The sequence below is a fragment of the Brassica napus genome, chromosome A8 (assembly GCF_020379485.1).
Source record: "Brassica napus cultivar Da-Ae chromosome A8, Da-Ae, whole genome shotgun sequence".
Classification (NCBI taxonomy): Eukaryota; Viridiplantae; Streptophyta; class Magnoliopsida; order Brassicales; family Brassicaceae; genus Brassica; species Brassica napus.
In genome coordinates this window covers 13,501,670-13,562,154 of record NC_063441.1, presented here as the reverse complement: position 1 = coordinate 13,562,154, position 60,485 = coordinate 13,501,670, and the positions used below count along the sequence as shown (strand labels likewise).

At 35.1% G+C, this 60,485-nt stretch overlaps 10 protein-coding genes, 1 long non-coding RNA gene and 1 pseudogene across 16 annotated transcripts; 7 read left to right on the top strand and 5 right to left on the bottom strand.

Annotated features, from left to right (window-relative positions):
• The first annotated feature begins 10,939 nt into the window (after positions 1 to 10,939).
• LOC106358944 lies at positions 10,940 to 14,165 on the top strand (annotated as a pseudogene).
• Positions 14,166 to 15,074: 909 nt separating this feature from the next.
• On the top strand, positions 15,075 to 18,372 carry LOC106361048 (polyadenylate-binding protein 2). Its single transcript, XM_048738847.1, has 9 exons — positions 15,075 to 15,680; positions 15,864 to 15,982; positions 16,108 to 16,764; positions 16,851 to 16,928; positions 17,013 to 17,102; positions 17,217 to 17,354; positions 17,483 to 17,656; positions 17,756 to 17,911; positions 18,010 to 18,372. The coding sequence occupies exons 1-9, from the start codon at positions 15,452 to 15,454 to the stop codon at positions 18,226 to 18,228; spliced, it is 1,860 nt and encodes a 619-aa protein (XP_048594804.1). The 5' UTR covers positions 15,075 to 15,451; the 3' UTR covers positions 18,229 to 18,372.
• Positions 18,373 to 18,655: 283 nt separating this feature from the next.
• LOC106361052 (uncharacterized protein C6G9.01c-like) lies at positions 18,656 to 19,657 on the top strand. Its single transcript, XM_048738856.1, has 3 exons — positions 18,656 to 18,745; positions 18,808 to 18,871; positions 18,979 to 19,657. The coding sequence occupies exon 3, from the start codon at positions 19,021 to 19,023 to the stop codon at positions 19,495 to 19,497; it is 477 nt and encodes a 158-aa protein (XP_048594813.1). The 5' UTR covers positions 18,656 to 18,745; positions 18,808 to 18,871; positions 18,979 to 19,020; the 3' UTR covers positions 19,498 to 19,657.
• A 434-nt stretch (positions 19,658 to 20,091) lies between these two features.
• LOC106361050 (CBS domain-containing protein CBSX2, chloroplastic) lies at positions 20,092 to 21,908 on the top strand. Its single transcript, XM_013800747.3, has 8 exons — positions 20,092 to 20,422; positions 20,503 to 20,590; positions 20,674 to 20,738; positions 20,877 to 20,925; positions 21,154 to 21,206; positions 21,337 to 21,452; positions 21,532 to 21,589; positions 21,687 to 21,908. The coding sequence occupies exons 1-8, from the start codon at positions 20,225 to 20,227 to the stop codon at positions 21,759 to 21,761; spliced, it is 702 nt and encodes a 233-aa protein (XP_013656201.2). The 5' UTR covers positions 20,092 to 20,224; the 3' UTR covers positions 21,762 to 21,908.
• Positions 21,909 to 22,846: 938 nt separating this feature from the next.
• LOC106361049 (polyubiquitin 11) lies at positions 22,847 to 24,182 on the bottom strand. 2 transcript variants are annotated; one of them, XM_013800745.3, is made up of 2 exons: positions 24,026 to 24,182; positions 22,847 to 23,708 (listed from the first exon to the last, which is right to left on the bottom strand). In XM_013800745.3, exon 2 carries the CDS (start codon positions 23,706 to 23,708, stop codon positions 23,019 to 23,021), a length of 690 nt encoding a protein of 229 aa, XP_013656199.2. In that variant the 5' UTR covers positions 24,026 to 24,182; the 3' UTR covers positions 22,847 to 23,018. The 2 variants fall into 2 exon arrangements, with proteins under 2 accessions (XP_013656199.2, XP_048594812.1); XM_048738855.1 differs by lacking the exon at positions 24,026 to 24,182 and adding an exon at positions 23,880 to 23,903.
• A 7,839-nt stretch (positions 24,183 to 32,021) lies between these two features.
• On the top strand, positions 32,022 to 35,322 carry LOC106361046 (pentatricopeptide repeat-containing protein At3g24000, mitochondrial). Its single transcript, XM_013800741.3, has 2 exons — positions 32,022 to 34,565; positions 34,822 to 35,322. Exon 1 carries the CDS (start codon positions 32,563 to 32,565, stop codon positions 34,474 to 34,476), a length of 1,914 nt encoding a protein of 637 aa, XP_013656195.2. The 5' UTR covers positions 32,022 to 32,562; the 3' UTR covers positions 34,477 to 34,565; positions 34,822 to 35,322.
• LOC106361047 (UDP-glucosyl transferase 73B2) lies at positions 34,608 to 36,485 on the bottom strand. Of its 2 annotated transcripts, none has more exons than XM_048738850.1 (2): positions 35,403 to 36,485; positions 34,608 to 35,331 (listed from the first exon to the last, which is right to left on the bottom strand). In XM_048738850.1, the coding sequence occupies exons 1-2, from the start codon at positions 36,394 to 36,396 to the stop codon at positions 34,862 to 34,864; spliced, it is 1,464 nt and encodes a 487-aa protein (XP_048594807.1). In that variant the 5' UTR covers positions 36,397 to 36,485; the 3' UTR covers positions 34,608 to 34,861. The 2 variants fall into 2 exon arrangements, with proteins under 2 accessions (XP_048594807.1, XP_048594806.1); XM_048738849.1 differs by having other exon boundaries at positions 34,608 to 35,319; positions 35,403 to 36,427.
• A 711-nt stretch (positions 36,486 to 37,196) lies between these two features.
• On the bottom strand, positions 37,197 to 38,912 carry LOC106361045 (UDP-glucosyl transferase 73B2-like). The gene has a single exon (XM_013800739.3). It carries the CDS (start codon positions 38,748 to 38,750, stop codon positions 37,299 to 37,301), a length of 1,452 nt encoding a protein of 483 aa, XP_013656193.2. The 5' UTR covers positions 38,751 to 38,912; the 3' UTR covers positions 37,197 to 37,298.
• A 1,190-nt stretch (positions 38,913 to 40,102) lies between these two features.
• On the bottom strand, positions 40,103 to 42,164 carry LOC106361044 (UDP-glycosyltransferase 73B1-like). The gene is made up of 2 exons (XM_013800738.3): positions 41,058 to 42,164; positions 40,103 to 40,816 (listed from the first exon to the last, which is right to left on the bottom strand). The coding sequence occupies exons 1-2, from the start codon at positions 42,043 to 42,045 to the stop codon at positions 40,332 to 40,334; spliced, it is 1,473 nt and encodes a 490-aa protein (XP_013656192.2). The 5' UTR covers positions 42,046 to 42,164; the 3' UTR covers positions 40,103 to 40,331.
• Positions 42,165 to 43,803: 1,639 nt separating this feature from the next.
• On the bottom strand, positions 43,804 to 46,188 carry LOC125577393. Of its 3 annotated transcripts, none has more exons than XR_007315823.1 (9): positions 45,996 to 46,188; positions 45,876 to 45,908; positions 45,710 to 45,772; positions 45,512 to 45,618; positions 44,779 to 45,378; positions 44,586 to 44,666; positions 44,455 to 44,513; positions 44,240 to 44,334; positions 43,804 to 44,150 (listed from the first exon to the last, which is right to left on the bottom strand). It is a non-coding gene; the product is annotated as an uncharacterized LOC125577393 (long non-coding RNA). The 3 variants fall into 3 exon arrangements; XR_007315824.1 differs by having other exon boundaries at positions 43,804 to 44,334; positions 44,779 to 44,955; positions 45,290 to 45,378; XR_007315822.1 differs by having other exon boundaries at positions 43,804 to 44,334.
• A 1,413-nt stretch (positions 46,189 to 47,601) lies between these two features.
• On the top strand, positions 47,602 to 50,135 carry LOC106361043 (elicitor-responsive protein 3). The gene is made up of 7 exons (XM_048738854.1): positions 47,602 to 47,909; positions 48,013 to 48,117; positions 48,209 to 48,335; positions 48,427 to 48,498; positions 48,998 to 49,043; positions 49,143 to 49,437; positions 49,827 to 50,135. The coding sequence occupies exons 1-7, from the start codon at positions 47,864 to 47,866 to the stop codon at positions 49,862 to 49,864; spliced, it is 729 nt and encodes a 242-aa protein (XP_048594811.1). The 5' UTR covers positions 47,602 to 47,863; the 3' UTR covers positions 49,865 to 50,135.
• Positions 50,136 to 50,357: 222 nt separating this feature from the next.
• On the top strand, positions 50,358 to 52,401 carry LOC106361041 (cyclin-D3-1-like). Of its 2 annotated transcripts, XM_048738852.1 has the most exons (5): positions 50,358 to 50,566; positions 50,602 to 51,227; positions 51,319 to 51,520; positions 51,597 to 51,727; positions 51,813 to 52,401. In XM_048738852.1, the coding sequence occupies exons 2-5, from the start codon at positions 50,748 to 50,750 to the stop codon at positions 52,098 to 52,100; spliced, it is 1,101 nt and encodes a 366-aa protein (XP_048594809.1). In that variant the 5' UTR covers positions 50,358 to 50,566; positions 50,602 to 50,747; the 3' UTR covers positions 52,101 to 52,401. The 2 variants fall into 2 exon arrangements, with proteins under 2 accessions (XP_048594809.1, XP_013656190.2); XM_013800736.3 differs by having other exon boundaries at positions 50,358 to 51,227.
• Positions 52,402 to 60,485: the final 8,084 nt, after the last annotated feature.

Sequence of the window (60,485 nt, the reverse complement as noted above, 5' to 3'; positions counted from 1 at the left end):
TTCAAGTTCTAAGAGAAAACAAAGCATATTTTAACAGTAACGGGAAGCAAAGGCTTCATTACTACTTCGTTGCATAAAACCTCTTAAACCTATAATTTTACTAATATGTAATCTGATATTCTCTCAGCCAAAGGACCGATGAGCTTTGTTATCTCCAAGAACCCCAATACGGTCTTTGCCGTAAAATATCTTTTTCAGCTTATTATAACCTTTTTGTTTCGTTGATCCTGGAGAACAACATTACTCATTTTAGCCACCAAAGTTAACTTAAGTAGGATACATACATGATTGTTATCGCAAAATCTGATGATCATTATGTTTTAAAATTATCACTAAATATCAAGTATCCACCAACTCATTCAGAGGATATTGACACGGCTAGAAGTCTGAAAAGCCTTAGTTGTTACTAGCCGTACAGATGCTTTAATGCTTGTAACACTTGCTTCTGCTCCATTTGGACTCCATATATCCCACAACTTGATCATTCTTTTTTTTCTCAACTTTTTTTTCGCAATTGTAATTTGTGTATGCAAGCAAAATACTAATTTGGTGACATATTTTTCCAATCCACAGATAATGCTGGAGTTATTGTCAACGGCAGAATTATTCGTAGTTAGTCAGCATAGCATAGTTCAGTAATCAAACTAATGTTCTTCTTTTTGACATCCTAAGATTTTCGGATCAATCTCTTATTCTGAAAATATGTTATGACATTCAAATATTTTAGTAATGCTATATAGTCTTCGATTCACTTGTCGTGTAAATCGTGTTGCAAGAAAATAACAGGATTTTTTGTTTGTTTGCAACAAACGGCTATTCTAAACATGAGGTGGTCTGAGTAACCAGACCGGAATAGAACAACCAATAAAACATAGAGATATGAGAAAAGAGCGAGCATTCCTAGCTAAAGAATCAACAATTTCATTCTGCGTTCTTGGCACGTAGGTGATTTTGAAATCCGAATAACACATCAGGATGATTTGAATGGCTTCCAGCTTCGTTGAAAAATTTGGCCATGCTTGGGGATCTTTTATCATCTCTATCAGGTCCTTACAGTATGTTCCAAAGTTCTGGCAGTTTGAATGTTGAAGCATGCTCTCCATTGTCCATTTCAACGCTTCCAGTTCCGAGTGTAATGATGTCTCCCGCCTTTTTAAGTTTCGTGTCCCCATAAGTTGGTCCCCGTGTTGTCCTTCCAAACTCATCCAATGCCGCTGAATTGACCTGTGGATGTCTATGAACCATCCACCATACACATATTATTCAAGCTTAAGGCTTGTGCTTCTTCAACAATTGGTGCATGTGGGGGAGTAGGTATAGATTCTTTAGCATTATATTAAGCCTTGCACTCACTCTCTACATACCTGACCAGTTCCAAAGGGATCCTATCTATCTCCCTAAATAGTTTATCATTCCTTGTCTTTCAGATGTACCAGATTATCCAGGAGTAAGGGTCTCTATCATCTTCCGGCCTCCTAATTGTATTCTTTTTTCAGAAAAGATAATCCATATTGGCGTACATACGTACTTGATAAGTTGATATAGGGAAAATTTGAGAACTTGACGGCGTTGATGATAGCTCCCATACTTGTAATGTTTGTGAACATTCAAAGATCGCGTGGATAACATTTTCATCTGGCTCTCCACATTTTGGACAGTAATTATCATACCGCATATTACAACGTATTAAGTTTTTTGTTACTGCTATCTGTCCTGAAATTAATTGCCATATAAGATAACGGATTTTCTGTGGTACAGTCACTTTTCCAAGCAAAGCAAAGGCTAAAAATAACAGGAATAAGATGACGAAAATAACAGGATAAAAATCACCAAACTTGCATTATAAATATTTTCAAGTTGGGCCGCATTTAGGTCAAGTCCAATTCTAAATTATATGACTTTTGTAAATTTTTAGATAGGAATAGATAGACTTCTAAATTATTTATGAAACAAAAATTATAAAAATTGTTAAGATATATGGGCCTTAAATTCTCAGATTCGAGCCTACTGCCTAAGTATCAAGAATCACAAGCATATGAGAATGAATGAGATCCGATGTGTACAGATTAGATTTTGAGTAATACATGGAGTCATGGATCATATGTTAGTTGTTAAATTCAAGAACATATAATTTTCTCTACAAATAAACTTTAGATTATTGTTAAAAAAATCTCTCGACTAATATCAAAATTAATTATTATAGATTGGTAAATAGTCTAACAACTTAACAAAAAACTTCTTAACGTATAGTATTATCAAAAATATATTTTTTTAGCAAAGATTTATTCTATTACAAAATACAAAAAATATTATTGGGCGGTTCGACAACCATATTGAATTATCTGAATTGTGAATTATTATCATTTTTATAACTTTATTAAATAACTAAAATTAATTAAAACCAGAAAATAAAATTAATTAATGAAAAAAAAAATTGAAATCTAGAGAGATTATGCAAAGTTCTGTTTTGAGATACTCTTCCATAATCTCTCATTTTTCTTTTTCCTACACAAATATGTAAGTTGGTAGAAACTTATCCACATCTCTGGGATAATATGTATTTTCTACTAATCTGCATAATTAATGATAAATTACACTTTGTCACTTTCTAAGACTAGAACATAGATTTTAAGATGTTAAAACATTGACGAATCTTTAACAAAACCATTGAACTAAATTTTTTTTTTTTTTTTTTGTCGTCAACTTTACAGACTCATATAGACTCTGTAAACCAAGCCGGAAGATATTGATCCATGTGAACGACGAAAGACGGCTGAATCCTAACACTGCGTGCTAGGCTATCCGCCTTTGTATTCTGCGCTCTTGGTACATGGACGATCTCTGATTGTAGGAAACTTGCTCTCAGACTTTTGATGTCTTCCAAATAACTTGCAAACGCTGGCCACTCTTCTGGTTCCGAAACCATCTTCACCAATTGAGAACAATCCGTTGCAAACGTAACCTGAGATTGACGTAAATTCCTCATACATTCCATAGCCCATAGTAGTGCTTCCATCTCCGCATGTAGAGGAGAAAGGCTAGCCCGAACATTCCTCGCCCCCAGCAACCCAGCGAAGCCTTCTAAAGTGCTGTGCCAACCCTGGCCGGAGAAAGTATCTTTCTCTTTCCAGGAACCATCTGTGAAACACCATCGTCCTGGATTTAACAGTGAAGACCTAATCTCTTCCTGTGGGACCATTCTCTGTTCATTCACTAGTTGGGCTTCAGCCCAAAGGGTTGATTCTGTTTCCGCCAATTTGAGCGTATCCCTAGGATCAATATCCAGATTACTAAAAACCTTACTATTCCTTCCTTTCCAGATATACCATAGTATCCATGCGAACTGATGATCATCTAACTGCGGAAAGACTCTCCAGAAAAGATGATCCATATTTGCAAAAAGGGATTGTGTGGGAAATGTAGTTGGATTTGATGGTATCTTTGAGAGAGCCCAAACCTGAAGTGCTGGAGGACATTCGAAAAACACATGATTTATCGATTCCTCCTCAGCTCCGCATCTTGTACAACATATATCGCCAGTTATCCCTCTCGCTTGTAAATTTTTCTTAACCGCTATACACCCTGTCACCAACTGCCAGAGAAAATGTTTAAGCTTTGGTGGACACCTGACTTTCCAGCAGAATGATTTCAAACCATCGACCGTAGGTCCAAAAAATGCTGGTGGTTTTGCTCTATCCGGGTAAACTCGTTCTACCTGATATCCCGATTTAACCGTGTATTTCCCAGTTGTTGTGAAATGCCATCCATCTTTGTCCTCCAACTGATATCTACTCAGTCGTATACTCTCGATAATTTTCACATCCTGTGGATCCACTAGAGCCTGAAGTGCCTGCGAGTTCCAAATTCCCAAAGTGGGGTCTATAAGAGAAGCCACTGTGAGGTCAGGGTAAAGATTGTGTTGGTTTTTATTTGCTGGTCTCGGGCGAGTGGTTGGGAGCCAAGGATCATTCCATACAGAGATAGAAGATCCTGATCCCACCCGTTTGATTAGTCCTTTGCTAACCAGAGATCTAGCTGATGTAATACTCCGCCATCCATATGACGGAGAGTATGAGCGAATCGGTTCCAGGGGTGAGGCATTCCTGAAATATCGACCTTTAAAAACTCGAGAAAATAAAGTATTTGGCTTCTCGATCAATCGCCAAAACTGTTTACCAAGCATCGCTGTATTGAAATCAGTGATGTCTTTAAAACCCAGTCCTCCTTCCTCCTTGCTAACACATACTTTATCCCAAGATTTCCAATGCATACCTCTCGTACTTCCCCCGGGGCTCCACCAAAATTGGGCTACCGCACCTGTCAGTTTCTTTACGGTTGCCTTAGGCAATCGATAGCAAGACATCACATGATTTGGTAATGCCGTAATCACCGATTTAATAATCACCTCTTTTCCTCCTTTTGTAAAGAACTTAAAAGTCCAACCATTAACCCGTTTGTTTAGTCTATCCTGCACAAAACTAAAAACCTGAACCTTTGAACCCCCAAGATTTTCTGGTAATCCTAGATAAGTTCCCATTCCTCCATGATTCTGAATGCCCAGGATGTCTCTCATTTCCTGTCTGTTGGACTCTTCAATTTTATGTCCAAATTGGATCGAAGACTTCTCAAAATTAATGAGTTGACCTGACACCATCTCATATTCCTTTAAGATTCTGAGAATAGTTTGACATTCCTCTCTCTGGGCTTTGCAAAAGAAAAGACTATCATCCGCAAACAGTAGATGTGAAATGGAAGGACATGCTCGAGCTACCTTCATTCCTGTCAATTGTTTCCCATCCTCCGCCTTTTTAATATTTGCAATCAAAGCCTCAGTGCACAAAATAAATAAATAAGGAGATAACGGATCTCCTTGCCGTAACCCTCTATTCGGAATAATAAGGCCTCTTGGTTGTCCATTTAGTAAAACCCGATATTGAACCGATGATATGCATTCCATCATTAATTTAATCCAATGAAGATCAAAACCCATCTTCTCTAGTAAAGCTTTAATAAAGTCCCATTCCACTCTATCATACGCTTTGCTCATATCCGTTTTAATTGCCATATATTTTCCTTGACATGATTTGTTAGTCCGTAATCCATGAAACATCTCCTGAGCTATAAGAATATTATCAGTTATCAACCTCCCTGCCACGAATGCCGATTGCGTTTCCGAAATAAGAGACGGCAGACAAAGTTTCAGCCGCTGGCACAGAACCTTCGAGATAATTTTATACCCGACATTACATAGACTAATGGGTCTCAATTCCGTCATCCTAGTAGGCCTCTCCGTCTTTGGGATCATACATATATTAGTAATATTTAACCGTGGATCCAAGTCCCCAGACACCAAAAAATTATTTACCATTGTTACCAAATCATTCTTAATGATATGCCAGGAATGCTGGAAAAAAAGAGCCGTCATACCATCCGGTCCTGGCGCCTTCTCTGGATGCATCATAAACAAAGCCTCTTTTACCTCACTCTCAGTCGCCACTCTCAACAATCGTTGATTCATCTGAGGAGTGATACCCGTTGTTACCTCTGAGAGAAAACTATCAAATCCTGTCGGCGAAGTGGTACTAAACAGCTCTTCAAAATAGTCAACAGCCACCTTTTCCACTCCAATATCTTCTGTAATCCAGTTCCCCGCAGCATCATGTAAGCCAACAATCCTATTCCGAACTCGTCGTTGCTTAGTTAAGGCATGATAGAACTTGGTATTTAGATCCCCCGAAGAGTACCACATATTCCTACTTTTCTGGTGCCAATAATCTTCTTCATCCTTATAAGCTTCTTGTAACTTTCTGGAGACCTCCACAATATCCTCCTGTGACCTAGCATTATCTGTCTGAACCTCCTCGAGGGCCTTTTGTAAATCGCTTATTTTCTCCTTGCCATAAGGTGGATTATTTTTCCGCCATTTTGCAATTTCATGTCGACAATTGCTAATTTTTGCTACTATATCATCCTCGCTACGAATCCTATCATCTGACCAACCCGTCGTAATGGATTCCAGAAGCCCCTCTTGCCCTACCCACCTCTTATCAAACCGAAATTGCCCTTTCCTTCTGTGAACTTTATCGTCTAGATACGCCACCACTGGTCGATGATCGGATGCCACCAAACCTAGATATTCTGTGTAAGAACAGGGAAATAGAGTATGCCACTCCTCATTTGCTAGAGCGCGATCTAACCGACACCTTACAGTCACAGCCCCTTTTCCTTTTCCTCTTCTCCCCTGCCACGACATTTTGTTCCCTCTAGCCGGAAATTCCAGAAGTCCAGTATTTCTTATCATGTTATTAAAAGGGATAAAAGAATCCGCACTTCTCAAAGCTCCTCCATCTTTTTCATGATTTCCCGTAATCTCGTTTAAATCACCAATAATAAACCAGGGCTCAGATCTTGCAATGCCATACCTAGTTAATCTTTCCCACACTTGTTCCCTCATTTGTTGAACCGGATCTCCATAAACAAATGTGAGAAACACCTTTTTCCCCAAAGCCACCGCCTCCACATCTATCATTCGATTACTTGAATAGAGTATATTAACTTGATACTCATTATTATAGAAAAGTGCTAGACCACCACTCCTTCCATTTGGTTCCACTGTAACCAGATTATCAAAACCCGAATGTAATTGAAATCTGTGTACAAAGTCATACTCCTGTTTGGTCTCTGATAAAAAAAGAAAATCTGGTTTATGTTTGTGCCATATCTCTCGCAGATAACTCATTGTCCATTTACTTCCCATTCCTCTACAGTTCCAACTTAGTGCTCTCATTAAAAAATATAAAAATACTCCCAAGAGTTAGCAAAATTGGGTTTAATGATACCCTGAAATCCCAACCACCAAAACACCATAACCCCATAAAACACCAAACTTTCACTCCACCCGTCACAATAAAACGGCTTCAATATAATAATGGTACGCCCTGTCCCTATTCCAATGATATACATTATTTCCAAATCCACCTCATCATCTAGTTTGAAACCAATAAACACCATGATAGAAAAAACAAACATATGAGACTTGTTCTTCACGTAAAGCAGAGAAGAATAATCTGTATACATTTCTAAATCATCTTCAATATCTATACCAAATATCAATTCCTTTATTTCCAAAGTAACCACTCTAATCTTCACCAAATAAACCATCTGCGACTGGTTTAAAGAGACCAGCCACAGGTCTCGAGTCGATACAACAAGAACGTTATGTTCTGTCGTGAGCCACTTCCCAAAACCAACAAAACACACAAGTGCCAAATCATTTATTTGTCTTTTAAGAACAATAACCAGCATAAATAATACCGCTTCGAGAATACCAACCCTCCTGTTATGATCACATACGCTCAACAAAATAAACCAAATCCAAAAACCAATACCAAAAATATTATTCCATACGTTCCAAAGACCAAACAAACCACATTTTAATAAATGCCCATTTAAAACCCAGACATACCAAATAAAACTTGAACTGCTCGTAGAGCTTATTGAACCAACAAAAAAACTGAAAGTAAAAAAAAACAAACAAACCCGTAATATAGCTGTCTTCAAAACACCCACAATCCATAAACAGTTAAGGCTTGGGTAGCTGTTTCGGGTGTGAGGTACCCTTTTCTTCCACTTGCTTAGCACCACCACCCCTGTGGAGGCTCTGTTTAGCTTGTACCCGTTTGCGAGGCTACATAAGCACTTGAGCAAACTTGGAGTTGTGTCCACCAGTAACTGAAAACAAAGGCTTGCGCAGCCCCGTTTTCTTCTCCGCCGCCGTTTCCCCCTTACCCTCAACAATGCCTCCAGTTCTATCTTCTTCGACAACTTCTGTTGTCCCCACCTGATCCATATCTGTTCCTTCTCCATCTGTAAGATATTTCCAGTTCGACCCCTTAATGATTGTGCTTGATCTTCTGGATTCCGCATCCACTCCGAGGATCTGAATGATAACCATATCCTAAAAAGCCCAATCGTATCTCCATTCCCAACCCCTTTCGATTGAAACTCTATCGAACTCGTTATTAGGTAATTGATTCGCAGATCTCCGCTGAGTTCCCCTAATTTCCCATCTCCATATGATTCTCCTCGAATCGTGAAATTCCTATGAGCACCCGGATCCCAATCTCGATCGAACATCCAAACCCTAATTTGAACTCGCCATCACCCGGATGTCTTTTTAAAACCATTGAACTAAATAAACTTCCACAATACAACATAATATATTTTATTCCTTTTCTTTTTTAAGCACAAGTATATAGTTTTCTTAACTAAAATTTTGGATTCATAATATTTAAAGAAAAAAAAAAAAAAAAAAAAAAAAAAAAAAAAAAAAAAATCAAAAGACGCAAATAATTTGAGTGCATTACCATTTAGGACACTTTTTTTCACTTTTTTGACAGGATAAGGCACATGTTGCTGGAGGGACACTTTTCTTCTAGAGAGAAGCTTCGTTAGGACGGAATTGCCCTTCGCTGAGTAATCTGAGGTGGAGAGCAAGATAGTGTGGATTTGTGTCTAGTTGGTGGGGACCCCATTTAGTTACGTTTGTGTTTCATAGTAGGAGTTATCAAGATTTGTTTATAGGTAAGTGGGACACATTACAACCATTAGATGTGATCTAATCCAACGGTGATGGACATCTAACCGATTTGAATTTCACAGCAATAGATTTTAAGCCATCAGATTGGAGAGGGGGGGGGGGAAACTAGATCGTAGGGTTGGATTTTATTTGAATTTTTTGAAATTACTATTATCAATTCCCCTCTATTTTTATGTGATTTATTTTGACATATTAAAGTATATCAATAAATAAATTGAACATAATAAATTATAACTTTTTGTTGTCAACATTTTAAGATCCATTTTAGTATATGTTAGAAATTTGAATATTAAAAACATATCATGACAAATCTTTTTTTTTTGTAGATTAAGTGTTTATGGACAAATAAAATGTGGATATATATATTGTGGATAGTGAAAAAAAATGACCACAGACATAATAAATGTATAAAAAAAATTCAGTATAGAAAATGGTCTTTTAAGCTATTAGATGTGCAACTTAAACTAGATTGTAGGATTATAATTTTTTAATTTTCTTATATTACTATTAACAATTTTCCTATATTTCTTTATGTGATTATTTTAACATATTAAAGTATATAAATGAGTAGATTAAATATAATAAATTATAACTTTTTCTTCTACATTTTAAAATCCGTTTTAATATATTTTAAAATTTTGAATATAAAAAATCATATCCACAAAAAAATTGTCCATTAAATGTTTGTGAACAAATAAAATGTGGATATATATATTGTGGATAAAAAAAATCATAGGGTTGGACATATATATTGTCCATTTTGTTGAAACTAGATCATAGGGTTGGATTTATTTGATTTTCTTGAAATTACTTTTATAAATAACCCTCTCTTTCTTTACGTGATTTATTTTGACATATTAAAGTATATCAATAAATAAATTAGATATAATAAATTATAACTTTTTGTTTTCAACATTTTAATATCCATTTTAGTATATTTTAGAAATTTGGATATGAAAAACTTATCATGACAAAATATTTTTTGTAGATTAAGTGTTTGTGGACAAAGAAAATATGGATATATAAAATGTGGACATATATGTTGTGGACATAAAACTCAGCAATGAAAGAAGAAGAAGATCCCAACCAAGATAAAAAGTTTTAGCATATTCAGCACACACTTGAACACATCGATCATAAGCTTCAGCTAACAAACTCAAACTCCCAGGACGAACAATATCTTGGGGTCAAGAAAGTTCAGGAGAAGTAGGTGTAAGCTGTGGACATGGACACAATTAATGTATATAAGAAAATGTGGACAAGGATTAATGTTGATTTGAGAAACGTGGTTTCATTACCAAGTAGATTGTAGTCTTTAGGTCCTTCACTTGCGTATAATCGAGCTCCTGCAAAACATTGAAACAACTAAACTGTGAATAGAGCTACTAGTAACCAAACACAAAGGAGTATTGACACGACATACAAACAATCAATTAAAATGCTAAACAAGTAATACTAGATCAAAAATGTCAGTCTTGTTAACTAATGTATGTCTAACTAAATCATTTTCCCAAAAAAAAAAAGATCGCTGGCTTCAAAAAAGAGCCAGAATAAATAAAAATCCCTCAGCTTTGAGCAGAGTTACACAAACATAATCCCTCAGCTTCAACTTCAATTAAAATTACAGAAACAAAATTGATGCATCGAAGAACCAACCTTTTGGATATGATAGAAAACAGAGTCTGCGATGAACATCTTCAACAGCTTTTACTTGTCGGAGAGTGGTTTGAGGAGCTTCAAATCGAAAGGTAACAGAGACGACAGCTTGATTCTGACAGTTATAAGCACTTTCGATCATTACTGCCAAAAATCTCTGGGGTTTCAATCATAACTGATAATTGGTTTCTGGGTTAGATTTGGTGAAGAAGGTGAAGATGAAGGAGACAATCGAGGGGGAGTGAAATCACTACTGTAGGGTTGTCAATTGTGGAAATCGTAAAAGACGATAGGATAATGTTTAATGAACATATATTTTGTTCGAAATTCGAAATTCAAACCATTAAATAATATTCAATAAATAAATCAAAATACTTTTAACCTTAGTTAGGATGTACAGTTAATTCATCCAGTTAGTGGTAGATAAGGTTGAGGGTATCTATGACATTGCACATGAAGAATGTGTGCCTCCAGCAAGGAGTGTCTTAATGTGTAATTTCAAAGACAAAATGTGTCCTAGAAGGTAAAAAATTCAAATAATTTCGCCTTGCCGAGCAAGGTCGTAGTAAGAAAATACAAATTTTATTTTATTTTTTCGAGGTAAGTATAACCTCTTTTCCCTTTTTATCTTTGCTACGAGGGTTCAGGCGTCTCCCATACACCATCATGGCTCAAGCAACTGCGATGGCAAAAGCATTGAGGCACATTGATGATGAAGAAGAAGAAGATGATGAGGACGTTTGCAGAATCTGCAGAACTCCAGGGGATGCAGACAATCCACTTCAATATCCATGCGCCTGCAGGGGAAGCATCAAGTTTGTGCACCAAGATTGCCTCCTTCAATGGCTTAACTACTCCAAAGCTCATCAATGCGAGGTTTCACTTCTTCTTCTCAATAGTTTTATTATAGATGTTGTTGCGGTTCCTCAAAAGAAGAAGCCTTGTGCAGGTTTGCAAGCATCGTTTTTCATTCTCACCGCTTTATGATGAAAAGGCTCCCACGAGACTCCCTTTGAAGGAGTTTGTTGTTGGCATTGCGATGAAAGTTTGGCGTTGCCGTGTTTCGCACGCCTCTCTGCGGTTGAGTTTAGTGCTTTTGGCCTGTCTTCTCACTGTTTCTTTCATCACGTTTTGGACATGGAGATTGGCTTTCGTCAAGAGTTTTGGTGAAGCTCGGAGGCTGTTCTTAAGTCACATGTCCACCGTACTTGTCCTAACAGATTGTTTGCTTGGTTTCTTACTATCTGCAATTATCATCTTCATTCTCCATAAAGCTGCTTCACTGAGGAACTTCTTTAGGCATTTGGGAAGAAACTTTCTATTTAACGAGCTGGTTCGAATACAGAGTCCTCTGTTTCGCTTGGCTAAGATTGTGTTTGCTGTAAGTTTAATGTTGTCATCTTTTGGTTTAGTGTTACACATTTGTTCTCTCATTTAAAATCTTATATATAATTCTGCAGATTGTGGCAAGCAATATGATATTTCTTGGTGTTGTCATCTTTGTCCCATTCACACTAGGACGGGTTATTATATTGCATCATGTTGCTTCTGCTGATTTCTTGAAAGGTTTTGTTGCTGGACCATCAAAGCTATATGATGATGTTACAACTCTAACTGTTGGCTACATGTTTGTAGTCTTCCTTTACCTTGAAATCATTGCGCTGATTCGATATTTCAAGGGCCAGCAACTATTGAACTTTGATAGACTCTATGGTGTTGCTGCTTCGATAGTAGAAACTATACCACCTCTCCTTAGGCAGTTGTTGGTAGGAATAAAACTAGGAGCCAAGGTTGCCTGTTACTTTGGGGTCTTCCCCTTGATGTGTGGGTGGTGGCTAGATGTTTGCACGGTTAGTATGTTTGGTGAAACTATGTCCAAGAGAGTAGAGTTTTTATCAGTTTCCCCGCTTGCAAGCTCACTTGTTCATTGGGCTGTTGGAGTGTTGTACGTGTTGAAAATATGCATATGCGAGGAGGAACTTCTTCTAAAGGTACCGTGAGTGAGTGAGTGAGTGAGTGGTCTTTCTTTCCTCATAAAATGTTTTTCTCTATGCTAATAATATTTGTTTTCCCACTTTTTGTGCAGGTTCTTCACCGTGAAGCTTTGTTTTTCCTTTATGATCCTGAAGATGATGATGATGATGATGAGTCATTCCAGTTCTTGATCGAAGAAACAGTACACAAGTTTGCTCGGGATGTTTTGTTCGATTCTGCAAAGTATGGGAGTTTGATTTTCTTGCTGGTGTTTTTACCAGTCAAGCTTGCTATTATAATGGCTCCTTCAGTCTTCCCTCTTGACATATCGTAAGAATTGTTGGGCTTGCAATCTTGCTTTTTTAATTGTAGATTTTTTTGAGTAAGTATTTACTAACTAATGAATGTTACACAGTGTATCTGATCCATTCACTGAGATTCCTGCCGGCTTGCTCCTGTTTACAATCTGCACGCAGTTTATCATCGAGCATTTCAGACTCTGGACCACGGTTAAGTCCCTTGTACGCTGCTGGTTCACCAGCGTCTGCTTGGCGCTTGGTTTGACAGACTTACTCTTGCCAAGACCAGAGGACAAGGTCGGTCAGGACAATGGAGATGGTGAACCTGAAAGGGCCATGGATGTGCTTCCAGCAACTGTTGACCCAAGCAGGAGCCTCGTCCTCGCTAGGAATGTAGAACAATCTCATTCAGGGTAAGTTGTTACTTTATAAATAAGCTTAAAGCTTGTTTGCTGCATGCTTGGTATATAGATTTACATTAGGCCTTACCCTGAAACGAATGTAACTTTTTTATGCAGGTACATCTTTGTGCTCCGTGTAGTCCTTCTTCTACTTGCTGCATGGGTTACTCTTCTTCTCTTCAATACGGCATTGATAGTTGTATCAGTTTCTCTTGGACGTGCTCTATTTAATGCCATCCCAACTCTCCCTATAACGCATGGCATCAAGTGCAATGGTAATCCTTCTCTTGTGCTTCATTCTTTGAGAAGAATACACAATTGTAACATGATATCCTCCTAAATCTTGTAGACCTATATGCTTTTGTCATTGGCACATATGCCTTTTGGACAACCATATCTGGGACCATGTATGCTCTGGAGCATTTGAAGTCAGAAAGGACTTCAGTCTTGCTCAACCAAATATGGAGATGGTGTGGGATTGTCTTCAAGAGCTCGGTCCTGGTAGCCATATGGGTAAAGTAGTTTTATTCTGTTGTTTTATTTTTAAGAGATTTGAAAATACTCCAAACTCATTTGATTATGTGTGTTTGAAAATGCTGGTTGAACAGATTTTTATCATTCCAGTGCTGATAGGACTTGCGCTTGAGCTATTGGTGATTGTCCCAATGAGAGTCCCAGTAGATGAAACTCCTGTCTTCCTCCTGTATCAAGACTGGGCTCTTGGCTTCATCTTTTTGAAAATCTGGACAACATCGGTTAGTACTCTTTTTTTCTTTTTTTTTTTGGTTGTATCATGTCACTAAAAATGACAACAATGGACAGATAATATTGCTGGATGATAGTTGGAAAGCAAAGTTTGAGAGAGTAGAAGAAGATGGATTCACAAGGCTTCAAGGGTTATGGGTCTTTAAAGAGATTGTATCTCCTATCCTGATGAAACTTCTGACAGCATTATGTGTGCCTTATGTCCTGGCGAAGGGAGTGTTCCCCATGCTCGGATATCCACTGGTTGTGAACTCGGCTGTCTACAGGTTCGCTTGGATAGGTTGCCTCTCCGCGAGCCTCTTCTTTTCTTGTGCAAAGAGATGTCACGTCTGGTTCATAAACCTTCATAACTCTATCCGTGATGACCTTTATCTCGTCGGTCGGAGACTCCTTAACTTTGAGGAAGCTGCTTTGGCTAAACCAAAAAGCAGTGCCAGTGAGGATGATGGTGAGGGAGATGGTGATACTTGACTTAGACGTGCAATCTGCCAATCTAACAAGAAGCGTAGAAAGAATTATCTTATCGTAAATGTATATTACTAGACTAATTTGTGTAATGATATTATGATACAGTAACAGCATTAGTATTCTAATGAACTAGATACCAAGGTGCCTGCCACACATGTTTCTGACTTTTTCCAAAAGAAGACCTTATCACCAAACTATACATTGTGCTGAGCACTAAGCTGCAACAACAGAAAGCAAACCCAACCAATTTTTTTGGTTAAGTTCAGCAAACAAGAACTGAATGGTTTGGTACATAACAACCAAATAAACCGAGTTTCACTAAATTTTACATAGCAAATTTTTGGTTTTCATCAAATTGACCGGACAACTCTATATATACAACACACACCTAAAACCAAATTGAATTAATCAAACAATACCAAAATATAATTTGTTTTATTTCCGTAGCATTTAAAAAACCGACAAACTTGAAAACCGAATAAGCTAACTCTTAAAAACTTTATAAAACCAAGATAATCTTCTTAAAATTCATTTTTTTCTCTACTCTTATTAATATATCTAGGATTCTCAAAAAAACATTTTAAAACCGTAATGTTTTTTTCTCTTTGATATTTGCAATTCGCTTCAATTTTTCAAACAAATATCTGAATCGATCAAAGATAAATAAAAAATAAAAAATACTCGATCTAAACCAAAATCTCTTGGACCGAAATACCAAATAATAACCAACCGGAAACTAATCCGATTCAGACACAACAATCGCGTCTGTTCCGACCGAAGACCTTATCACCAACTTCCACAAAACCAATCCTTAACTATTACGGTTTTACTCCAGACTCAATCCAACGGCTGAGATCTTCCCAAAGTCCAAATCTAGGGCTTCCGAAAAATAAAAAATAATATTTCCGTAATATAAAAGCAGAGAAAAAGCAAAACCGCAATACTCTCTCTTCCATCTTCACCAATTCGTCTCGCCTACAATCTCTCTACCCTTTTCTCTTATCTCGCCGTCGCAGGCTTCGCCGCCGGCAAGCTCCTACCCTTTTTCATCTTCCCTCTCCTCTAATATCCCCAAAAAGAGAAAAAAAAACAGAAAAAAGTAAAACCGATCAGAAAAAAAAATCTCAATCTTTGTGTGTGTTATTTACTTTCCGCTTCATTTCTCCTTCGTTATCGTACCCGATTTGGTTTTTCAGTCTAAATAACGAAGAGGGGAGGGAAGAGTAATTCAAAACCCCCAAAAAAAAATCGAAAAAAGTTTCAAAAATCCAAAAAAAAAAAGAGAGAGAATGGCTCAGGTTCAGACTGCTAACGGCTCCAGTGCGGCGGCTCAGGCTCCGGCCCAGATCGGTACAACGTCGCTCTATGTTGGAGATCTGGATCTCAATGTGACTGACTCGCAGCTTTTCGAGGCGTTTAGCCAGATGGGTCAAGTGGTTTCGGTTAGGGTTTGCAGAGACTTGGCCACTCGCAAGTCGCTAGGGTATGGTTACGTCAACTTCGCCAATCCTCAAGATGGTAAGCCTTCTGAGATGAGAAAGTTTCGATTTTTATCAGAAAGGGGATTAGGGTTTCCACTTATAAATGTTGATCCTTTCTGGTTAGGTTTGGTTGATAGGGGTAATACTGTAAATATTTGATTGGGTTGTGCTGTAAATGTTGATCCTTTGGTGTTAATTCGTTGTGCTCTCTCCCTTGCAGCTGCGAGAGCAATCCAGGAAATGAACTTCATGCCTCTCTATGGGAAACCTATAAGGGTTATGTACTCTCACCGTGATCCTAGTGTTCGCCGAAGTGGTGCTGGTAACATATTCATCAAGGTACTCTTGTCTTGTCTTTGATGTTAGTCTGTCTTGTCTTTGAATATACTAAAACTTGTTGTTTTTCTTCAGTTGTGTGTTTGTTTTATCTCTCTCTCTTTCTTACTGGTGTTGTAATAATGCAGAATTTGGACCTGGCCATCGACCACAAGGCACTCCATGACACCTTTTCAACCTTTGGGAACATTGTGTCGTGCAAGGTGGCTGTGGATGCTTCTGGCCAGTCCAAAGGCTATGGGTTTGTGCAATATGCTGATGAAGAATCCGCCCAGAAAGCTATCGAGAAACTGAACGGCATGTTGCTTAACGACAAGCAAGTGTATGTGGGTCCTTTCCTCAGGAGACAAGAAAGAGACTCGTCTGCTAACAAAACCAAGTTCACCAACGTGTACGTGAAGAATCTCGGGGAAAGCACAACGGATGATGACTTGAAGAAGGCTTTTAGCGAGTATGGAAAGATAACAAGTGCTGTGGTGATGAAAGACGGTGAAGGGAAGTCTAAGGGCTTTGGCTTTGTCAACTTTGAAAACGCTGATGATGCTGCCAGGGCTGTGGAGGCTCTCAATGGGCACAAGTTTGATGACAAGGAGTGGTATGTTGGTAGAGCCCAGAAGAAGTCCGAGAGGGAAACGGAACTAAGGGTCCGTTATGAACAGAACTTGAAGGAAGCTGCTGAAAAGTTTCAGAGTTCAAACTTGTATGTGAAGAATCTGGATCCTAGCATATCTGACGAGAAACTCAAGGAGATATTCTCTCCTTTTGGTACCGTTACGTCTTGCAAGGTTCGGTATCCTCTCTCTCTCTTTCAGTGAATTGCGACTCTCTTGCTTCATTATATAAGAAGCGTTTTGGTTAAATATGATGACAGGTGATGCGTGATCCTAGTGGAATCAGCAAGGGTTCGGGTTTTGTTGCTTTCTCGACTCCCGAAGAAGCAACAGAAGCTGTAAGTCGGATATATACACTTGTTCAATGTATGTGTGAGGAAAGGCACTTCGTTGTTACTAACAGTGGAATAATGATGTTGCAGATGTCACAGTTGAGTGGTAAGATGGTCGAAAGCAAACCGCTCTATGTTGCTATTGCGCAGAAGAAGGAAGACAGAAGGGTCAGACTACAGGTTTGCTTCTCTTGGAATCTCTCCCCATCTTGTGATATACTAACTACACCTACGTTGTCTATCTATGTTTCCATTTTTATCTCCTGCTGCTGAGAGTGTACATGATGTGAACAGGCTCAGTTTTCCCAACCGAGGCCCGTTGCAATGCCGCCATCTGCTGGCCCTCGCATGCCAATGTTTCCCCCGGGGGGTCCTGGTATTGGACAGCAAATGTTCTATGGTCAAGCCCCTCCTACCATGATTCCTCCCCAGGTAGTCATCATTGTTCGTTCTACTTTTAACTCACACTGGAAGTTTTAAAATCTTATGTTCTCTATTGTTAGTTTACTCACACTTGAGCCTAATATTCATTAACCTTTTTTATTTGGGTAATGACACAGCCCGGATATGGATACCAACAGCAGCTTGTTCCGGGGATGAGACCAGGTGGAGGCCACGGACCCAATTACTTCATGCCTATGGTTCAGCCACATCAGCAGCGCCCTGGAGGTGGTGGAAGACGCCCTGGAGGGATCCAACAGTTCCAGCAGCAACCTCCCATGATGCAGCACCAGGTTCTCTACTCTCTTCACTTGCTCATGTCTCTCTTTTAATACAATAGTTCATCATCATCATCATATGATTTTTTTTCAATCTATCTGGGTGGTGATCAGATGCATCCAAGGGGTCGGAACATCCGGTACTCCCAAGGGCGTGGTGTTAGTGGTGGCGATGTGCCTCCATATGACATGGGCAACAACAACATGCCATTGCCCATTGGAACTTTGGCTTCAAATCTGGCTAATGCTTCTCCAGAGCAACAGAGGACGGTGAGTGAGAGAGGATCATCTCTAAAAGAAGACTCCTTTTGTTTGGGATTTATTAGAATGTTGTGACTAACTCTAGTTGTGTCTGTGTTTGTACACAGATGCTGGGTGAGAATCTGTACCCGTTGGTGGAGAAGCTCGAGGCAGAGTCTGCAGCCAAAGTGACTGGGATGCTTTTGGAGATGGACCAGACCGAAGTTCTCCATCTCTTGGAGTCTCCAGAAGCTCTCGAGGCTAAAGTTGCAGAGGCAATGGATGTTCTGAGGAGCGTTGCAGCTGGCGGTGCAGCCGAGCAGCTCGCTTCCTTGAACCTCTCTTAACTTCTTGTGTTTCCAGTTTGGTCTTTGCTTTTTATTATGTTCTTTCTCTCCCAAACAATTACAATTGGAGACTTGGAGTTTGTTTCGTTGCTTTTGTGTGTTTTAAACTTCATTTATGAATTTAAAAGTTAAAACTTATCTGCTTTTTATTTTGTTTAACCACAGTTATATTTGTATTATCTCTACATGCAAATACACAATTAGAACTGAAAAAAAGGAGATTAACGCGTGAATTCTAAATAAAAAACTGTCTTGTTAAAAAAGTTCATGGGCTTTATTCAAAAAAACTACAAAATTGAAAAGAAGTAAAAAAAAGTAACAAATAAAATAAGTGGTTTATTTGATGAAACTATTAAAAGTCAGGGGCTTACAAGCAAAAACATTAAAATTTAAAAACCTTCTGTCTCTGAAGGAGGAGCTAGGGTTTTGGAACGGTGCGTCGCCATTGTTATCTCGGAGTAATCAATCACCCTCCCAATAGAACAAGCTTATTCGATCTTCTTCTTCCTTTCTACATGTAAGTTTTCTCCATCGATAAGTAAATAGATTAGTTAATCTAATTGATTCTGTGCGTTTTAGATTGGGAATCCAAATTGATTGCGTTGTTATCGGTTTAGCAAGATCGAATCACTGCATCATCAAGGTTGTCATAAAGTATGAATATTCATATCTAGATTCAAATTACAATGTTTTGTATCTGATTTGGTGAAGTTAAATTAGGATTCTAAAAGTTTGAATGTGGTGTTGAAGGTGAAGTCTTTGAGATTGTGCTGTTATATTCATCAAAAGAAAATGTCTAAGAAGAAGAGTAACACTAGTAGTTCCTCCATGAGGAAGCTATCCCAAGCTGGAGACAAACCTTCGTTACAGCAGAAGAAACCTGGTAAGCTTGGGAAAGAGATTGATGATATCTTTGGTGGGGGAAAGAATAAGAAGCAGCTACCCCAAGAAGGAGTCAAACCTGCAACGGTACAAGCCAAAAAAACTGGTAAAATAGGGAAAGAGATTGATGATATTTTTGGTGGGAGAAAGAAGAAGAAGGAGGTAGAAGTGGAAACGAGTGAGAAAGAAGAGGCCCCTGTGAAGAAAGCAAGAGTGGCAAAGAGGAAGAGGAGCGAGGTTGACGGATTCAACAGCAACCCGAAAACCGGACCGAGGAAGAGGACTGAAGACGGGTTACTAGTGTTCACGGAAGATGAGCTTGGTATCAATAAGGCCAATGCTGGTAATACGCCTCTGTGCCCTTTTGACTGCCAGTGTTGCTTCTAGTCTCCTTTCTCTGTTTTGTTATAACCAGTTTTGAACATGGTTGATGAGGAAAAACAAAACAGTTTTACTTTCTTACCCAGTTACTTCTTTGATTGATTGGCACTACTAGTGGATAGGGATCAGGTCCTGATGAAGAAATATGATTGATCTCGGATTTGAAGAACACCTCTTGTTTAGTTCAAGTCTTTATATCATTTCTTAACACATGAATCATGTTTGATATCTATCACTTTTAAGTCTTTCTTTGATGCTATATCTTTTGATTTTGCCACAGCTAACTCCAACTCTGGAGAGTAAACCTTTTAAGATTAATGCAATGTTTGTTTGATCAAAAAAAAACACATGAATCATGTTTTCAGCACATGTCAACAACATCTAGTCTAAGTCTTGTACTTGTTTAGGCTTCGGTTCAACGATCACGACATAACAATCCATGAACACATAAAATCAAAAGATGATTCAAATTAATGGTTGTTACTTCTTAGATCGAAATTCGAAACTAAAACACAAAAGGAAGAAGCGTAAGCATGATGTGTGGCTGGCTGTGTCCCCACCACCTATCACCAAGACATCATCAACTTGTCTACTTCTTCTTCTCCACCTCTTCTCTCTCCTTTAGCAATTTTTTTATTACCTTTGTTTCTCTCAGAGTCTCAGATTCCTTCCACAAAAAAAAAAACTTGTTTTTGCGTTGGAATACGTGAGGAACAGAGGAGGATAAGCCATCATGGGTTCGGTCTCTTTCTCCAGTTCTATGCCCATAACGCGACTTCCACTACTTACATCACTCAGTCAATGCCTTCTTCCCACTTCTTCATCCTTCTCACTTCCTCCTCTCTCCAGCCGTCGTCGCTCCAGTTTTTCACAGAGGATCACCGCCTCTGCCGTCTTCTCAGCTCCTGCCGGCGTTAATGACTCCCTTCCGGTGAGTACTTATCCCCTTTCATGTCAGAAAAATTGAAACTTGTCTGTTTGATGATGTGAGATTCGTTTGGGGGGTTTCAGGCAAGAAACGAGGGTTACACAGTTGGTGATTTCATGACAGGGAGACAGCATCTGCATGTTGTTAAGCCCTCAACATCGGTCGATGATGGTAATGAGGATAACAACCGTTGCTTCTGATAACTACCATCCTAAAGTCTCTAAATCTGTCTTTTTGGCTATATTTTAAAACAGCTTTGGAACTTCTGGTTGAGAAGAAAGTCACTGGATTGCCTGTAATTGATGATGATTGGAAACTGGTATGAATGATTCTCTCTTTTTTTTTTTTAGAAGGAATCTTGAACAATAACTCCTCATTAACCGGACAGCAAGTGCTTTGGCTGTTTGTCTGATATCTTTCTTACTTAGTCCTCTGCTATAATGCCTCCCTCCTGCAGGTTGGTGTTGTTTCTGATTACGACTTGCTTGCACTGGATTCCATTTCTGGTAATGTGTTTATCTACACAAAGCTTTTTTCAGTCTTCTGTTGGTTTTCTTTCCGCAATAAGAAACTATATTATGCAGTTTAATATTTTTTTCAGTTAGGAAGGAACTGAGTCGTAATTGTAGTAGATCTTTTAGTATTGTTGGGCACATAGTTTTCTTGTACAGGAGGACCTTTATGGGAATTGTTTTAGTGAAGCAACTTAATCTCAGTGTCTTTTGGTATTATAGGCCGCTCCCAAAATGAAACAAACTTGTTCCCTAACGTCGACAGCACCTGGAAAGTATGTTTCTACACCTAACCCATTCTATTGCAATTTATTTGAGAACTAGTGCTTGTCCCCATTTTGCTTGCATGAAACTCTCCTGGTAATGAGGTTAGTTGTATGATCTTTCGACTTCTCTTTTCTCCAGACGTTTAATGAACTCCAGAAACTGATAAGTAAGACACATGGACAAGTTGTTGGAGACTTGATGACCCCTTCTCCTCTGGTTGTCCGTGGTTCTACCAATTTAGAAGATGCAGCCAGGTATCCTCCTCTGTGAATATAAGCTCAGTATGTGAAAGCAACACTTGCAGACAAGTCTGTAACCATTTGTTGTCTCCAGGTTGCTTCTGGAAACTAAGTTCAGAAGATTACCAGTTGTGGATTCAGATGGAAAACTGGTGAGAGGATCTCATATTCACAATCTTTTCTTTATTTGTTGTTCAGTCTTGTTCTGATCCTTGTTCCCTTCTTGTTTTTGTTTGCTTTCAACAATAGATTGGGATTCTTACAAGGGGGAACGTTGTAAGGGCTGCACTGCAGATCAAGCGCGAAACCGAAAAATCAGCATAGATTGAGAAAGCAGCAGTTATAGAGCAGATATTCCTGTAAATCTGCCATAGTTAAATAGCAAATCTGTTCATTCCATTCAAGTATATATAGTATGTACCCAAACTCAGAATCCAAGACATTTTTGTGTAGCACAAAGTCCATTCTCTAGTCTTATTACCACCACCAAAAACAAACGAAGAAACAGAAGTTGAACTTACATCACATGATTTTGCTGTATTTTCTTCTTTCTTCTCTCACTTAGTCAAAGTCTTGCTATAAATGAGGCTGCTATGGCTGTTGTGGCAGTGAACTTTCCTGATCTGAAGAATATAGAATTTGTAGTTTTCTTAAATCGCTTTTTCTTCAAACTCCTTTGCTAGATTTGAAGCTTGGTCTTTAACTGACATTGCAATGACTTTGACCATCTGACAATCAACCCTGGAGCTGGTAGAGAATTGGGTTATGTCCGGGTGAAGATGGATCATATCAAATTCAAGAAGGCATGCTTAGGTCTGTGGCTTTAATGAAAACATATTCGATTTCTTAATTACACTGAGTCTTTGCAATCTTTGTCCTCTGTGGTCTACTATATGCACAGCCGACCATCCATTTGGGATCACATAACTGTTCAGCTAGAGAACATTTTTATAGTATGTACTAAGAGATCTCATGTATGTAGTTGACAAAAAAAATGTATGTAGTTGACCAAAAAAGAAATCTCAGAACTGTATTGATTTGTAGAAGTTAAAACCTCACAGAACCCTTTGATATTTTCTTTTTTACTTGTTGTTTACTTGTGTTTGGAATCAAGGAGAGACGAAGACCTGACACAATATGTTTTGAAATATACGCAGAGTTACATTCCACTTAAATGGTCAGCACTGCACATTGCTACCTAACTGACATCTCTCGTTTCATTGCCCTAAAACTTCACCCAGCCCAACAGCTTCAAGCTACTAACCCCATCACCCGTAATATTTCAGAAGCAACACCTAGCCAAAACAGTGAACAAGTTCCACTGCATCTACTACATATATTGAAGGCATAACATATACAAACAACAAAGCACATAGCACGAGGGCAACCAACCACGATATATTCAAACATAGAGAAGTTTTAGTAGTCTTATAACGAAAAGGGGAAACAGAGTTCAACAATTATTTAGGAGACGCTTCATAACGCCTCAATCACACAAACCATGATAACTTTTTTAAGAAAACGGAACTAAAAACGCAGACATAGTTGTTTCTTGATAAGACACAGCACAGGACAAGAGACTTAAAAGCCACCGCGGAGACGCAACACCAAGTGAAGGGTCGACTCCTTTTGAATGTTGTAGTCGGCAAGGGTGCGACCATCCTCAAGCTGCTTTCCAGCGAAGATGAGACGCTGCTGGTCTGGAGGGATGCCTTCCTTGTCTTGGATCTTGGCCTTGACGTTATCAATGGTGTCCGAGCTCTCCACCTCCAGTGTGATGGTCTTTCCGGTTAAGGTCTTGACAAAGATCTGCATACCTCCACGCAGACGCAACACCAAATGAAGAGTGGACTCCTTCTGAATGTTGTAGTCAGCCAAGGTACGACCATCCTCGAGCTGCTTGCCGGCAAAGATCAAACGCTGCTGGTCCGGAGGAATACCCTCCTTGTCTTGGATCTTGGCTTTCACGTTGTCAATGGTGTCGGAACTCTCGACCTCTAGAGTGATCGTCTTTCCCGTCAGTGTCTTGACAAAGATCTGCATACCTCCACGAAGACGCAACACCAAGTGGAGAGTAGACTCCTTCTGGATGTTGTAGTCAGCGAGAGTTCTACCGTCTTCAAGCTGCTTTCCGGCGAAGATCAACCTCTGCTGATCCGGGGGAATGCCTTCCTTATCCTGGATCTTGGCTTTGACGTTGTCGATGGTGTCGGAGCTTTCCACCTCGAGGGTGATCGTCTTCCCGGTGAGAGTCTTAACGAAGATCTGCATCTGTTAATTCACAAAACCTAACATCAATAATAACACAACGAATCATAATAATCAAAATCACGACGACGGAGACTGCTATAACCGATTCAAATTCGAAGAACAGAGGATCAATTACGATGCTAATCGAGAGCAGAAGAAACCAGAATCTAACGTTAATCGAACAAGACGAACCATAATCATCAAAATCAACAAGAGATCTATCGGCTAATCTCAACTAATTCAATTCAAGAACCGAATCAAATTCTGAAGAAGAGAGAATCGTGAACTACGATCAAGCGAAAAGAGCTAATCGAGGGAAGAAGAAAGAAGAATCTAACCTTGATCGTAAATTAGAAAATTGAGAAGATTGTTTTTCGATTTGTGAAGGAGAATAGGTCTTTAGAGAGATGTGAGCATTTTATACAACAGGATGAGGAAGACTCGGTCACGAGAAAGCTATGGCGGTGAAGCAATAGCCAATACTCGTTTGACACGTATGAAAGGTGACGTGTATTGGGCGTTGTTTACACGCAACCCTTAAATGGGAAGATAATCTTTTCTTTGCCTTTATTTTAGGATTAGGAAAAGTATATATTTTAGGATTAGGAAAAGTATAATTGCATACCAAACACCAACATGAAAACAATGCATATTTGTATATGGAATCACATTTTTGCACCAAATTTTTTGTCTAATTAGAAGATATGTGTTCTATAGCAGAGACGTACCTTGTTTTTAGAAGTAGTGACTTGTAATACTGGTCATCATTAGGTACCTGCAGGAAGAAAACAGCTTCAACATGCATGAAGTAGCTGAAACAGAGAAGAGACTCTTCTTTGATCAAGGAATTTTCCTGAAAATTTTAAAATTAATTTTGACTTTTAAAATTAAGGAATTTTCCTGAAAATAACATGATGTTTTGATTTTATCATTTTAGTGGTTTTGGATATTTGCATGATTGGTGGTATCAAGTTGGCAAATGGATCTTTAATTGAATTTTTAAAATAAAAGAATTTTCCTGAAAATAACATAATGTTTTGATTTTTTTAGTGGTTTTGGATTATTTTATGATTGTGGTATCAAGTTGGCAAATGGATCTAAAGGCAATGGATTTCAGTATCCTTTATATAATAAATCTACTTTATTAAAACAGAAGTACAAAATAGAAATACCCCTTAGTTTTACTACTTATTTACATTAGAATGCCATTGATGTATTTATTGAACCTATATTTAATCATGCTTGTCTTTTCCTAATTTAAATCATAGATTTAAGCATTTAATATCTTTCCAAAATTTAAATAATAGATTTCCTTTATCAAATCATAACCAAAATAAATTTCCTAATATATTTCGTATTAACATACTCAATATTTTTAATATTTATAAGTAATATTTATTTTATTATTTATTACTTATAAATATTAAAAATATTGAGTATGTTAATACGAAATATATTAGGAAATTTATTTTGGTTATGATTTGATAAAGGAAATCTATTATTTAAATTTTGGAAAGATATTAAATGCTTAAATCTATGATTTAAATTAGGAAAAGACAAGCATGCTTAAATATAGGTTCAATAAATACATCAATGGCATTCTAATGTAAATAAGTAGTAAAACTAAGGGGTATTTCTATTTTGTACTTCTGTTTTAATAAAGTAGATGTTTTCAAAAAAAAATCTTTAGAATATCCAAACAATATTCTTTTTGATATATTATAAACATTTTACATTTCTGAAAAAAAAACCTTCGAGACAAACGTCTCGTTTTATTCTTCTCTTTATCTTCCCCTCCATGTATGAAAGAACTTTTTTTTTCTCTGATCTCATCAGGGGTTTGTTAATTCATAAATTAAATTTATGTTTCTATTTTATTTCAAATAGTTTTTCTTTTAGGAAAATCATACTGCATATAACTGGAGTTTTTGGAGAGAGGAAGGTGAATAAAGAATCATGGAATTTCAAGTTGAATACAAAAAAAGAGGAAAATTATATAACATTAAAAAAGGTTTGAAGTTTGAAGATATGGTTCAGATGGTTCATGAAGATTTTGGTATAGATAGGTTGGGTAATGATTTAGAACGTCTCAACTATGAGTTTTGGTGATACAACGCTAACGCTAGTCTATACAAAATCGTATAAGTGCAGAACGTCTCGAACTGTTGGCTTAGGTCGACTCTTGCTGGTCACACCCGATAAGTCAACACTATGACTATTTCACTTAATGCTTCTCTCTGTGCGAGTAGAAGCAAAGACAATTGTGGTTTTGCTGTGTGATTTGGCTGAGTGGAGGCAAGTAGGAAACCTGTGTTTTTTTTGTCTATGAACTTCCGAAAGAGAATTCAAAGCAAGATTCCATAAGATATAAGAGAAAAGAAAGATGCTTCAGATATTGGCAGAATGGACTCCGCTTTTCAAGAAAGCCTGGTGATGAACAGATCAATAAGTTCTGGAGAGATAGATGTTCTTCTATAGGGCTGGGCAAATAAACCGAACCCGAAAATCCGAACCGAACCCGATCCGATAAAATTGAATCCGAACCGATCGGAACCCGACATAAATAGCGAATAGATCTTGTTTTATGGTATTTCGAGTTATGAGTATTATCCGAACCGAATCCGAAATTAAATGGATATCCGATAGAACCTGAAACATTCAAAATGCCAAAAAAGAACTTGTACCAAACATGATCTCAATTCCTGATATGTAGCCAAAATACACTAAGATATTATTAAACATCTACAATAACTATCTACTACATGAAGGTTGATGGTTGAAAGTGGCGGTTGAGGCTTGAAATTTTAAGATTTTGGTTTTATTTTCATTGAATAATTTTTTTCATTTCATGAGAACTTAATTTTTCGTTTTATGATTTTATTTATGGATTTTCTTTCTATCAATAACAACGTATACCTTTGAAGAACTCCACTTTTGTTCAAGTTCGACGTAAGTGTCGTTTATGCGGCTTGATGGACTATGAATTGCTGGAGTTAGTTTCCTTTTTTCTCAGCCTTTTGCTGTAATGTTTGTAGAATGGTACCATGAAGATGCATAGATATGGCTGTATAAGCAGGAAACTTTCCAAAACATCATTGTTTAAACATGTTGTTGCTTCCTCCACAAGACACTGCTTATTTCCTCCCAATGCAAATTAATAACAACAACATAAACGACTACAACATGTTACTTTCGTATGATGCTATGGAAATTTAAATGATTTTTGTTTCCATGATTATAGTTTCAATATAATTCTAACGTTCTGTTATTATATCATATCCTTATCTTGTAAAATTTTAAATGGTAAAATAAAATATTTATCTCAACACACATATTTATTTTAAACATAAATAATTATAATAATATTATTTTTATTAATTTCGAATTTATATTTCAATTAATGAATTCTAATCTAGGTAAAAATGTCAATTCATATTTAGGAAAGTGTAGTTTTCAAAAAATAAAATAGATGGTGTACTTTTCAAATTTCAAACTATTAATGGAGTAATTTACAAATTATCCCATGGTATTATCCTTCTTCCATCGTCTTAATTATTTCTTGACAACAATTTTACTACAAGATATCCTTTTTTTTTAATATTTGATTCTATATATGCATGAACTCATATGTTTTTATTTTCGTAAGATTTATTTTGGATCCGAGCTCATTTCGAATTCATTTGATAATATTCGAAGTTCGGATATTTTTTTATAGTAGACTAAGAGTTAATGGCTATATTGATTTTCAAATGTTAATTATATAACTAATTTTTTTGGACGTTGTATTATGAATTGTATGTTTGTGTAAATACATGAGTGCTTTGTATTTATGGTATAATAAATAGAAAGTTTTCATATTTTTGGGTTAAAATTATTGTATTGTAACGTTGATGTGAGCATTTTTTGCGATGTTTGAATTTCATTGTTGTTCGTGTGCTTAACCTAAGTGATATTGGAGTTTAACAATTTTTTGGAAATATAAAATAATGGTACAAGAAATAACATATATCAAAACATATCTAATTACACATATTGTATATTTACACATATTTCCTTAGAAAAACCCATAAAACTATACATTTTCAGATATATATTTAATGTAGTTTTTCATTTCTTGTATTGTATATTTACTCATTATTTAGTATTTCTTATATTGTATATTTATTTATTCTATTTTTCTTGTTTTTATATCAAATTGTAATATTACGATTGATGTTTAATTTAATATTTTAATTTCTTATATTGTATATTTACTTATTATTTATTTTACTATATATTTTCATATAGATGTTTAATTTAGCTATTAATTCTTAATTGTAAATTTATTTATTGTTTATTTTTTCTTATATTGTATATTTATTTATTCTAATTTTCTTGTTTTTATATCAAATGATTTTTGTATAGATGTTCAATGTAATATTTCTATTTCTTATATTCTATATTTACTTTTTTTCTTATATTGTATATTTACTTTTTCTCTTATATTGTATATTTTTTTCTTATATTTATATTTACTTATTCTAATATTACAATAAATATTTAATGTAATATTTTTATTTCTTATATTGTATATTTACTTATTATCTGTTTTATTTTTTACTATATATTTTTCATATAGATGTTTAATTTATTTTTTTCCCTTCTTAATTGTATATTTACTTATTGTTTATTATTTTTTTATTGTATCAAAATAAACAATAAGTAAAATTACTTATTCTAATTTTCTTGATTTTATATCAAATGATTTTTTTTATAGATGTTTAATGTAATATTTATATTTCTTATATTGTATATTTATTTATTGAGAACTTAGCAAATTCGGTTTGGTTTTCGGTTTGGGTATCAAAATTGGGAATCAAGTAATCTATCTATACTAATAAAAGGGACATTTTGAGTCTCCATAGAACGTCCACATCAGCAAAACAAACTTCTCCCGAAAGATGACACATGGCATAAAATATAGTTCTACATTTTAATATTACTAATTTTTGAAAATTATAAATAATATGTAAACATACAGAATAAAAAATGAAAAAAACTGCATTAAACATATGTAAGATTACCATTTTTCACTTGAAAAAAAGACGGCTTATCTGCATAATGTAACATTACCGTTTTATAAAAAAAAACAAAAAACATTATATATAATTTCTACAATAATAAATATATGTAAACATACAACATAAAAAATGGAAATACTACATTAAACATATGTAAGATTACCATTTTACATTTTTATTTTAAAAAATAATAATATGTAAACATACAACATAAAAAATGGAAAAACTACATTAAACATATGTAAGATTATCATTTTTCACTATAAAAAGACGGTTTATCTCCATAATGTAACATTACTATTTAAAAAAAAACATTATATATAATTTCGAAAATAATAAATAATATGTAGACATACAACATAAAAAATGAAAATAATATATTAAACATATGTAAGATTAACATTTTACATTTAAAAATAACAATAATATGTAAACATACAACATAAAAAAAATGGAAAAACTAAATTAAACATATGTAAGATTAACATTTTTCACTAAAAAAAACGGTTTATCTCCATAATGTAACATTACCATTTTATAAAAAAAAGAAAAAAACATAAATATAATTATTTGACTATATATCCAAGTTCTTCTATTAAACATTACTGTTTTACATTAAAAATGGAAAAATATATTAAGATTTAAACATCTATCTTAAAATATAAAATATAGATATTAAGTAAATATAAAGTATAAGAAAGAGAAATACTCAATATATACAAAAAATAAATAATAAGTAAATATTATAAATATATAAATATATGAATTATATATACAATAATAAGTAAATGCACAATTTTTAAAAAATGGAAAGAGTACATTAAATATTAAACATCTATCTTAAAATGTAAAATATATATTAAGTAAATAGAAATTATAAGAAAAAGAGATACACAACTTAAAAACAATGGAAAAAATATATTAAGATTTAAATATCTATCTTAAAATGTAAAATATAGATATTACGCAAATAGAAAGTATAAGAAAAGGAAATACACAATTTAAAAAAAATGGAAAAAGTACATTATTATTTACACATCTATCTTAAAATGTAAATCTATCTTAAATTATAAAATTATTAGTAAATAAAAAGTATAAGAAATAGAAATACACAATATAAAGAAATATAAATAATAAGTAAATATATAATATAAGTAAATACCCAATTTAAAAATGAAAAATTACATTAAGATTTAAAGATATATCTTAAAATTTAAAATATAGATATTGCCTAAATAGAAAATATAACAAATAGAAATATACAATTGAAAAAAAAATGGAAAACGTACATTAATATTTAAACATCTATCTTAAAATGTAAAATAGAGATATTATGAAAATAAAAAGTACAAGAAATGGAAATACATATAGAGGAAAATAAATAATAAGTAAATAATGTAAATACATAATATATGAATTTTATATATATATATAATAAGTAAATACACAATTTTTTTAAAAAAATGGAAAAAGTTGATTAAGCATTAAACATCTTAAAATGTAAAATATATAATATAAGTAAATACACAATTTAAAAAATAGAAAAAGTAAATTCAGATTTAAATATCTATTTTAAAATATAAAATATAAATATTACGTAAATAAAAAATATAAGAAATGGAAATAAACATTTAAAAAAATGGAAAAAGTACATTAAGATTTAAACATCTATCTTAAAATGTACATTTATCTTAAATGGTAGTAAATTATATAAAAATAGAAATACCACATTAAACAAAAAAAAAAAATGTATAGTTTTAGATCAAGAAAGTCCCTATAAAACTCATTATTCCATCAACATCAACCTCACACTATCAAGGAAAACTTCAAAGCACTCGAGCAAAAAAATGGTTCCACCATCAACTCTTGCCGTCCCAAAAACCTTTAATGACCTTGAAGGAGATTTTTTATAACAACGAACTTTTTGTTTGGTAGATTCATTGTTGGAAAACCCGCAACTTCCAAAAGCCAAACTTATTCATGGGAATTGAATTGCTTTTCATAGACTCAAAAGTATTCTTACAAATTTAAATTAATGTAATCCATAATTTTATTGTTAATATTCATACTAACTCTTTCATGATCAAACCCTTACAGTTAATAACCATTCAAGCGTTTATCACGAAACACTTCTTTCCTCGCCGAATCAGGTATTGGTTCATGTTGGTTTAGTATTGTTTTTGGTTTATTAACCGGTTTAAGATGGTCCTACTGTAAATATAATTTAAGTTAGTTTAGCATATATTATGCTTAAAATAACTTAAATTAAATAATAGTAATATTATGCTTAAAATATAATTTTAGAGAGTTTTCAAATATAGTTTACAGAACATTATAGGTGATGAATTTAATTTATTAAATTCATTTATTACTTAAAACTAAGTTTTTTAAAAAAACATACTGAGTTATAAATATCAATGATGGATTGGTGAGTATAACATGAAAACAAAAATATAAATATTTGATTTTCAAGATAATAAATTCAGCTTTTATTCAGTTACTCAATATATAATATCTTAATTTTTTTTTTAAAAAAATATACATAATTTATATATATATATTAATCTTCCAAACTTAAACTATTATATTATATATGAATAATGTTTTTAAATAAAAATAATTTCTGATTTAAAAATAAAATAAAAACAACAAATGGTTATTTTCAAATAATGGATGTAATTTACATTATACTATCATTTAACAAGTATTAGATACGTTTTGATATATCATTATTTTCTATTTCCAGAAAACAATAAATTGTTAAACATCAATATCATCTAGGTTAAGTATACGAACAATACAAATTCAAACATCAGAAAAAATATTTACATAAACATTATAATACAATAATTTAATCAAAAAATACAATTCACAAAAACAATATTCTAAAGACTAGTTATATACTTAATATCTGAAAAATCAAATATATTTTTGCTAAAATTGTACTTACCTGGCCAAGGAGATCGACCATCTTTTTACGGATCGATCGATTGTTGAGCATGTGGTCGATCCGAAAATACTCTGCAGTTTAATTAAATATCTAAGATATTTATTCCAACACTCAACAAATAGTTTTGCTAAATATGATAACTAGATAGCCAACAAAATTACAAAAAAATATTTAAATAGTAAAAAATATGTTAATTTAACGTGCTAAAATTTAAAAATAAATTTTAATTATGACATGCATCTTAACATTTATATAAATATATATCATAACCTAAATATAAATAATTTAACAACTTAAATTAGAAAAAAAATAAAAATCCCGGGCGTAGCTCGGGTTAATCCCTAGTATATGAGATAATTTTGATTTCAGCGTTTTGGTTAATTTAGAGTTAAGAAGTAAAAAAATTCGCTTTTGGGGTTTAAATATCAGATTTTTCATGTTTTCAAATAAAAAAATAAATACTTTAAATATTCAGACAAAATGTGCGGATAGTTTTTTCAGATGATTCGATTTATAAATAATATTTTAAAAATATTTGATTATTTAAAACTAATTATAGTTAATATCTATAAGTTTATAAACTATATTATAGAAATTTGGATACTCATTCGATTTCGGTTCCAGTTTGATTTTGGATTTTTAATTTTAAAATATAGGATCGGTTCGGGTAATTTATAGGATACAAACCTAAACCAAACCTCGTTTTTTGGTTTAATCAGTTTTTTGGTTGATAAATGTGTCGAAGCCTAAACTAAACCAATAGGAAGACAAAACAACTCAGTATGTAATAACAAAGACCAAACACCACAATAAGTATCTAATAACAATATCTCCTAACAAGTTTGTTCTTTTAATTACATCAGGAATGCTCTCAACTTCCGTGAGTGTCACGTCTCGTCTCCTTTATCGGGGCCTAGGTTCTATTCCGGCACCATTGTATGATGATTCCATAATCGAGCCTTTAGGGTTCCCATCCAATGATAATCTCCACAGGAGTAGAAATGGCGTTCGTGTCTTTGATCTCCTCGAAGGAAATGGTGCTACCGCTTTGAGATGTCTCTACAACATGCTGCTCAAGGAATGTACAGTCTCCAAGCGAGTTGATCAGGGAAAGACCGTGCACGCCCATGTTGCCAAGTCTCTGTTCCGATGTGAGGTTGTTATGAACAACACTCTCCTCAACATGTATGCTAAATGCGGAAGCTTGGAAGAGGCTCGCAAGGTGTTCGACGAAATGCCTCAAAGAGACTTTGTCACGTGGACCACTTTGATTTCTGGTTACTCACAGCATGGTCAACCCATTGATGCGCTCGTCTTGTTTATTCAGATGCTTAGAGATGGGTTTATTCCTAATGAGTTCACTCTGTCCAGCGTGGTTAAAGCTGCTGCTGCAGCTGAGCCTCGAGGTTGTTGCGGTCAGCAACTTCACGGGTTCTGTCTCAAGTGCGGGTATGATTTGAATGTTCACGTTGGTAGCTCTCTTCTTGACATGTACACTCGCTATGGTCTTATGGATGATGCGCAGCTGGTATTCGATGCGCTTGAGAGTAGGAATGATGTTTCTTGGAATGTTCTGATCGCTGGCCATGCGAGGAGGTGTGGTACAGAGAAGGCTCTTGAGCTTTTTCAACGGATGCTTAGAGAAGGTTTCAGACCTTCTCATTTCTCGTACTCTAGCATCTTTGGTGCTTGTTCCAGTACAGGGTTCTTGGAACAAGGGAAATGGGTTCACGCGTATATGATAAAGTCCGGCGAAAAGCTTGTGGCTTTCGCGGGAAACACTCTTATTGACATGTATGCGAAGTCAGGAAGCATCCATGACGCGAGAAAAATATTTGATAGATTGGCTAAAAGGGATGTGGTGTCTTGGAACTCGCTGCTCACAGCTTATGCTCAACATGGATTTGGAAGAGAAGCAGTGTGCTTGTTTGAAGAAATGAGGAAGGCTGAGATTACTCCCAATGAGATATCTTTTCTCTCTGTGCTTACAGCTTGTAGCCATTCTGGTCTTCTAGATGAAGGGTGGCATTACTTTGAACTGATGAAGAGAGATGGGATAGTACCCAAGGCTTGGCACTATGTTACAATTGTTGATCTTCTTGGGCGTTCTGGTGATCTTGACAGGGCACTGAGATTTATCAGAGAGATGCCAATAGAACCCACTGCAGCCATCTGGAAAGCCCTGCTTAACGCTTGTAGGATGCACAAGAATGTGGAATTGGGAGCTTATGCAGCCGAGCATGTGTTTGAACTCGACCCTGATGACCCTGGTCCACATGTAATACTATACAACATCTACGCCTCAGGTGGCAGATGGAACGATGCTGCAAGAGTGAGAAAGAAGATGAAGGAAAGTGGAGTGAAGAAAGAACCTGCGTGCAGCTGGGTAGAGATTGAGAACGCAATCCACATGTTTGTAGCGAATGATGAACGCCATCCGCAGAGGGAGGAGATTAGTCGCAAGTGGGAGGAGATTTATGCAAAGATCAAGGATTTGGGATATGTGCCAGACACTAGCCATGTAGTTGTCCATGTGGATCAACAAGAGAGGGAAGTGAATTTACAGTATCACAGCGAGAAAATTGCGTTGGCGTTTGCGCTTTTAAACACCCCTCCTGGTTCAACCATACACATAAAGAAGAACATACGGGTTTGTGGAGATTGCCACTCAGCAATTAAGTTGGTTTCAAAGGTGGTTGAGAGAGAGATCATTGTGAGGGATACCAATAGGTTCCACCATTTTAGGGATGGTACTTGTTCTTGTGGGGATTATTGGTAGTGACATACTGACAACTGAAGAAGAATCAGTGCTGATGATGCCTTTTCTTCTCTTTGTCTGTGATTCTACCACATAGAAGATGCAGCCAGGTACCTCCTATTTATTATAAAAGACAATCGGTATCTGATATATAAAATCTATTGTAACAAAAGTGTACTCTTATTACCATAACAAAGACCAAAATGAATCGAACATGTGTCACCATTAGATGGAGCTTCTTACATGATAGTGGCTTCATCAAGAACTCAAGAAAAGACCCAACCTTAAAGATATTACAAAAAGTTTCTATACACAACTTCACATGATCTTCACTCACACTGACTCAAATTTGATGATTTTGCTTAGATTTCAGAAGTTTCAAACTCAAAGTCACGAGTTGATTGGATCATGAGCTAAACTCTTCAATGAAGCTGCTTAGGTCGTTAAAAGAAGACCCTCCTTCCTCCACGGCCGCTTTAGCCATCTCCGCAAGTTTCTTTGCCCGGCTACGCATCTCCTCAGCTTCTTCCCCAGCCAGTACCTCCTTCACCGCTTTCTCCACATTCTCTCTGCTAATGAAATCTCCCATAATCGCATGCTTGTTACTTCCCACGCTCACTCCAGTTCTGAGCACTTGCGTTACCAATATCTCGTTGTAGAACTGCTCAGCTCCAACCGGCCACGTCACCATCGGAAGCCCTGCAGCCACTCCTTCAAGAAGCGAGTTCCAGCCGCAATGGGTCACGAACACACCGGTTGCTTGGTGGTCAAGTATCAGAACCTGTGGAGCCCATCCTCGAATTATCATTCCTCTCCCTTTGACCCTCTCTTCAAACCCTTCTGGTAACCACTCTTCTTTGTCACCTGTTAATACAACTTTCAACACTTTAGTATATAACCTATCATGAACAAGCAATCAATACATGAGTTTTGTGTATCATCAGTACCTGTGTTATCACCATTTTTCCTCACAACCCAGATGAAACTTGTGTCAGAAGCTTCTAACCCTGCAGCTATCTCAATCAACTGCTCGTTCTTGATGTTAGCCACGCTCCCAAATGAAATGTAAACGACTGAATCTGGTTTCTTGGAGTCAAGCCACTTGAGGCATTCAGCTTCATCAATGCTTGCTTTCTTTCCTCTCTCAGCCTTCTCCTCAAACCCTCTGTTGTGAACCGAGAGCGGTCCAATATGCCACGCTCTCTTTGCTACACTACTCTTGTAAAAATCAGCATAGTCAGGTTCGAGCTCGTAGAAGCTGTTCACAACAACACCTGAGCTCTTCGCTTCTGATTCTAAAACCTCGGTCATAAACTTCCCCATCTCGGTGTCTTCACCACGGTCTAAGATCTGTCCTTGAGTTATCACAATGTTCCCAGGGAGATCAGGGATCACAAATGGCTCGCTACTTGTAGCTACTCTCTTCTGTGGGTTATGCACTCTGATGCAATAACTAGCGCATAAAGAGAAGTAGCCAGTGCCGTGGAACACAAGTCTTGGCACATGGAACTTCTCAGCAGCTTCAGTAGCCCAGGGGAAGAACATGTCGGCGATAAGACAGTCTGGTCTCCTTATCTCGAGGAGATTCTCAAGCTGGTCTTTGAAAAACCTGGTCGCCAAAAAGAATTTGGAGATCATGGCGCGTCTATCATCACTGTTGTTGGTTAAGGTGAAGAAGTCAGCGTTTTCGCATCCTTCTGGTAACCCGAGCTGGACGCAAGGAAAATCCAAAATCTGGATCTCGATTTGGAGACTCGGATTGAGGTTCTTGAATGTGTCGATGGGTTTCTGGAGGATCTTGGCGTTGAGAGGTGTTGTTAGAATAGTGGACTTGGCTCCTCTGCTGGAGAATAGCTTAGCCATGTCTAGAGTTGGTATCATGTGACCATGAGCCATGATAGGGAAGAACATAACATGGAGCTTATGAGAGTTACTAGCCATGTTTGACTTTGATTGAAAAGAAAATTATATGTTTCGAGAAATTTGAGAGAGAGAAAGATTCTGAAGCTTGTAGAAGAGTTGGTTATGCATCTCTCTATCTATATAACATGGAAGAAACGTTTTGGTTTAATGGACCTGACGTCTTTGCATACGTCACATGTTTTGGGTTTTGGAATCTAGGATCAGTTTTCAAGGTCCTGTGGAACCAAAATCTAATTTTAACTTGTAAATCAATTCAAAATCTACAATTATGCTTAAATCTTTTGAGTAAAAAAATTAATTAATTGACTAATATAATGTATAACTAGAAATTATGCTGTCATTTTTGTTAAAACAGTCAATAGGAGCCTAGGAGGTTATATCTTAATAAAAGTTATATATATTCTAATAACATATACGTAATAAGTAATATTGATGCTATTTAGAGAGTATTATCTGTATTTTATTTTATTTTGTCAAACAGAGTATTATCTGTATATCTATATAATTAAAGGTTAACTATTCTTTTGACCAAAAAAAAAGGTTAACTATTCTTTCAGTTCCTTACATACAGAGAAAAGTCAAATCTCAGGTAAGCATGTGCATGCAACAAGACAAGATCATGTGTCACCACTCTTTCTCAAAACGCACCTCTCTCTAAACTCTTGTTTTTCTTTATGAAGCGTTGGTGAATATTTGACAAATGTAATTAAGACGTAATTTAAACATGTACCAGAATTTTTGGCGCCTCTTAGAATCAAACAGTTGGGAAAATTATTGACTGCCGCTTCTAGATACAAATTCATACTAGCTCGCTCAAGTGAAAATGAAAGATTGATTAACCTATATTCCTTGAACATTACATTAGGTTTTGTCTTATTCCCAATATAAGAGTTGTGACCAAAACTCTAAACAAAGGATCATCATGAGCTGAACTCTTTTATGAAGCTGTTTAGATCGTTAAAAGAAGACCCTCCTTCTTCCACCGCAGCTTTAGCCATCTCCGCCAGCTTCTTCGCCCGTTTACGCCTCTCCTCCGCCTCTACCCCAACCAAGACCTCTCTCACCGCCTTCTCTACTTTCTCTCTACTAATGATATCATCTTCCATAGCTTTCACATGCTTTGTGGCTCCCACGCTCACTCCAGTTCTGAGTACTTGCGTAACCAACTTCTCGTTGTAGAATTGCTCTGCTCCAATAGGCCACGTCACCATCGGTAGCCCTGCAGCCACTCCTTCAAGAAGCGAGTTCCAGCCACAGTGAGTCACAAACCCTCCTGTTGCTTGGTGTTCAAGTATCAGTACTTGTGGAGCCCATCCTCTTATTATCATTCCTCTCTCTTTCACCCTCTCTTCAAACCCTTCTTCTAACCATTCGTCTTTGTCATCTGTGTTTTCCCTCACAACCCATATGAAACTTGTGCCAGAAGATTCTAACCCTAGAGCGATCTCTCTCAGCTGCTTGTTCTTGAAGCAAGCCACGCTCCCAAATGAAATGTAAACGACTGAATCTTGTTTCTTGGAGTCAAGCCATTTAAGGCATTCAGCTTCATCAATGCTAGCTTTCTTTCCTCTCTCAGCCTTCTCCTCAAATCCTCTGTTTATAACAGAGAGTGGACCGATATGCCACGCTCTCTTAGCCACAAATCTCTTGTAAAAGTCTGCGTAATCAGGTTCAAGCTCGTAGAAGCTGTTCACAACAACACCTGAGCTCTTCAGCTCCGATTCTCTTACATCAATCATGAACTTCCCCATCTCGGACTCGTTGTCTCCGTCTATGATCTGTTCTTGAGTGATCACTATGTCACCAGGGAGCTCTGGAATCACAAAAGGCTCACAACTCAAAGCTACTTTGTTCTGTGGTTTATGCACTTTGATGCAGTAACCAGCGCATAAAGAGAAGTAGCCAGTGCCGTGAAACACAAGTCTTGGCACATGAGACTTCTCAGCAGCTTCAGTAGCCCATGGGAAGAACATGTCGGCGATAAGACAGTTTGGTCTTGTCTTCTTGAGGAGAACCTCGAGCTGATCTTTGAAAAAACTTGTGGAGATAAAGAATTTAAAGGCCATGTAGTTACCGTCCACATTGGTGTTTGAGGTGAAGAAATCGACGTTCTCGCATCCTTCTGGTAACCCTAGCTCCACGCAAGGGAAATCGAAGATCTCGATGTCGATATCAAGATTGGGATTCAGGTTCTTGAATACGTCGATGGGTTTCTTGAGGATCTTGGAGTTGAGAGGTGTGGTGATGATAGTGGACTTGGCTCCTCTGCTAGAGAGCAGCTTAGCCATGTCAAGAGTTGGTATCATGTGGCCATAAGCCATGAAAGGGAAGAACATAACATGGAGCTTGTGTTGTGGATTACTACTACTCATGTTTCTCTTGCTTTGGTTGCAAAGAAAATTAGATTTACTATGAGAATTTTGAGAAATAAGTTAAGAGAAATAAAAGATTCTGAACCTCGTAGACAAAATAAAATTTCTTGACGTATTGAATGGTTGTAAGAGTCTTTGCTTAATGTTATATTTTATCGTTACAGTTTTCTTAAATATATAATGTATAAAATCCACCATCCACACGTTAGTTTGGATTCTTGTGAGATCATTTTGGGTAATGGATTCTGACGTATATGCATACGTAACTTGTTTTGGTTTCATTGGTCCTTCTCCTCTGTCAACTTGCCACACTTGTCGGAATCTAGGATCAGTTTTCAAGATTTATGGAGCCAATTTTGTTTTTCTTTGTCGGCTGTACCAAAAATAAATAACTTGTAAACTCTCAAGATGACACTTTGTAAACTCTCAAGATGACACTTATATTAGTGCTTAATTTGACTAGTATACATTGAAATCGCCTAATCAAATTTGACTAATCATTTAGAATTATCTTCCCGCCAAGCGTCTTAATCATCATAACATGGAGTAGTTTAAACTAATGATTCTAGAATACTTTTCTTGAAGCATTGGGTCTTTAGACTTTATATTAGAAAAAGCTAAGTTCATAAGTTCATAGCGCGTGGTTTGAGATTGAGACTGTCCACCAATAATGAAGACTTGTAAGAACACAACTTGCCATTCGCCTTATGGAGACTGGAGAAAAAAGATAAAATACTAACCTTATATTATTGATAATAAATAGACTTTATTGCATGCAAGAAAAGAAAGAAGCCTTTATACATTTCTAGAAGCCCTACATAAAAACTGCAGACTTTAAAGAATTATATCTGGAGAAAGTTTGATGCTAATCGAGTAAATTTTTGTAACTAGTTAGGAAGTGATGTTGGAGTGTGCCAAATGTTAGTGGAATCCTTATGGTTCACGTTCTTCGCTTTAACCGAGCTAACAATATTAGAAGACGGAACTGATGAAGGGGTTTGTGTTTTGATGGCTCAAGAACTTAATTTCAAGTTTTTTTTTTTTTTTGCTAACCGAGTATCATGGCTCCACCGTGGTGGTCCAGACTAGAGACCGAAGTGAGCATGGACCCAAAAGTCACCAAGTGGCTCACTGTTAACGGTCTTCGGTCTCAGACGCTGCAGCCCATATGTAAATTCCGCAGTGGCCAAGGCTCGAACCCAGAAACGGACACTCCAACTGAAACTCCTTTGTCATTATGCCAAAGCAACTTGGTTATTTCACGTTTTTTTACCTATAAAGTTGAATGATCCATACATATTAACTACTTAAATTTTGGGGGACAAAACGAATGTATTATCAATCGCTATGAATATTACAAACCAGGTCATTCATTCTAAATTTTACTGCACAGATACTAATTTTTTCACATAACATAAGAGTCAAGAGAGTACTTTCAAACTAAGTAAAACATGTGACATCGTAGAGTAAATTGTATAGTAGAACAACATACTAAATCGTTCTGATTCGAGAAAGTAACTCAAACCGACAACATCGTTATTGTTTGTCAATAACATTTGTTCCTTAACATAGAAAAAAAGATCAACTTCTTTTTTCCTCTTCTTTTTGCAACCTAACCAACTTAAGCTCTTCCATCAACCTGTTCACCTCAATATCTGAAGATCCACCTTCTCTCACCGCATCTTTCGCCATATCCGCTAACTGCTTAGCCCGTTTCCTCATCTCTTCTCCAGCCATCACTTCCCTCACAGCTTTCTCCACTTTCTCTTTGGTAATGAAATCTCCATCAGGTTTCATCATCTTCTTTACTCCTACACTCACTCCTGTTTTCAACACTTGTGTTACCAACTTCTCGTTGTAGAACTGCTCTGCTCCAATGGGCCATGTCACCATTGGTAGCCCTGATGCTACACCTTCTAGAAGCGAGTTCCATCCGCAATGTGTCAAAAATCCTCCAACTGCTTGATGGTCTAGTATTACCACTTGTGGCGCCCAGCCACGGATTATCAATCCTCTTCCTTTCATCTTCTCTTCGAATCTCTCAGGTAACCACTCTTCCTTATCACCTATTCACAACACAACACATAAAAACAGTGTTCTAAAAACCGGTCTAGGCGGTAAATCAGTCTTAAGCGAAACAATTTTCTAGACCAAATACTTTAAAATAAATCTGTCTAGGTCCGCTTAGCGATTTCTTGAATATTGGTATAGACTCTTTACAAATGAATCCCAAATCATTTTTTTACTTTAAATAAAACAGAAGGCAATGTTGCAAATAATGGCTAGAAAGATATGTTTGATGAGTACCTTGGCTGCCACTTTTGTTAACCACCCATATAAAATCATGTCCTGACATATCCAAGCCAGCTGCAATCTCAACGAGCTGCTCGTTGTTGAAGCTCAACATGGTTCCAAATGACAAGTAAATCACTGATTCACGTCTCTTGGAATCAAGCCATTTCAAACATTCATGCTCATCGATGCTAGCCTTTTTGCCCCTCTCTGCTTTCTCCTTGAACTCTCTGTTCCCTAAGGAAAGCGGACCGATACTCCAAGCCCTTTTAGCTACAGAACTCTTGTAAAAATCGGAGTAAGCAGGTTCAAGCTCGTGGAAGCTGTTCACCAACACACCAAAGCTGCTTCTCTCTGAATCTCTCAGTTCCTTCATAAACTTCCCCATCACAGACTCTTCTTCTTTCTCTATGACCTGTTCCTCTGTGATCACAATATCTCCAGGGAGTTCAGGAATCACAAAGGGCTCAGAACTCGAAGCAACGCTCTTGTAAGGCTTGTGGAGCCTTAAGCAATGAGAAGCACATAAAGAGAAGTAGCCTGTGCCGTGGAACACAAGTCTTGGTACACCGAACTTCTCAGCGAGTTTAGTCGCCCAAGGGAGGAACATATTGGCGACAAGACAGTCTGGTTTCACTGTCTGAAGGAGCTGCTCTAACTGCTCTTTGAAATATTCCATTGAAAGTAGAAACTTGCGGTTCAAGTCACCTGTGTTAAGGTCAGGATTAGAGAAGAAGAAATCAGTGTTCTCGCATCCTTGGGGCAAACCTAGCTCTGTGCAAGGGAAATGGAGGATGTGGATGGTGATGTCTTCGAGTCCAGGGTTGTCCTGGTTGAATGATTTGATGGGGTTTTCGAGGATCTTGGCGTTGAGAGGTGTGGTTAGAATAGTGGATTTGGCTCCTTTGGTGGAGAAGAGCTTGGCCATGTCAAGAGTTGGTATCATGTGGCCATGAGCCATGTAAGGGAAGAGGAAGATATGGAGCTTTGAGGCTTCGCCCATGTTTGTCTGCGGAGAAAACAAGATGTGGATTTTGCAGAGACGAGGAGAAACGTTTCTATTAATTTTTGTTTGAACTTTGGATCGAGAGATATGAATGTGTATATAAAAATACTAATTAATATGTGGAAACACCATCTTTTTAGGGCCATTAAGTTATAATCTTGACTTTGACTCTATTGAATTTTCAGAATAGTTGTACGAAACAATCAATACAAAGACTTTTCTGTCAAAATATATTTGACGAAATGGGATAAGCTTGGGGGTTTTAAAGTTAAACTATCGTCATGGCATTCGTCAGTTTTCTTCCAGAAGAAACATATATAATCTCTAAGCCCATGTGAATGTGATTCTACCTGTCTCAAGAGGAACTCACCGCAATTTTAAGTACACATCTGGACCGAGAGGTGATCTTTAATAAATTTAGCTTCCTGGGCTTTTCCTTCATTAGCTTTAACCTTACTGGGCCAAAACCGAAACCCTACGGTTTAGTAATCTCTCTCCGATTGACAATTATCTCCGGTACGACTCTTTTTAATGAATGTAATTCCGGTACGATTTCATCGGTCCAGGCCTTTAGTTTCATCAATCTTTTGGTTTGTTTCCTTGACATTACTGAAAAATTAAACCTCATGCCCGGCGAATACTACAAACAAGAATCGCAAGAACCCAACAAAGAAGAAAATATCATCTCAAATTAATCTGTTTGTATGGACATGCGAAATGGATATCTAATTTCTAATGCGAGTAACTAAATCGGTTTAGCAGATATGCCCCAGAAATTAGTTAGTTGGATTTCGGTCCGCCGGATACTAGACTATCCTAAAAAGGACAAAGAGGAGGACTCCTACGTTTGGGACAACAATACGCAGCTCTACATCCATCACATGTTGCCGTTACAGGCAGTGGGAAACACTCGGAACTTAGGGGCTTGGTATTTCTCTTTATGCATCTCTTTCAAGTGTTCAAACATACATACATATATATATATATATATATAATTATTTATGGATTCCGAAATTGATTATTTTCATATATGAAAATGATATATATATATATATATATATAATTATAATTATTTATGGATTCCGAAATTGATTATTAGTATTTTTTATTATCTGGATAATTATACTATTATAATATATAAAAATTTTACATAGATGATTGTATAGTCGATAACTGTACATGTCTATGAGAATCATGTACGGCTACACCACACCAAAATATCATGTAACTCTTTTCGTAATATGTATAATATACACTTTATGGAATTTTAACATCAAACTTCTCGATGTACAAAGTGAGCAATCCTCTTTTTTCCTAGCTAATTGACTAAAGATTACTTAACTATCCACGAGGATACATACATTCGTAAATTCTACTATAAACATCCTGAATTAAAAAATTTGATGATTCCAACAAGTAAATTCTCAGCTTTTTTTAATCTTATGTTGTGTCAGTACAGAACATGTTTTGATGAATATATAATTATATTGTGAGTTTGAATATTTATACATTATCTACAGTTAGCTAGAAAAGAAGAAAAAAAAGGATTGCTCACTTTTTCTTGGTATAACTTTTTTTGTCTAAATGTAGCAAATCTTTGAAATGCTTGTAACTTATGAATAAGAGCATCATTAGCGGTTTATTTTTTAAACTTAATTTCTAAAGATTATTATAACTAGGGCATAGCCCCCGCGCAAGCGCGGGGCCGAGTACGTTGTTGATGTGTTTGTGTTGAGTTTTTACAGACTATTTTGGTCCACCACAAATCAGTTTTAACAAAATCTAATAAAATATCTAAAATTAAAAATTTTTTAAACCATATACTTTTATAAATTTCTAGAGTTTTTTTAACCGTTTATTACAATTCTATCTATTTGAAATTTAATTTTTGTAAAAAGGAGAAACAGTAATAGCAAGCACAAGCTTCAAAACAATGAAAGCTTCCTACCGTAAGATTTCTGGCTTTCTCATACTTCTTGTCACTCGGACCTTTCAAGGCACTGCTAGCTGCCAAAAACACATACTTGAACTCTTTTGTGTTGATAGGATCACTCCAGATAGCTAGCCAGGTGACTGTGTTGTCATGCTTTACGTCTTACCATCTGCAGTGCCTCATCTCACATAGCTTAGTAATTTCTTTATATAACGTTTTTCTATTTTGGAGGAAAACCAAGGGGAAAAATCACAATACTTTTCAACAGGGATCGGACATTCTTGAACAGGAACACATTTCCCAATGTTCATGGTGATATCAGATGGATGGATACGCTCATTTAGTTTTCCCATCTGAAAAACAGTCAGTAGACAGGTTTTGAGAGAGAAAACAAAATAGACAATGCCTTTCCCGAATCCACAATGTGAAGGTATTTTGATCACAAAAATAAGTCTCTTTGAAAGGAAAATAACCTTGGATGCTCTCCACGGCCTCTGAAGATCCCATGCGGGTCAACCCTGAAATTACCAACCTGAAAGATGAACAGAAGTTTTAGCGAGGAACTCTGACTTGGGAACAATGACAACACTATGGGGAAAATTACTTTGTCTTTGATACCGTCGACAACAGCCCACATATATTTCTCCTCTTACTTCTGTTTTTCTTTTTTCAAAGCTTTTTTCTCCTGTAAAGATAAAATTTTCAACAACCTCTGTACTCATTTGTTTCTTTCAGATGGAACTATTTATGACAAAACCAAGGAAAACCTCGGCAAGAAAAAAAATCTTTCTAACTACCTCTGTGCTCATTTGTTTCTTCTTCTCTTAAATGCCACTCATATATGGGAGTGAAGTCACAGTGATCTAACTTCAGTATCACATGCTTCTTCCCAACTAATCATTCCAAAAATGCTCCCTAAATTGCGGTTTATTGTAATAGTCTGTTTCTTTCATCACTGCAAACATTGTTGCAACCTACATATCATCGGCATATAATCAGCTTGGAAGATAATGGCTCTATTGGAATAACATAAGAAAAGAACACTGGGTATTAAGATGAACTACAAAAACATTTAAGAAACATGAATATATCAGTACGATTGTGGGTATGGATGGAGAGGATAACCTCTTCTTGTTCGGTTGTTAGGTCGACTGAAAAGGCAAACATTATGTTTAAAGCGAACACAAATAATATGGCCAAAAGAAACGTTGAATGCAGAAATATTTATTGTCTAAGTAATCTACCACACCAATAAGAAATAATTTAATTACCATCTCATGCATTTTTAAAACATAATCATGGGTTAACCTTTTTAGAAGTCCAGCACTTCTCTCCTGTTCCATTAATCATGGATGAAAACAAAAGCCTCTGATTACTTTTCAGTTCAACTAATCAACCTGTCATCAAGAGAAACCACTAATGAAACAATCAGCTACATGCAGAAGAAAGAATTTTTTTTAAAAAAAAACCTTTTTTGCCTCTAGAAACAGCAGACAGAAATTAGCAACTGGACCACTTGAGGAATCTGACCTGACTTCTTGATTTGGTTGCTCACTGTTGTAAGGAGAACCAGGCGCATGACAGATGTACATCAGGCTTGACTTTAGAGAATTAGTAAACCAAGCCTTCCCTCTTAGCTACATCCAGAAACCAAAATCAACAGTCAGGGAAAAAATAAAACTCTTTCTTTCTTCTCTGAGTTGTTGAACTAAGTTATTTATCTCCGACCTGAAGCTTGGTCTGGTCAAAATTTGAGGCATCAATGACCTCAGCCCTTCCATTGTTCTGAAGCTGCTCCCAAGTATCCGAGAAATACCAACACATCTTTTTAAAAAACAACCATAGGCGTCTAATAAAAGTGTGATTATATAATGTAATCTAGACCATTGCTTACCTCGGAGAATTGACACTGCTTAAGCTCTTGAATCTGCAACGAAATGCAGAAAATCATAACACGAAACAGAGCCAAACTCAACTAAAACAAATGGTAACACAATCTGAAAATGTCTAACACCTTACGACTAAGAAGATCAGTGTTGATTTGAATCCTGTCACCATTCTCTTCGAATCCACTAAACCAAACAACACACCACTGACAAAAAAAAATTCACTGGGGTGGAAAAGAGATTGGAAGGAGAAATCGTTTGGTTTGCAGATGAGCAGAGACGGTGAGGCTGAATGTGGAAGGACGATAACAATGAAGCCCTAATCAATGATAGAACGAAACGCTTAGTTGACATAATTATCAAACCAAATATGGAGAACCAAATAAGACCAAACGCCAACCTTATCGACCAAACCAATCCGGACATGACGTAGGACCACAAACTTTAAAAACTGTTGACGTGTACACTCTTAGAGGAGAGACAAAACTGCCGATCGTGAAGAATGGGATGATCGAAACACAGAGGAGAAGACGAAGAGAAATGGAGAAGAGAAGGAGAGACTCGCAACTTGCCTCCGTAGATCTAGGTTTAACTCAACGACTGAGCCGTAACCCAAACCAGAGGAATCCCATTAATTCGAAGCCCAGCCCGAAAAACAAAACAAACCCATTGAAACAAAGTCGAAGCCCAGCCCGTGACTGATTATTTTAGGTGACGTGGCAGCCTAGATTTTGAGGATATGGGGCTTTTAGTATTGTGATAGTTTATTCAATGTAAACTAGTAATAAGGAATGAATGTAAAAGAGACATGTTAAACCATCTCCAATGCTACACTATAATTTTCTCTATATTTCATTATAAAATAGAGTAATTCTATTATAGAGTTGAATTTGCTCCAATGGTTCACTCTATAATAGAGTGAAATATAAAGTAATCTTATTTTTTTACTCTAAATATAGAATTACTCTATTTTAATGTAAATTATAAAGGAAAAAATAGAATTCATTCGGAGATGCTCTTAGTTTAAAGTCTCTAAACTCTTTGAACTCATGGAAAAGTCTCTTCCTTCAAAGACGTCTCTCATTATTTCTCCATTCTCTGTCATGTTATTCATTTTTTATTCTTTTTAAAAGAGAGAGACTCCAAGTGTTCCACGGGTGCTCTAAACCCATTTCAACAAAGAAGTGCCAATTCAACATGAGAAACGAAGATTCTTTGAAAGAAATGTTTGTGATGTTGAATAAAACCATTTCAACAAAGAAGTGATGTTTCCAATTGGCGGCTTCTTTGTAAATATAAATATATTTGGCTGACTTGTTCCACGATACAATAGTTTTATAGGTTAGTTTATAGATTAACCTAAAAAGAGTTGTACGATTATCTGTTAAGCCTTTGAAATAGTATCTATCGTCTTCATGATTGATTGGTCTACAAAGACTGCATTTATTAATCTTGTTGCCAATTAAAACTCGAATTGATGTAAATCCATTTTGATGGATTTAGATGTTTTATTTTTCTTAGGTCGGTCTTATCTTATTTTACTCGCCAAAAATCGTCGTCTCTTTTGTTGGAATCCTAATCTTAGATAACTCAAACATTTGAATAAGTATTTCAAATAATAAAACCTAAGTAATTAACTCTTCTGTAAATGATGTTATCAAATAAGTTCAGTGTAAATAAATAATACATTGTTAAAATAATAGATAAATGGAAATATTTCCTAAAATAGAAGTCTAATAAGAGGAAATAACATTAAAATGTAAGAAAGAGGAAATAACATTTAAGAAACGCGTATACCTCAAGGCTCAAGCCATGTAAAGTCAAAAAGTAACTGCCGCAACTTCTGGGAAATCCGAAGTTTGATTATTCGTATATTTAAAGACGGACCATCTCTTGATTAAGCTTCATCCTTACATTTTTTTCAATCTCTTGTTCTTCTTTCAACCCCTAATCTCTCTGTATTTCTTAAGCAAATCTAGTTTCTTCCATCCAGTTCATGTCGATGATGGCGGGTATTCAAGGCCAGGTTCTCGAGGTCACTGGTTCGTACCCCCTCTGTTCCTCGATTTTCTGTTCTTTTTTTTTTTCATGATTCTCTAACTCAATGTTCACTGAGGTTTGCGTATGTGATTTGCTTGGTTTCAGTTGTTGGATGCCAGAAACTAAAAGATACGGAATGGTTTTCGAGGCAAGATCCATACGTTGTACTCGAGTATAGCAGCACAAGGCACCGTACCAGAACATGCACAGGTTAACTATTAGCCCTCTTTAATGCTTACAAGGGTTTGAAAAGCTTACTCGTCTATAAATATCTGATGCGTTTCTTTATTTATTTTTTCAGATGGTGGAAAGAACGCAGTGTTCCAAGAGAAGTTTATGTTCACTTTGCTTGAAGGCCTTAGGGATCTTAAGGTAGTTTTCTGGAATAGCAATACACTCTCCACTGATGACTTCATTGGGAATGCTACGTATGTGCTTTTTTCATGTGTGCTTTTAAGTTCCTGATTCGGATGTGGAACTGAGTCTTTTGTTTTCTCTATGTGTGTTTGTTGTGATTAGGATTAAATTGCAGAAGGCTCTTTCTGAAGGATATGACGACTGTACCTGGACTCTGCAGGGTAAAAATGGGAGGTGAGTGTGGTAACAACATTGATTTCATTAGTTTTTGGTTCTTTTTGCATTGAGTATTATATCATGTTTTGTAATCAATACTTGCATGGTGCATGTTTGTTCTATATGATCTCGGTGTTAGAGCAGTCTGTGTTGGACTTGCCAATTATCAATAGAACCTTTCATGTGGTGTGCCTCGTAATACTCGTGGGCCCTATGCTTTCTGCTTAAGTGAAACTTTTAGCTCTTGTCATTTCTTTTGTTGACATGGAAGCATGGTCTTGTTCACTTGTAAGAGAGGTTATGTGTAGTTTCCTGTCATCTTTGGTGTTAATTGTAATACAAGCTGTTATTTCACTTCTTTGTTAATTTTGAGTTATTATTAACTTTCATTACTGGTATAATCAAATGTGAAAACACTTATAGTCCTGTTCCTACACATAAGAAGCATATACTCATAAATAGATTAGTTAACTTGATTATAACTCTTCTGAAAATACTTCACATTTATGTCTTGCAGATATGCGGGAGAAGTACGGCTCATACTGCATTATGCAGCCGCAAAGGTAACATAAATGCTCAATAAGCAACGTTAAGCTACAGGTTTGATCGCTTATTGACAAAGAATAAACGGCTGAAACATACACTTCGTTCCTTGAATGCAGAAACAAAATTATGGTTCTGCACAATTAGCACCACCCTATGCCCCTCAAGTACCTCACTACTCAGCACCATACTCTGGACCATCTCTGTACCCACAAGTACAATACTCTCAGCCACAATCAGCTTACCCACCAGCTTCAGCTTATCCTCATCAGCCATCTGCTTATCCTCCTCCCTCAGCCTCCGCTTACCCTCCCGCTCCTTCGGCTTATCCTCCTGGTCCTTCAGCTTACCCTCCTCCTCCTCCTCCTCCATCCTCAACTTACCCTCCTCAACAATCACCATATTATCCACAAGGTATATACAAACGTTTTTGCTTTTGTGTTTAGATGCTGCCTGTCATAGTATGTTCATTTTCCAAATTAAACACAACTTTTATCTTTTAAACTGTAAGCATAAACATGGCCGGTCTTCAGATTTTAGGGGTTATACACAGTTTAGAAGATTTTAAATGTTAACAATTTGGGGCTCCATGTTTCTGTATATTAACTCTTAAAATTTTAGGAACTTTAGACTAGTGTTTAACGGTCTGAACCGAAGGAGAAAGTTCTGTGTGCTTTTACGTTTTCAATATGCATATATTAATATTTATGTGATTATGTGAATTGGGTGTGTTTCTTGTATCATTTTCATGGAAGATCTCTAACAATTGTCATTGGTGGTTGGCATATTTTCTTGTTTTCAAGGTCCCTATCCAGGACAATACCCACCTCCTCCGTACTGAAGCCCCGGCGTTTAGAGTCGACTGAATTTTTTTTATGATGTATAGATGATCCTAGTGATGCTATTTGTACTTTCTAGAGTTTGATTTTTTAATTTTTCTTTCTTTGTATCTTCTCTGTGATGTTGTTGTTGACCTTTGCAAAATATAGCGTATCCGTTAGTTATTTTGCCATGGTCAGTGAAACTCATTGAGAAGATTTGAATATTTTTCATATTATTAAGCGAGCTTGCAGATTTTCTTGCTAAATAATTTAATTATTACCTTGAAACCTCTTCTTTTGTTTTGTTTTATATTGTGTTGCGTGGTTCCATCGTTTATATTCTGTCTATGTGGTCAATATTTTTTTTTTCTTGAAACAATGTGGTCAATATCTATAATTGTAAAATTTAGGTAATTTATCCCGCAGATTTTTACTGCGTTTTGGTTTCTCGATCTCTACAATGAATACAAGTGGGTAAAGCGGGAAACCTAAAAAGAAATTACACATAAAATACAAAAAAAAAAGACAAAGGAAAAAGAAAAATAGATAAAGAAACGACACATTTAATATCACAAAATAAATAAAACATATTGAGCACCTAAAAAGACAAATGTGAAAAACCATATCGCCCTTCTCTCTTAAATCAGTCTTCTTCTTATCACTCTCCTTCCCACTTCCAGCTTTTCTCCTCTAGTCTCTCTCTCTCTCTAGTCTCTCTTTTGTAGCTCCCCCTACAGCTAATCTCTGCACGTTTCCATAGAGAGGAAGATGAGTCTCTCTCCGAGAGATTTTCACTCTATCATCTTATCCTAATGCCCTGAGCCAGGCCAATAACCAAAGAGAAACATCAACACTACAGAAGGGAAGAGATCTTTCTTCTCATTCTTGAGTCTACTTTGAACAATGGCGATTCCAAAGGAGGAAGAAAGTAGAGAAGAGCATAGCACTTCGTTTCTTCTTGATGCTCTCTACTGCGAAGAAGAGAAATGGGACGATGAAGAAGTAGTTGAAGAGAACTCTTCCTATTCTTCTTCTTCTTCTACTACTTCTCCGTTCGTTCTTCTGGAGCAAGATTTGTTCTGGGAAGACGAAGATCTGGTCGCTCTCTTCACCAAAGAAGAAGAAGAAGAACTCAGCTGTCTCGATGATCTTTATCTCGCAACTGATCGAAAAGAAGCCGTGGGTTGGATTCTGAGGGTCAACTCTCATTATGGGTTCTCTACTTTAGCAGCTGTTTTAGCCATAACTTATCTCGACAAGTTCATCTGTAGCTACAGCTTACAGAGAGACAAACCATGGATGCTTCAGCTCGTTTCTGTTGCTTGCCTCTCTCTAGCTGCAAAAGTCGAAGAAACCCATGTCCCTCTTCTTCTAGACTTTCAAGTAAATGATAATACTTTAGATCATTTACCTTAAAGTTTACTTGTATCTCCCTCTGTTCTCAATCACTCTGTTTTTTTGGGTGTGTTTGTAGGTGGAGGAGACAAAGTATGTGTTTGAGGCAAAAACCATACAGAGGATGGAGTTGCTGATTCTCTCTACTCTCCAATGGAAGATGCATCTCATCACTCCAATCTCGTTTCTAGACCACATCATCAGAAGACTGGGGCTTAAGAACAATGCTCACTGGGATTTCCTCAACAGATGCCACCGTCTCCTCCTCTCTGTAATCTCCGGTTAGTAAACGACACAGAAAATCCCCATTTTACTGAAATCTCAGTAATCTTTACATTCTTGTTTTGTTCTTGTCAGATTCAAGATTTGTCGGCTACCGCCCATCAGTTGTTGCCGCAGCCACCATGATGAGAGTCATAGACCAAGTTGAGCCCTTTGACCCTCTTTCACACCAAACCAAGCTCCTCAACGTCCTTAACATAACCAAGGTTAGCTTCTAGATTCTAATCACTCCACTAGTAAAACTCTGTTTCACTGAGGCATTTTCACAAACAGTTTCTGTGCATTCAACAGGAAAAGGTCGAACCTTGCTACAATCTCATCCTCCAGGATCGTATCGGTTTACAGATCGAAACCCAAACTTCCCGGAAACGCAAGAGTCGCGATTCGCCATCGTTGATCTCCCCAAGCTGCGTGATCGATTCAAACCCTTTCAATGGCGACGAAAGCTCAAATGATTCGTGGTTAACGAGTTCGTACACTCCTCCACCATCGTCGCCGGAGCAAGAACCTCCGGTGAAGAAGACGAAGAAGGAGAAACCGATTTTGCATCTGCCATGGGCAATCGTAGCCTCTCCGTGATCGGAGCTTCTCGCCTGTTCTTACCGTTTAAAAATTATTACAGTCTTTTAAAACTTGAAACAATCTTGTATTAAGCTCCTCGTTGCATATACGAAATGTCGTGAATGCCCTCACCTTGCTATGAGTTGATGCAGCGTCAGCGTGTATGTGGAGGGTATTCATGACATTTGACTGCATGGGATGCAATGAAGAGAATATAAATAATTTGAGGCTTTTGCAATTTATGGGCTTTATTAGTAATGTGTTTAATAAATTTTAAAGTTTTACAGTAAAATAAATTAAAAATGTTATTTCTCTCCTATACGACATTTGATTCACTTTAGTTAATTAAATTTCATTAACCCATGAATAACTCAGATTTTGCATTGAGTCCGTCAAAATACCCTCATCTGACTAGAGTTTGTTGCCATAAATCATTAATAAAATTATAAAGGAGATTTCTTAGGGTTTAGATATATTTATATGTACAGTTTATACACTTTGATCAAGGAGGAACTGCATTACACGCACCAATTAAACCTGGTGCAGAAGTAACACCAGAACTAAAGCAACCTGCTTCCACTCTGAGCACCTGGGATACAGCCACGTCGCTGATAGCTTTCACCGTTACTATTCTGCGCATTCAACAATGTTGATAAGGAAAATTTGTAGGAACCCAATGAATGACGATTGAGGAAACTTTTTGTTTTTACTTCGGAATCAATAAATAGATTTTGTTTTGTTATAAAATTACATCAGCCACATTGTTATAGTTTTGATAAGAATGTGAATTTAGTCGTCTACTACGTTCTATAATTCCCTTTTGTATCACGAAAAAGCTTACATGTGACAATACATTTGTATCAATCGAATTATATTTTGATTTACTTTTAACAATTGTCGTCAAGCTTTAGGTGGTAATATCTTCTAAATTTCTTTTTCACTTTTTATTTGCCACTTTTATTTGCTCTTTGAACATTATTTTTCCCCACAAAAAGAGTATATTAAATCTCTACTTTTTTCACGTGTGACATGAATTTTCTCCTTTCTTGATTTATCTTTCTTTCTTTTTATTTCTGCTTAAGGATTCATCTTTCTTTTTCCTCAATTCGTTTCATTATTTAGGGAAAACCAATTGCTTTGGTATGTCGTTTCTTAACGCTCAGCCACACGTCATCAAAACATATCAACTCGTCGTTCATCATGTAATCTTATGATACGTTTACGTTTACTGTTGAATAAAACAAAAGATACTTTTCATAATTCAACTATATATATACTTATTTATGAAAGGTCCAAACAATGCTGTTAAAAAAAGTTTAAACAATTGACAAATATATACTTAATTATGAAAGGTGCAAACAATGCTGTTAAAAAAAGGTGTAAACAATTGACAAATATCTAATTAAGCACATTTTAACTCGTTAACAAAACAAGACTCTAATTTTAAAATTGCGTATATTGTCTCTCTTTGTTTTATTTGATTTTTTTTTTGAACAACTGTTTTATTAAGTTAGATAATCTTACAATTCAAAACGAATTAGTATAAGTGAATTGATTGATTTCATTTGTGTATTATTTCAGATTCATTCCAATTTTCGTTGTAGGACTTTGTCCTTATACACATAATCGAACTGATAGTTCTTTTACTATTAATTTTAGTAAAGATTGGCGAGATCAATTTTGCATTGGATTGATTACAGATTATGCTTCGATACGATTTTAACTCATAATAAAATGGATTATTCTATCCCCTATATATATTACATCTCTTCAACTTAAGATATAGAATCTAATCTACTAAAAGAAGAGTACAAAATTAGATAAACCATTAGTTTTACCACATATATACAGTGATACGCCATAGATATATTTATTGAACCTATATTTAAATATGTTTATCTTTTCATAATTTAAATTATAGATTTTTTTAATCAAATTTTAACCAAAATAGATTTTCCAATAAATTTTCTAATATATTTCGTATTAACGTCTAAAATGTTTCTTATATTTATTAGTAATAAATAATAAAGTAAAAACTACATATCATAATCAATTTATATAATATATAAATAAAATATAAAATAATCTATAATTGGACTTATATATATGAAAACATTATACCAATAATTTATGAAACACTGTGATATAATAAACGATTGCAATAACACAAATATAATTATTCAAAGTAATAAATAAAATTGTTATATTTTAAAATTTTATACTAACAATTAGTTAATACATTTTAATTTAAAAATATATATTATACCATTTAGTACAAAAAAAATGAAAATTATAATTCCAAAATTTTAAATTTTTATATTTCTATTTAGACGGTCACATGTCAAACTATAGGAATAAACAATAACAACGCATGATAATTTTTTTAACAAATTTATTTTAATAGAAATTATAATTCTAAATTTTTTAAATTTATTTTATGGGGTGCTAAAATTTTGGAATTAGAAAGATTTATGACCCAACCCTATATTGTTTTAGTATGAATAATTGAAATTTATATCATAATGTTTTCTTAAAGTTTTAATTTTACTTTTTGTTATAACTGCATAGTTTCTTTTTCAATCTAAATTTATTAATAGAAGGTAAAATTTTATTTTGTGATATACATTTTTGTTTGTGAAAATTAATTTAAAATATATACTACAAAGCTTTATGGAGTAAAAACAAATAAATATATTATTTTAAAAATTATGAAATTATCTATAAAAATGGTAGAAGAAGTAAAAGAAGAAGAATGCCATACATGTTGACTATAACATTATTTTGTTCAAAAAAATATAAACGTTTGAAAATATGGTTAATGTTACGAATATTTATCACTACTGATGTAGAATTTTTTTTACGTATATAAAAATGAAAGTAAACACCTGTGTGGTTGCGCGGATCAAGGTTTAGTTTATTCTTAAAATATTGTTATTTTACTGACCAGATTTCCTAATTTATATCAGTAAGCAGTTTAATATAGTCCATGGAAGAAAAAACAATACAACATATAGATAAATAACAGTACTGAAATTTGATTTGTTAATCTAGTTAAAATTAACTTTAATAAATGGGAAGCCTTAAATGTATTTTTACATATTTAAAAGAATGATGTTTTAGATTGTTTACACATATTAAAAATATGTTACTTTTTGGTTTTGTTCATAATTTTTTTGAAAAAAAATGGTTTTGTTCATAATTTGTTTAAACTTTTATTTGTTTGTTAATAAAATTTAACCACTCATATTTTATATTTAAATTTAAATTTAAATTTAAATTTTAAAGTAACATTAGATAAAATCTAAATACGGAATAGACATTGGTCTTCAAATGATTAATAGTTCAGATTGTCTATTATTACTTTGCATGGTGTAAAACTAAAATCAACTACATGCGTAACAACTAACAACAATAGTAAAGGCTTGTTTTTTTTTTTTGAAACACTATAGTAAAGGCTTGTAATTTTTGAATGTGGAGCACGCCATGTAGCTACAAAATTAATTAAAGGCTAAAAATGATGTATCATGTAGGTCTGTCGAAAGCGGGAGTTTTTCAAATTGGGAAGAGACAAAAAAATCTTTGTGATTACTCTTTTACCATACAAAAATTTAAGTAATTAAATTGTTGTGGAGAATGTGTGTTTCTGTCTTTTTGTCTCTTCTATTGGTCTTCTCCTCTTTAAGATATGTTATCAATATACCATACGCATCTCGTGAACCATATAATGACTTGTCATAAATTATTATTTTTTGTATAGAAAAATAAAACTAGCAAAAGAGAAGATCGAATATCTTTTTTATGCTGTTTATACTTATATTCTTCTTTTCGACTGAATCATGCATTCTCTTCATTCTATTTAATTAATAATGATAAATTCTAAAAAATAACAATTTTAATGATTTTTACTTATTGAAAATTTTTAATCGTTAAATGATATTTTTATAATAATTTATGTGTGGAAAACTAGAGAAAAAAAGGAATGAGTAATAACTAAAGTTTATTATTGTGAAAAAGTATATTATTGTAGCGGTAAAACAAAATGTTGGGCAATGAAAACAGCTTTCCCCCAACATGTAGAAAGAGCAAAGAGGTCAATGTGTGGGACCCGACAATGTGTGCCCACACAACAATGATTCCAGAATAATATTATCATTCTCTATAGCTTTGTGAACTTTAAATCTTATATATATTTCTTCTTTTGACCCTTGTCTCTTCCTTTTTGCTTCCAATCTTCTTTTTCTTTTATTGTAATCCAATGGGAACGAGAATGTGGTTGTATGCTGATATTCCAATAACAAAGTTATAGAACTGCGTATGATTAACACCTTTTGTTTTTCAAAAAGTCTCGGATTAACTAAGTATTTAGATAAACATAAGATAAATAAATTGTTGGAAATTATTTTTCTGTCTAATAGTTGATTCATTGCTCGTAGGTTCGATTCACATAAACTAAGTGCATAATTTTAACGTCCAATGGCCATGCTGCACTATTTGCATAGTGTTACTCTCTGTCCATGGACAACTTGATTAATGGCTTGTGCGTAATGGTATGTATACCTGGCTTGCTCCATATATTGGTAAGTAAATGTTGGGGATCTACATAGAATTTCATGTTGCGCTAGCTAGGTAGGTCGTCTAAACAATAGTCAATAGGCACTAGCCATTAAATAGAATTTCATGTTGTAGTATATAAAACGCAACAAATACAATATCATGTTGTAGTATATAAACAAAACGCAACAAAAAAGAGACACACTATTCACTAAGCGAATGTGTTGTATTTGGCACATATAAGTGTTAGCCATATAAATACTTTCGACGTTTGCACATGTAACGAACACACGTCATTTTGAGATATGCTACAAAAAGTCATTAGGAATGACTTGAATATAACTATTCTCTTTTTGACGATTTGATTAAATTAAATCAAAGATAGTACTATGTATCATAAACTAGTTTTATTTTCACAAGATCTGTGGTCTGGTGGTAATTAACTTGAGGGTAAAAGCCTAATACACTGACCACTGGTGAATTAATATTTTGGTATTGATAAAGATAAGGGATCGACACATGGTAACACGTAACTATTTTAGACCAATTATATGGGACCAGAATATCATGTATAATTAAAAAAACTAATTTTATTTTTCTAATACTATAAAAGCATCTCCAAAAGAAATTTTATAACTTTAAATATATAATTTTTTGCTCTAAAAAAAACTTTAAAACTTCAAATTTAGAGTTTTGAGTAGTGAAACTTTATTTGCATTTTGGTCCTTATAATTAATTATACATCACATTTATGATTCTTAAGTATTTTCTCATTTATCGTTTTATTCTTTAAATAATTTGTATATCTTAAATATTTCAAATTTATTTTTTTAAATTTGAATTTTACACATAAAATTAAATAAAAAATTTCACATAAGATTTATAATATCTTAAAAGTTAGACAGCAAGAATATTACAAAATAAGCTTAATATTTTTTTTTTCAAAAATGATACACGAAGACATAATTATTACACAAATTTAAATATTAAAATAACACTAATAGACTAGTAAATTTGATCCAGAACCTCTAAAATATTTTCCAAATGAATTTTGTGTAACCGAACATGGAGTATTACAGAAATAATTTTATGTATTAATATGGTCTTATGCTTGTAGTTTAAAATTTAATTATGTATTTATATTTATAATTGTATGTTTTAGTGGAAGATTTTATAACTTAATATTATTATAATATTTTTATATATGTGCTAATTATTTATTAAAGTTTTATTAATTTATATTAATTATGATAAATATAATGACCATAATGTAAATTACAAATAATTTTAAAGTTAAATTTAAAGTTTTGTTTTCAGAGAAAAACACTTTGAAACTTCAATATTGAGTTTTGAAAATTTTAAAATATAGAGTCTTTTTTGGAGATGCTCTAATAAGTGCGTAGACGATTAACTAGTGAAATAGAGGTCTAAGAACCATCTACACATATTTTCAAAATGTAAGGCTTGAGAAGTTGGTGGATCAAATCAGTGCTAATGATTAATCATTAATTGAGCAATTATAGCAATAAATAGCAAATGAAAAATGTAAAAATACAAGGGTAAATGAAAAAAATTATGAAAACACAAGAAAGTGAAAAGGGTATAAATGAAGTAGGACCAAATAAAAATAAAAATGAAAATGAGGTATGTGAGCTGAGATTGCAGAACCTGTCGCCATGGCCCCCTTTCCTTCAGACAAACCAGAGGGAGGTCCCAGACCCTTGTTCTATTTCGTGATTCACATTATTGTATGCTTTTGTCTCCACACTTGTTTTTTTTTTCTGAACAAGTCTCCACACTTGTTTGTGTTACAAAAAAAAAAGTCTCCACACTTGTTTTTTTTTTTTAACATTAAGTCTCCACGCTTGACACATGCACGCATATTATACGCCTATTTATTATCAATAATAACGATATACAAGTTGCGTAACGTATCCGTACGTATAAATGCATAGTATAAGTTTAAGCTTTTTGTGTCATTTTCAATCAATGACGATATACAGCTGCGTATTCTAGTTTTAATGTGAAGAGGTCCAGATTTAAGAAAATGTATCTAGCTAGCTATAAATTAACGAGGATTGAATATACTTAAATTTCTTTATCAATAGAAAATGTTCGATGATATATTTGCTGAAATGCTGATATAAACATATTCAAACCAATGTTTCAACTGGTATCCAATGTGATATTTGTGTATCCATATAATTTAATAGTGGTCACGAATCACGATCACATGTATGAAGCCAAATCTAGTCTCACGCTTTCGCAAAGAAACATCAGGAAACATACAAAACATTTTGTCTTTTTTTTTGCATGACTTCGTCGATTGGAACTACAAAAGCAGTTTTTGTTTGAGTATATAATATTTCAAATGTCAACTACTTGTAGTCAATGTGATATATATCTTTCACATACCCTCCCATGCATACAAAATAGTGATATACGTACAATATGTATGAAATAAGTGTGATACAAATGTCCAGTACTTACCATAAGATAGAATAGCCTGTGTGAATTAAAACTACCGGACGCTATTTGACCGGGATATAAAATTTGTTTATCAAATAAAAAGTAATCACTAATTCATGTACTGAAGTTATAAGTAAATTATTTTTCCTTTGATATTACGAAATAGGAGATGATATGACTAGAAAATTCGTTTGCATATAGGAATAAACGTATAGATTGAGTTAAAGTCATCTGGCATCATATCAATCATCAACGAAGCTCTATATTACTCTTGAAATGTAAATTCAGTTTGTTCTAATGTTATATTCACTTTAACAAAATTTAGGTTCAGTTGTCAGCTAACATTTCCCTATAGCATTTTCCAAATTTTGCTATAATATATATGCGTAATTCACAAACTAAAGCAATTTCTAAACCATCTATATTTTCGTGTCAATAAATATGATTAACAAATGGACATAAATAAAAGAATAAATCTTTAAATAACTGAATTATTTATAATTCATGTTTGAACCAGTATTTGTTAATGAATACAAAAAAATGGGAGAGGGTAGGCTCATTACATGAAAATTATGGGAATGAAACGCTATATTGGTATTTTGAATTTCATGTTGTCGTATCGCATTGGAGTAAAGGTCATCATCATATGGTACAACGATTTCAGAGAAGAACGACGAAATTCACGAGATATGTATCCATGTTGTCCCAATTTATGAACAACGATTCACTGTGACACAAAATCTTTTATTTTATTTTATATTCTGGAATTTTACTTTATTTTGTTGGTTCATGTAAATAAAAAGACATGTAGGTATAATGTATATTATGTAATCGGCGGTTGGAACATACGTACGAATTACTTGGCCAAGTAAATGTCGAGATTTTTTTTCCGTCAAAGTCGTTTTTTATACTAAATTGACCCTAACACCAAAGTCAACATCAACATACTCTCTCCATTCTTAAAAATTTATGTTATAGTTTTTTCACACTTATTAAAAAAACATTTAAAATAGTATTTTTCAATACATTGTTTTTTTTAATTAACTATTCTAAATACTTTTTAACCAATGAGATTTTATTAAACACAATTGTAGTTTTTGAAAAGTACAATTTTTAATTAATTGATATTTTGAAAATGTAAAAAATGTATCTTTTCGAAACAATTTTTTTCTTCTAAAAAATGAATCTATAAAGAACAATGGAAGTAATACTAAAGAGGTGTCGTTTGAAATAGAGTATACGCTTTTGGACAGTGAAATGTTAGATGTTAGATTTAATCCGACTGGTCCAACTAGAATCAAACACAACATGTTTGCAGGGTTTAATCAAAGCTTGCATCTACGAAAATAGAAACAATAGCGAGTCAAAACTTGAATGTAGTTA

Bases quoted from the DNA above. Each gene is read 5' to 3' on its own strand.
- LOC106361047 (XM_048738850.1), bottom strand. From the start codon at position 36,396: ATGGCTAGTAACTCTCATAAGCTCCATGTTATGTTCTTCCCTATCATG. The intron at 35,332-35,402 runs GTACTGATGATA...AAGTGTTGAAAG, and splicing joins GAAAAATGGTGATAACACAG to TTGTATTAACAGGTGACAAA.
- LOC106361045 (XM_013800739.3), bottom strand. From the start codon at position 38,750: ATGAGTAGTAGTAATCCACAACACAAGCTCCATGTTATGTTCTTCCCT.
- LOC106361048 (XM_048738847.1), top strand. From the start codon at position 15,452: ATGGCTCAGGTTCAGACTGCTAACGGCTCCAGTGCGGCGGCTCAGGCT. The intron at 15,983-16,107 runs GTACTCTTGTCT...GTAATAATGCAG, and splicing joins CTGGTAACATATTCATCAAG to AATTTGGACCTGGCCATCGA. The intron at 17,103-17,216 runs GTTTGCTTCTCT...TGATGTGAACAG, and splicing joins ACAGAAGGGTCAGACTACAG to GCTCAGTTTTCCCAACCGAG.
- LOC106361052 (XM_048738856.1), top strand. From the start codon at position 19,021: ATGTCTAAGAAGAAGAGTAACACTAGTAGTTCCTCCATGAGGAAGCTA.
- LOC106361043 (XM_048738854.1), top strand. From the start codon at position 47,864: ATGTCGATGATGGCGGGTATTCAAGGCCAGGTTCTCGAGGTCACTG. The intron at 47,910-48,012 runs GTTCGTACCCCC...GCTTGGTTTCAG, and splicing joins CCAGGTTCTCGAGGTCACTG to TTGTTGGATGCCAGAAACTA. The intron at 48,499-48,997 runs GTGAGTGTGGTA...TATGTCTTGCAG, and splicing joins CTGCAGGGTAAAAATGGGAG to ATATGCGGGAGAAGTACGGC.
- LOC106361050 (XM_013800747.3), top strand. From the start codon at position 20,225: ATGGGTTCGGTCTCTTTCTCCAGTTCTATGCCCATAACGCGACTTCCA. The intron at 20,739-20,876 runs GTATGAATGATT...TCCCTCCTGCAG, and splicing joins TTGATGATGATTGGAAACTG to GTTGGTGTTGTTTCTGATTA. The intron at 21,590-21,686 runs GTGAGAGGATCT...TTTCAACAATAG, and splicing joins TGGATTCAGATGGAAAACTG to ATTGGGATTCTTACAAGGGG.
- LOC106361041 (XM_048738852.1), top strand. From the start codon at position 50,748: ATGGCGATTCCAAAGGAGGAAGAAAGTAGAGAAGAGCATAGCACTTCG. The intron at 51,521-51,596 runs GTTAGTAAACGA...TGTTCTTGTCAG, and splicing joins CCTCCTCTCTGTAATCTCCG to ATTCAAGATTTGTCGGCTAC. The intron at 51,728-51,812 runs GTTAGCTTCTAG...TGCATTCAACAG, and splicing joins ACGTCCTTAACATAACCAAG to GAAAAGGTCGAACCTTGCTA.
- LOC106361046 (XM_013800741.3), top strand. From the start codon at position 32,563: ATGCTCTCAACTTCCGTGAGTGTCACGTCTCGTCTCCTTTATCGGGGC.
- LOC106361044 (XM_013800738.3), bottom strand. From the start codon at position 42,045: ATGGGCGAAGCCTCAAAGCTCCATATCTTCCTCTTCCCTTACATGGCT. The intron at 40,817-41,057 runs GTACTCATCAAA...TGTTGTGAATAG, and splicing joins TAACAAAAGTGGCAGCCAAG to GTGATAAGGAAGAGTGGTTA.